This window comes from Elaeis guineensis, chromosome 11 (assembly GCF_000442705.2).
Source record: "Elaeis guineensis isolate ETL-2024a chromosome 11, EG11, whole genome shotgun sequence".
Classification (NCBI taxonomy): Eukaryota; Viridiplantae; Streptophyta; class Magnoliopsida; order Arecales; family Arecaceae; genus Elaeis; species Elaeis guineensis.
In genome coordinates this window covers 38,969,985-39,042,073 of record NC_026003.2, presented here as the reverse complement: position 1 = coordinate 39,042,073, position 72,089 = coordinate 38,969,985, and the positions used below count along the sequence as shown (strand labels likewise).

The window sequence follows — 72,089 nt, the reverse complement described above, 5'->3', positions numbered from 1 at the left end:
TCCTAAAGATGATTGATTTGATCACTCATCTAGAACAGCTGGGTTTTGCCATGGATGGTGAACTGAGTCAGGATTTGATCCTTCAGTCTCTCTCTAACTTTTTTTCTCAGTTTATCATTAATTATCATATGAACAAACGGAACATCAGCTTACCTGAGCTGCTGAATATGTTAAAAACAACAGAGAGCCATTTCAAGAGTGAAAAGGCTTAGGTTCTTCATATTGATAAGATCAGCAAGAAGAAGGTGAAGAAGGGTTCTAAGAAATAGCTGAACCCTAAGGTTGGCATCTCCAAGAAGAAGGTGAAGAAGGTCTCCGCTAAAGATACTTCTTATCACTATGGCAAGGAGGGCCACTGGAAGAGAAATTGCGAGTACTTTGCAATCATGAAATCAACAAATATTGCTAAAAATTTGTATATGATACAAACTAATTTATTATTAAGTACTTCAATGTCAGATTTTGGGTATTGGATACCGTCTGTGGTTCACACCTTTGTAAATCATTGCAGGATCTACAAGAAATAAGGAATCTGAATAAAGGTGACTTCGAGCTGTTCGACGCAAGTAAAGAGTCCATTCAAGCTGAAGCCATAGGAACCAAGGTTTTGAAGTTACCTTCGAAAAAAGTTTTGGAACTAAAAATATGTTATTACATTCCAAATATTGTTAAAAATATTATTTCTGTACTATTATTATTGGAACAAGATTTTGAAATAATTATAAAAAATAATAGTTGTTCTATATATTTTTCTAATGAATATTATGAAAGTACTTTTATGATAATGATCTTATGTTTCTTTCACTTAATAATAATGTACTTCATATTGATAATATGAAAAAAAGAAAGAGAGAGGATGTGAATGTCACATACCTCTAGTACTGTCGACTTGGCCATATAAATGAGTTAAGGATTAACAAGTTATACAAAGATAATTTTTTTGATCCTTATGATTATAAATCATATGAAACTTGTGAATCTTGCCTCATAGAAAAAATAATCAAGACTCCATTTATTGGACATAGAGATCAGGTGAGTGATATTTTGGACCTTGTATATACTAATGTGTGTGGTCCAATGTCGATTCAAGCCAGAGGTGGATACTCTTACTTCATCATATTTACTGATAATATGTCTAGGTTTGGATATATGTATTTAATGAAATACAAATCCGAAGTCTTTAACAAATTTAAAGAGTATCAAAGAATGGTCGAGAAACAAACTAATAAAAATATTAAAACCTTTGATCGGATCGAGAAGGAGAATACTTGTCTAATGAGTTCCTTGATTATTTGAAACAAAATGTATACTCTCTCAATGGACACCTCCTTATACTCCATAATTAAATAAAATTATGAAAAGAAAGAATCGTACCTTGTTAGATATGGTGCGGTCCATGATGTGTTTCACAAATCTTTCATTATCCTTTTGGGGATACGCCCTCGAGACTGCAGCATATATTTTAAATAAAGTGCCTTTAAAATCTGTTTCTAGGACTCCATATGAAATATACAAAGGAAAAAGATCCAATCTTAAGCATCTTAAGATTTGAGGCTACCCAGCTTATGTGAAAAATATTGATGGACATAAGCTGGATGCGAGATCAGAAAAATACAGATTTGTAGGTTATCCCAAGGAGAGTATTAGATAATACTTCTATAACCCTACTCAATAAAGGGTATTTGATGGTAGGCATGCCATTTTTTTGGAGAAAGAGTTTATCCAAGAAGGAGGCAGTAGGAGGTCTGTTGAACTTGAGAAAGTTCAAAACCTACAATTCATTCAGGATTAACTAGATGGTTCTCAACCAAATGTGCCCATTGTTGAAGCACAGCCACTATACACACCTCCTCTCCGAAGGTCGAGTAGAGTGCGTCATGTACTACTCAGGTATGGATTTGTCATGGAGAATGACAACACAACCAACATCATTAAGAATGATGAGCCTACGACCTAATCGAAAGCTATCATGAGTAGTGACTGTGGCTCAATGCCATGAAATTCGAAAGCGTCATGTACTTCTATAACCCTACTCTGATAAGTGGCTCAATGCCATGAAATCTGAAATAGACTCCATGTATGTCAACCAAATTTGGATGTTGGTTGATGCGCCTGAGGGTGTGACCCCAATAGGCTGCAAATGGGTCTTCAAAAAGAAGATTGGAGTAGATGGCCAGGTAAAGACCTATAATGTCAGGCTTGTAGCAAAAGATTTTAGACAAAAATAAGGTGTTGATTATGAAGAAACCTTTTCACCGATAGCCATGCTCAAGTCTATTCGGATAATGCTTGCTATTGCAGCATACCATGACTATGAGATCTGGCAGATGGATGTCAAGACTGCCTTCTTCAATAGAAATCTTAAGAAAAAAATCTATATGACTCAGTCAGAGGGATTGATCTCAAGTGGGAGAGCAAATCAGGCATGCAAGCTGAATAGATCCATATATGGATTAAAGCAAGCATCGAGGAGCTAGAACATCAATTTTAATGAGATAGTCAAATCATTTGGCTTCATCAAAAATATGGATGAATCTTGTGTGTACAAGAAGAGTAGTAGGAGTGCTATTATCTTTTTGATCTTGTATGTGGATGGCATACTGCTCATTGAAAATGATATCCCGATGTTGCAATCGATCAAGACTTGGCTATCATAAAAGTTTTTCATGAAAAACTTGGATGAAGCATCCTATATACTTGGTATAAAAATTTATAAACATAGATCGAAAAGGATGCTAGGCTTGTCCCAGTCTAGGTACATTGATCTTGTGTTGAAGAGGTTCAACATGGAAGGAAGTAAAAGAGGTTACTTGCCCATAGGTCATGGTATACTGTTAGATATGTGCCCTAGATGCCAGATTGGCTGACACATTCCTGTACAAATCTAAGGGCAAATTTATAATTTTGACTATAAATCAATAAATGGATTATTCTTTGAGTTAGTAGAATGTCAATTCATATTTTCAAGAGTTGAAAATTTAAGGCATGAATTTACATAACTAACTCATAAACAGCTCCTGACCAAAGGATCATCACGAGGATGGTGATAGATCCGGAAGGTTGGTGTACGATCGCTTCCTTAGGATAGATGTGTCTTGAGTCTACGGTGTGGAGACACCAAAGTGAGAGTACAGGTATTCATTGAGAATGGGAGTACTGAGCGTGACCACCTCGAGCAGTCATAAGGAAGTCTACCTTCTCGTCAATGACTAGCTCGATGTTGCAGTTGTGTGTCTAGTTCTTTGACCTGAGGTGCATCAACAGTTCACCTTGAGTGTGTTATAGTTTGACTACACCATAACTCGATCTCCTAGCCATTCAAAACCCTGAAGTGTATGTTGGTTGTAGCATATTTATTGTAGGAATTAGGTCGCACCAAGATAGGATCTATCAATCTCGGTAGATGAGAGGAGTAGTCCTATGATGATTGAAAGATCGAGTCCTTAAGTCCTGACCATGGCAGAGTGAAATAATGAAAAAGAATTTTCATTAGGATTTCACATCGAACTCGGATCGATCGATTAATTCATATGACTGATGTTGGGTTTGATGAGTTCACCTTAACCCTAATTCAGTCGGGACTTATGATAGAGGAACTCAATCACACAGGTAGCTGCACCGAGAGGTTCATCTTCAGTTCTGATGGGTTGCCACCATATACTGCTAGGTGTCACTGGTGGATTTTGGGAGCAATTAGAATGATCTTGATGATCGATCATTCTAATTGTCTGAATCAGAAGAGTTCTGATCCATCGAAAGGAGTTTCGATGATGTTGATGATGAGATCATGAGCTTAACTTTCTCCTCGTATAATCTTTTCTATCTCGACTGCGCCAAATGTGATTTGACTCACCCAGAGAACCTTGAGAAGATTTCTCTCAGTCTAAATGAAGCTTGTCCAGCTCAGAAAAGTCTTGTCTTAATTCATGAGATAAATTTAAGACAACACCTGCTACTTTCTATCACCTGTCATTTTTATTTTAGGACATCTGTTAAATGTTGACATATGGATCTTAAACTAAAGAGAGCTCATTGAAGAATTTTTGTGGAGTGTCCACATGATAAAACCACTTTAAATTGGGCACCATAATCAAATTATGGTGTGAGCCCAATTGGATTAAGTGGGCACCCCAGATGGATAAGGATGAAGAGTCCTGATTAACATGGACTAGTTGGCGCCAACCCTTGCTTGTGCTTATCCAAAGTTGGTACCAACATAGGAGAGAGGGTGGAGATTCTTATCTGATGTGATCAGATGACATCACTCTATCAATTAAAATTATTTCAGAATTAATTAGAATTTTTTGATTGGTCGAATGATGTGGCACTGCGCAACGCAGCAGGGTGTATATAAACCCTGTCTACACCTAGGGTTTTAAGTTTTTGTGAAAAACCATCAAAGCTGCTGCCCCCTTCCTCTTCTCTATGTCCCATCTGAAGTTCTCCCTCCCTCTTCACGTCTAAGGAGTTGGACATCCATCTGGCAAAGGTCCAAGGCGGGTGATGCCTTGAACAAGAAGGCTGCAGGACTTCTTCGATAGGCTGCTGCTCCAACTTCAGGAAGACTTTTGAAGATCTTCCTAATCAGATTTAGTTCTAATTTTTGGAGCAAAGATTTGTGAGAAGAAAAAAATCTAGATCCTACTCAAGTAGATACTGGTAGAGGCCAGACGATTGCATGGCTAAATCAGAACCTCAGGATTGCTGCGATCATCTACAGGGTAATCAGATTACCCTTGAGGTATTACTTGTTTCCTCATCCCTTTTAGATTTATTTTAGACTTAATATCAGATATGAAGATTAGATTTAGAGACTTAGATATAAAATAAATATAGAATAAAATTTTTTAAAAATTATTCCACCCCAGATTTGATGAAATCTGGAAGATCCTACAAGGAAAAAGATGGTTTTTCCTTTCAACTGGTATCAGAGCCAGGTTGATGGCTCAGTTTCAGATCTAATTTAGATCTGATTTTAATTTTAATTTATCTGATATTAAATAATTTCAAATATCACATCAAATATGATAGGATCTGAAATCAAAATATTTAAAATTAAATCTAATAAGATCTAACATGCATGAGATGCATAACTAGACTAGGATTAGTTGAATCCATGAATAGTCTTGTAAGTTTATATTTTAATGTGATCAAAATATGAATTAGATCTAATTTATTCTCTATTTTTTTGATATTATAAATATTATAATCAGATCAAAAAATAGAAAATAAAATTTTAATTATTCCATAAAATTGATCTGTGGCATGCCGAGACTAGTTGTAGAATTGTTCTAGTAACTTGTCTAGAATAGTTTTTATTTTGAATAGTTCAATTTAAATTTTATTTTTTAAATATTATATGTGATGTATTAAATCTGAAAGTATGTTAATTAGATCTATTTTTGATACATGAGATGTATGCAAAGCATGTATTAGTTAGATCTTAAATTATATATGTGATATGTAAATTTAGATCTAACTAGTTTTGTAGTTAAATTTATATTTCTGATTAAGGTGTTCCTCATGGCCGTTCGGTCATAAGAACAAAGTAGGGTTTAAAGACCCTCTCCTCCCATTCAATGGGTGTTCTTATGACGTGTAGGGGTGCTGCACGTTCATCCTTAATCAGAAATCAAAACTTACTTTTCTACAAAATTCTAGATCCTGAAATCTTAGGATTTATTTTACATATTTTATTTATGAACCCGAGACTTAATTAATGAATTAAGCTTATGAAATTAAATTAGATCTAAAATTGAGAATTTCATATCTAAGTCATTTTCATAAAGTTAGGTTCGGACTTGGGTAACTCAATTAGGTCTAGCGGTTGATCAAACCGAATCAACAGTTGGTTAGGTGAGATCATGAAAGCTAATAATTGACCAGCCTAATAGAATTAAGTCTAGGTCAAGGTCGAATCACATTTAGATGTGACTCGATCAAGTTAAGACCTAATTTGGCTCGGTGGTTAGATCCTGGATTGTAGGCTAACCCAATTAGTTCTGGTTCGATAATTTAGTGTCTAAGGTAAGTTGGACAGATGCGACCGACTGATTTTTAATTGGAAGCTACTCGACTCGAATGTGTTCTTATCGAGTTAATGGCATATCCCTTCCAACGGTCTCACTTACCTGGCCATATATGTCGATCCAGTTCTTATTAGAGGTGGCTAACAATTCGAGCTAATCCATGCCACAAGGTTAGTCATAATTGTTATGACTATGTCAAGTCAAGTTTAATGAGATCGAAATCAAATCTTCCTAAGAAAATATTAAGTCTAGGTCTTCCACCATTGTAGATGTGCGGGCCCTTCCCGGGGTTGATTGTTCTCGACTGGTTACAGTGGCTCAGTTATATCGAAAAGATGCAACCATATCCATTAGGCATTGGATGCTATGAATTAGAGGATGGGTTGGGCTCAATATTCCAAATATGGTAAGGAACCCAATCTAAAATCTAGTTCATGCAAATGGTGGGTTTGACTTAACTAAGGATTGGAGCAATATTTCGGGCACGGTGAGCTTCATGAATTAGAGACCAAGTTTTGGATGCACCATGATTAGAGAATCATTGGACAAGAATTGTCCACTCATCGATTAACCCATCACCAATAACTGTTAGGTGAGGTGATGAGCTAGTCTGTGAGACCGCACCACCCACTAGAAATCATTGATCACGGAGATTTTCACATCTCTACCAAGGGAGTGTAGGGATCTGAGAAAATAATGGGAGCCTAATTTATTTAAAAATAAAACTCTTAAATAAATTGGTTAAGTCTGATTATAAAATCTAACTAGAAACTTTTGACTCTCTACAGGAAACATGTCTGCCTCAAACCCCCTGATCAAAATACTAGACACCCATAGATTGATTGGATCCAATTTCAAGGACTGGTTAAGGAACTATAAAATTATTTTGGGTTCTGAAAAATTGACTCATATCTTGGACCAGGACCCACCTGCCATGCCAGCACGTCCGACTGCTAAACAGAGAGAGTCTCTGAAAAAGTGGATGGATGATGATAACAAAGCAAGGTACTACATGTTGGATGCAATGTCTGATGACTTGCAGCACCAACATGAGAACATTTTGACTACCCACCAAATATTGGCTCACCTACAAGAGTTGTTTGGTGAATAAAATCATGCAGCCAAGTATCAAGTCTGCCAAAGACTTTTTAAGGCTAAAATGCGTGATGGGCAGTCAGTCCAAGATCATTGTTGGACAATGATCAAGGACCTTGAGGAGCTTGAGAAGCTCGATATCACCTTGAGGAGAAGACGATCTAGATCCTGCCCGAGTAGATACTGGTAGAGGCCAGACGATTGCGTGGCTAAATTAGAACCTCATGATTGCTGCGATCATCTACAGGGTAATCAGATTACCCTTGAGGTATTACTTGTTTCCTCATCCCTTTTAGATTTATTTTAGACTTAATATCAAATATGAAGATTAGATCTAGAGACTTAGATCTGAAATAAATGTAGAATAAATTTTTTTAAAAATTATTCCATCCCAGATTTGATGAAATCTAGAAGATCCTACAAGGAAAAAGAATTTTTTTTCACATACAACTCTCTAAGAAGATGTCTCCTAAGACATCTGAAGAGAGAAATAGAATGAGTTCTATTCCTTATGCTTCGGCAGTAGGATCAATAATGTATGCTATATTATGTACCAGGCCTGATGTGGATTATGCTTTGGGCATTGTAAGAAGATTTCAGACTGATCCCGAGGAGGATCATTGAAAAGCTATGAAAAACATACTCAAGTACTTGAGAAGAACTAGAGATATTTTTCTAATATATGGTGGATCTGATTTAAAACTGAAAGGTTATACCGATTCTAATTTTCAATCTAATCTGGATGATAGTAAATCGATATCTGGATATGTGTTCACCTTGTATGGTGGTGCAATAAGTTGAAAAAATTTCAAACAGCAAATTGTTACTGACTCGATCACTGAGGCTGAGTATATTGCTGCAAGTGAGGCTGCTAAGGAGGCCGCCTAGATGAAAAAATTCATCACAAAGTTGGGTGTGGTTCCAGGGATTGAACAACTAGTGTCTCTTTATTGTGATAATACTGGGGCAGTTGCTCAAGCCAAAGAACCAAGGTCTCATCATAAATCCAAGCACATCCTAAGATGGTTCCATCTCGTTCGGGAGATAGTCAAAAATGCGATATGATCGTAAAGCGAGTTGACACCAAGAACAATATAGCAGACCTATTCACTAAGGCTTTATCAATGCAGTAATTTGACTACCACCTTGATAGCTTGAATATTAAGTATAGGGGTGATTGGCTTTAGTGCAAGTGAGAGATTGAAAGAATTATACCCTACAAGCCAGTCGCATATGGGATGCGATAGGATGTTTATTGTAATTTATCTTTCAAACTCATATAATTGATATTAATATTATTAACAAAATTAGTATTTTTTATTCATTATATGCTGCATCATATTAATTTTAAGATTATAATGAACCCTATAGGTCTGAGCAATGATTTTAGGACCGTGATGAGATCACGTCAGTGAGACCTAAATCCTTGATAGCCTTAATCTAAAATATTCTTAGTCGTTAGTATATTGAGTCGGAGATCAATAATACCGATAAGACTGGCATATCCTATGTATGCTCAGAAATGAAGATAGTTGATCTCACAACCACTTGTGTGGTGACACTAATACAAAAATATGGGTGCTCATTAGAGAATGAGTTCACTGAATTAACCTACGAGAGAATAATCAGATGGAGTCTTATTTACATATCAACTGATAATTTTTTAGTGGGAGTTGTGTAAGTGATCCTTTGACCTGAGGTCACCATGGTACCTTGTGTACATGGATCCATATTTTGGTTCACTATCTAACTTGATTTTCTGATCCATGTGTGGGATGTTTTAGATATGATGAAATATACATGAAGGTTGTGAGTGATCAATAAGGGATCAATCACTCCTAATAAGGGGAGTGAACATCCTATGTGATCTCATAGGATGGTGATTCTGGAAGTCTTTGGCCAAAGCAGGATGATAATTAGAAAAGAGTTTCTAATGTATCATCAACTAAATTATCACCTTCAAATCAAGATACATAAAGATAAGTGATTGGATTTGACATATTTTCATGTCCACAGCTCATCTAGGATGTTGTTTAACTGAAGGATTGAATTACACGAAAACTTACCACTAAAGGATATTTTGATAATTTTTTATCAAAATTTTAAATCTTTCAGATAGTCATGACATATTACTAGACATCAATCTTGACTTGTGGACTTGATAAAAATTGAAAGAATTTGATTCTGAAACCAATTTGGAAGAGTCCAAGTTGATTGAGACTCTTCGGGAGACCTAATCTCTTCAGATTAGGGTTACGTCGAAAGTTTGGATCCACTACTAGCTAGATTTGGAACCCAATGGGTCACACACTTTAGGTTTTAGCCTTGGTCTAATTTAATTAGAGTTTAATATAAATTCTTTGGGTTAATTTGATATGCTAGCATATTGTATTAACCCAAGTTTCCAAATTGGTTTGGTTCAAAGTATTTGAGCTAACCTAGACCAGTTGGCTTTGACCTAATAGGATTGGGTCAATTTGGATTGTCCTTATCCAACTTGGACTAGTTTCAAGTGGAGAAGGACTCCTCCACGTTCACCAAAAGCCACACAAAAATATAATTGTTGCCCACCTCAAATCAGCATGAGAAATAAAGAGTCCTTCTTAAAGAAGGCTCTTTATTAAACACGTTGCCTCAAAAGATAAATCAGAAATCCTATGTTTTAATACCAAAAATTAATAAAATTTTTATCAAATGTAGAGAAGGAAGAGTCCTTCTGGTCCAAGTATCTGAATCACCAAAAATTCATTCGGTGAATTTATTTGGTGTATGGAAAATTGGAGCACCAAAAGTTGGCACCCCTTCATCCCATGTAACGTCCCTTGGTCTCCTATTTATAGGGGATTCCCCAGATGGCTTCTGTTTGAGATTTTTGGGTGACCTAGAGAGAAGAGATGTAAAAATTATAAAAAAAAAATCTGAAAATTTTTTGAGAAAAAAAAAAAGAGGGGAATTTGAGTGGTAAAAATTGCTAAAAGGGTGGTGAGATTGTCAGCAAGTATTGCTGGAGTGTCTTAGGATTTAGTTTTTCCATATATTGGAGCCAAAAATTAAATTCTAGGCTATGTGACATCTGAAGAGTGTCTTCTTAGTGTCATTTTGGTGGCAAGATCAAAAGCATCTGGGCTTTGGTGCAATCATGACGCAAGTTTGAAGCCGGTAGTGTTCTTGAGAAGATAAGACTGCAGCTGTGCACCAGTTGGGAAGGACCTTGGCCAACTTCTGTGTGGATCACCGTTAGAGGACTTCTACCTTGGGGTCTTGTGGAGAACACCAATATGCCACTTTTTTATTTTGGATAAAGTATAATATTCTATCTCTTTGCATGCTTGAATTTGCTTTGATCATGTTCGACAAAGTGATTCAAGGGTTTTGGATTCAACTCGATAGTTTTATTTAATAAAACTGTTGATTTGAGTATTTTAACAAATTTTAAAAATCACTTTTCTCTGTGTGGTCGGAACCCAATATTGGTCTCAAGTGGGAGGGCAAATCAACTATGCAAGCTAAGAAAATCTATTTCTAGATTGAAGCAGGCTTCGAGAAGTTGGAACATCAGATTTGATATGACAGTCAAAGAATTTAGCTTTATCAAAAATAAAAATGAACCTTCCAGTAAGAGTCGATGCTTGAACGACTATGGGCACAAAATAGAGTTAAAAACATAAATGCTTGAAGGATAAACAAGTTAACCTCAAATATTGATGAGGTGGCCCTTGAAAAAGAAAAGTCAACTTCTCTGTATATTTGACACTAATAATTAGTTCTTTTCCGAAAGCTTCCAATGGATAGAAATCTTCTCCAATAGCTAGTTTGGCCCTTATAGGCTACAATGGCTAGTTTATCTTTTCTTGTCAAAATTGATTGTATCTAAAACATGTATTCAATTTAGAAAGATAAGGAATGAGGATACCCATAGAGGCCAGATACGTGTGCGGCTCAAACTTTTGTGAATCTGAGATCATTAGAAGTGGTGAATATCTACCCACGTCAAGGTAATGAGATCTGATCTCATATGTACTTTTAAATTCTAGATTATTGATATGTGTTTTCTCCTGAACTTGGATAGGTTTAGATTTGATATCTTGCATGTGGGGTTAAAGGGTTTAATCCGTTTGATTTTTTAATACCTGTTTTCAAAGTTTTAAAATCTACACATGCTGTCTACCTGGCTTTCTAATAGATTTTTGGATTAATTTGGATCTTAAGATGTTGGGAATAGTGTCCCAAAGCCAATCGTCAGTCTGTTGACAGTTGTGCTCCTTTTGTATTGGAATATGAATTATAACTAAATAACATTTATTTTGATATTTTTCATCACAAATTGTTTCATCTTCTAAAGAACTCCTGTATTGTGGTAAAGTCTCTAGGACTATTTAGACTCGACAAAGAAGAATTTGTTGTTTAGTCCTTAAACCTGTTCGCGACCAAATGATACGTTGTTACCAAGGACAACAACGTTTATCAAGCATAGATCATTGTGTGCCATATGGGTTGGTTGTCCTCTTAACCAAGGAGTGTGGAGACACTGGTATGGCATACAGGTGAGATGTAAGGGTACATCTGCACTGAACGTGATCAATTTCGGAACAATTTCTACTGTCAAGATTTGCTCCGATGGGATATGGGTATAAATATCCCTCCGACCTGAGACTGCCACGGTGACTTGCAAGCAACTCACTGCACTTAGGCACTGGACTATCTGAATTTCTAATTCAGTGACGGAAGGATGCTGGGTATAGTCAAGTACTTGACGTGTTGGTGTGTGTATCAAGATGGAATTGACCACTCCAGTTCAAAAGCTGTGTACAGTCGTATTTCAATTTAGCAAAATCTTGGCCAGGGTAGTCCTAGTGAGGAGTCACAGGACTGTTTGAGTTGAGCACGATTCGGATGATCTAATCAGGGTTGACAGTTTAACCCTGAGTCATCCTAAACACAGGGGTCAAAAGGGATGAATTATACAGTAACTATATTCACATAGGTTCTGAGTGTTGCGATTGTGACTATTCGACCTATCCGAACATCGGGTACCATTGCTAGATGGTCACTTCGATTAGTGCAGAAATTAGTTCCTGTGCTACCGGCTTAGGTTCGAACCTGCGGGGTCACACACATTAGAGGTTCCTATCTGATCTAATGGCTGATGAAGAGTCCTAATGTTCATGGACTATGAGTCCTATGTGTCTGAGACTCTGTGATCGAGAATCAGAATTCTCTGATCATGAGTCCAACACATTTTGGGTACCGGGGTCAAGAGTCCCACTGGTTTGGGACTCTTCGATCAAGGTTTCATATCGATGGACTTTGATATCCGATTGCCCATCGAATTTGGACTCAGTATTTATGAGAGGTTTAATTAGTGATTTGATCACTGATTAACTCAATTTAATTGAGTAATTATTTTTGGATCAAGTCTAATTGAATTGGATTCAGTTGAGTTTGACCCGATTAGGTTAAGAGTTGACCTAATCGTCGAAGTGGTTTGGTCCCTAATTTGATCAGGGGTTGGGCTTAGTCAATTCCTGATTTGATTAGGATTTTATTGAGCCTAATTAAGCCTAATTATGTTGGGTTTAAATTAGTCTAATTAGACCTAACTTATTTTAATTAAGTTGGTTCAATTAGGTTGATTTAAAATTAGAAACCACCTTGACCTCAACTCCCTGCGCCACCTCACTTCTTCTGCACCCATTTGAATTCACGAAAAATAACTTCTCATAAATTTTCTCACATGCAAAGGCCTTTCCATGCCCACTCTTGTGTGCCAATTATTTGGATAAACTTGATTTGTTAGCCATTCAAATTCAAAGGGTGTTTGAATTTAAATGGATAACTTATCCCTTGCGCCTTCTTGCCTTATCCATCTTGTGTGCCACTTATCATACACAAGAAAGAGTTTCTCATGAAATCTCTCCACGCACAAGAGAAGCCATGCCTCCTCTCTTCTCATATGTAAAGTGGATAGGAATGAGTTGGTTGGCATTTGAATTCAAATTCGATTTGAATTCAAATGAGCAACCACTTATCTTTATCCTCTCACGCGGTAAAAACACTGCAAAGATGCGGTCTTACATTATTTTAAAAAGGAGATAAGAGAGGGCGTGCGCACAGAGCATCAACGAAAAAAGGGTGGCATAAAGAGGTTTCTTGCGTGAGAAAAGAAAAGAAAAGAAGAGAAAAGGAGAGAGAAGTGGGCGCAAGCTTTTCTTGTGTACCCTAGGGTTTTGGCTTAGGGTTCGGGAAGTGAGAACGTGAGCTACGAGTATCGTGAGCCCACCAAACTTCAGAAAGAGCATCATCAACCTCTCTATCATCTTTGCTGATGATCTCGAGCATCTGAAGAGTCGACAGACATCGATCGAAGGAGTTCGATCAATATCTGCCATTAAAAAGGTGCAGTCACGAACTAGCATTCGTGAGGAGCCGATCAAATCAGGAGCTTCGTGTGGATGATCCGCAGAGGTCAGACATACTGTGTGGCTATATTACGATGATCAGACTCTCTCGACGGTGATCAGATTACGATGATCAACTACCCATACAAAGGTAATTTATTCTGAATACATAGCAGTAATTTGAATTTCAAATTTAAATGCATGCATGCGATATATCATATTTAGATCCTAATATAGGGTAAACGCATGTTAATTAATTAGATTAATTAATAATTTTCGCTGTAAAATAATGATTTTGAAAAAGTTTTAAAATTACCATTTTACCCCTGCACTCAAATTTCACTTCAAATGGTATCAGAGCGGATTCTAAAATATGATATACATTTGTATGCATAGATTAAGTTGTAATCTAAAAGTTTAAATTTAAAATTTAAATTTAAAATTTAAAATTTAAATTTTGAAAGTTGTTCAAAATTTAAAATTTAAAAATTTGAAATTTAAAATTTAAATTTTGAAATTGGTATATTTAGATATACTTGATCCAAGTAGCAAGTAGTCTAATTGGGTTGGTTGCCATGGTCATCCGGTCATAGGAGAAAAGTAGGGTTTAAAGGCCCTCTCCTCCCATTCGATGGGGTTATCCTATGGCGGTAGGGGTGCCGCTGCAATTATATCCTATACAGATGAAGCAGCGAAAGAAATTAATTGTAAAGGTTCAATTATGAAATTTATCATGAATGTGTTAGATTAGATCTAAAGGAATATTCATGATTTATTTTGATTGAGTTATTTTCTGTTATTAGCAATAGGATTGCTGTTTATGAAATGTGCTGATCTGTTTGTGAAATGAGTCCACACATTTGATGAACAGAAAATAAAACCTTTTAAATTTGAAAATTATTTTTGAAATGCCAAACTCTGATCTATCAGCCCAAATACTTAATTAAAAGAATTAAGTATTGTCTAGTTGGTCTAGAATTGTGAATTAAGACCTATGACAATTGCATAAACTTGTGGATCAATGGGTTAGATGAATTAGGTCCATAATTGGGTTAGACCTAAGGTTAGATTAAAGAAATAAACTAAATTAGAATAATTGATCAAATCTAATCAAAAGTTGAATTAGATTAGGTCAAGGACACTCTAGACTCTACTCCAATAGTTGTAGTAGAATGGGTCCATGTCTTTAACTAGATCAAGAAGGACTTAATTCATGGCTATGCAGTGGAACCCTATTTACTAAGTTGATCAAATTAAAACTAATGAATCGATTGGTGTCTAAGGTAAGTTCGACAGTTTGACCAGTGGTTCTTAAGTGGGAGCTACTCGCATTGATTCGATCTCTAACGAGTTAATGGCATATCCCCACCACTGATCTCACTTACCTGGCCAACCTGGTGAGTTAGGTTTTGATTAGATCACTTGGTGATTAGGGCTCACCCATGTCATTAGGTAAATCAGTGTGACTGATTTAGGTGCTCCTAATGCCGGCTTTAATTAAATCCTTTATAATCTGACTTGGTGAAGTCAGTGGGAGGATTGAAATTGGCTGGTTAATTTTTTCTCTTCTATCCTTTAATAAATCCTCAAAAATTATTACATCTCTAAAATGATTAAGTTATAGTGATAACTAAGTCATAGCCTCTCATTAAGTGAGTGATAATGAGTCCATTAGTTTAATAATCACTAAAGGCCCAAAGGCCTGGTGCTTATTGACTAATAGAATTATCATTCATAGTATGATAATTTGGTTGAGTCTTTCTGATGGTGGTCAGGTTGGCCAGCCAAAGTCAGGCCTGATCATTTATTGGTCCGATTCACCAAATCAAGTCATGTTAATGGTTGGACCTAACCAGATCTTTTCAGTGGAGGCAAAGCCTACTGATTAGAATCTGGGGCAAAATAAATTACTAGAAGTTGTTTAGAGAAACAACTGGTTATGAACCTACCCATAGATGCACATAGGTTGACCAACCAAAGTTGGGCTCGTGTGTAGTCTGTGTGGATTCTAGTACCTACTAAGGAATTAAAGTAATTTCTCGAATTAGAGGTTGAGGCTACCAGTTCATAAAAATACTGGGAGAAACTTTAGACTAAAGTCCAAGTCTTTAGTATTAATAATTTATGTACCAATCTAGGTCTGATTTTCCTTTATGTAGCTATGGCCACTACCCTATCGCTTCGGTCATTATTAGATAATGACAAGCTTATGGGATCTAATTTCGATAGCTGGTATCAAAAATTAAAAATCATCCTTGAGCATGAGCGGATCTTTTATATAGTAACGGATCCGGCACCCGAGGAGCCAGCCCCAAACGCTAGAGGGATGGTCCAAGACACTTACAGAAGTGGCTCAACGACCGCACCACCGTTCGATGCATAATGCTGGCGGTAATGAATGATGAGTTCAGTCGCAGGTTTGAGAACACCCAGCCGCAGGAGATGCTTCAAATGTTTAACGACTCCTTTGGCACGCTTGACGATATTGAAAGGCACAAAACTAGTTGTGCTATTTTCAATGCTCGGATGAGGGATGGGGCTTCAGTCACTGATCATGTACTGTACATGATCAAAATGATTGAGTGCCTAAGTAAACTGGGCTTTCCTTTGCATGAGCAGCTCGGTAAGGATGCGATCCTTAATTCTTTGCCCAAGTCCTTCCTCCCCTTCCTTACTCATTTTCGAATGACAAAGCCTGCAGTGAACTACCACGGCTTGTTAGGGTTGCTGCAGAACTTTGAGAAGGACCACCAGCTCCATAAGGAGTCAGTGAATGTTGTGGGAGGGTCTTCTTCTGGTCGTCGATCCTTTGAGAAAGGGAAGAAGAACAAGAAGAAGAAGAATAAGAAGGTGCAGTCGCATGCTGGGACGTCTGCACAGGGTCAGACCAAGAAGCGCAAGCCCGACCAGAGCCAGGTGGAGTACTTCTTTTGCAAGAAGCAGGGGCACTGGAAGAGGAACTGTCCTCTATACATTGCCTCCCTGGACCCGAACAGGCCGAAAAGAAGCAAGGTAATTATATGATAACACCTTGCAATTTTTCCATTTATGATACTACTGCCTAGGTATTGGATACCGAAAGTCCTTATCATATTTGCAATTCGATGCAAGGTCTGCAGGTCAGTAGGAGATTTGATGAAGACGAGAGGTTCTTGAACGTTGGAGATGGAAGCAAAGTTTCAATTCTAGCTTTAGGAATCATGAACCTTGTAATCAATTCTCGTAATATAATTCTGAGTGAATGTCACTATTGTCCAAACTTTTTATTAAATATTATTTCTATAGGCCTTTTGGCCATGTACGATTATGAATTTTTAATAAAAGGAAACGTTTGCAATATCATTTTGAATGGTGTTACAATGTTTATTGGACAACTAAATAATGGAATTTACATACTATCATAGCCTGTTAATGTGGTTCAAACCTCGGTAAATGTCCTAGTGATCTATGTCAAAAATTGACATAAAAATATCAATTAATATCTAAATTATCTAACTTTATTAGAAAATTGATACTTGTTATTATATTTTGCAGAAAAAGAGATCATCAATAGAAAGAACAAGGAAAGAAGATTCCAATGGTGCAAATTTTATGCAAAACGGAGTTAAATTGACCCAGGAATTGAAGAATGAAGAAAGAAGACTCAATTGGGAGTCAAATCAGGTCAAAATTGATCAAAAATCAACTGATTTGGTGATCTGGTTAGCCTCCTGGTCCACAGCAACAGGCACCTGGACCATGGACCCATCGGCGCACCATAAACCAGCCAATCAGCGAGTCTCGACTCACCCAACGCATCGCGAGCCCGGTCCACGCGTGCGGTCCAGGGCTCATGAGGAGAGAGAAGAAGGTCCGAAGGGCCACCTGGTAACTTCACATCACTCGATGGTCCGATCAAGATTCAACGCTCCACATTTTTGCGCCATCGGACGGCCACCATCGCAACCGGTCAAGATCCAACCGTAATCAAGGTAATTGCAAGAATCAATAAATACTAGGACAACACGGGATCCTTCTGCAGCGCGATCCATCGGACGAAATCTTCCACGCCTTGATCGGACGGTCTGCGACGCATCCGACCTGATCCCATCTCTGCAGCGCGATCCAACGGCAGCGCTTCACCCAAATCATGATCCGACGGCCCAGAATCGCTCCCGGCTTGATTTATTAGATAAATTGGGTCTTTTAGATGAAGATCGGACGGCTGAAATAATTTTTAGGGTTTCTTGATGGATTTAAGTACTTTTTGAGCGAGATTTAAGCTCCTAAACCTCTCTAACAGCCCTCTAAAACCTCTTAGTCCCACATCTAAATTTTGAAAACCTTATAACCCCCAAATGCTATAAAAAGCCCCCAAAGGCCCTTGTTTTAATGATTCTTTCCTTCCGATCAAGCTTGTAACCCTAGATAGTGGGGTTTTTAGCTTTCTTATCAAGCCTCGAGCTTTGAGATTTTTGTAATAATTTTTTTTTATATAAAATCTTATTTTTATAATTTTATCTCTTTACATTATGCAATTTATTTTTCTTGCAATTAGGATAGTTTAATTTATGCAATTTAATTTCTTCAATTAGGTTAGTTTAAATTATGCAGTTTAAATTTATGCAATTAGGATAGTTTAATTTATAAATTAGGGTAATTTATTTTTCTGTATTTAAATTTTGCAAGTAGATTTAGATCATGTCTAGCTAAGCATCCCTTCTAGGGTTTGCGATGAAGCTAGATCATGAGTAGGGATTTTACATAGGATTCTTTCTTTTTCTTAGGATTTCTTTTTCTTCCTCTTTGCCAAGAATTTTTGATGAACTACAGTTGGGTCAGAGTCCCTTCATAGTTCATGCTTGATTCAGTGCATAGGAGGAGAAAACCCTAAGGGATCCTAGTTACTACTCCCCTGTAAAGAATCTTGATGGGTTATCGTTGGCCTTAGTCCCTTCATAATCTATGCTTGGGAAAGACAAGAGGAGTAGTCATTAGGATCAATAAGAAAAATTTAGGTAGAATTTTTAATCTAGATCTAGTGGATTCAAAAACCCTAGATCCTTAGTCTTATTGTCTTTAGCAAACAACTTTCGATTTTCGATTTTCGTTAAAGCTCGCTTGAGCATAGATTTGAAAATTATTTTTAAACCAAGTCTCTGTGGGATCGACCCGTACTCGCTGGTCGTGCTACTCTGCATACTGTGCGCTTGCGATTTTATTTATAAATTTTAAGATTTGAACATCACCTAGAATAGATAATGTGTCAGAAGTCTACCTTTGGCACTGTAGACTAGGTCATATCAATAAGAATAGGATAAATAGGTTGACTCAAGAAGGAATTCTTGAAGTACATGATTGTGAATCACTTCCAACCTATGAGTCCTGTCTTCTTGGAAAGATGACCAAGTCACCTTTTACTGGAAAAGGTAAGCGAGCCAGTGAACTCTTGGGTCTGGTACATTCTGATGTATGTGGACCCATGAGCTCAAGTGCAAGAGATGGATATTTCTACTTCATAACCTTCACAGACGACCTATCGAGGTATGGATATGTCTACTTAATGAAGCATAAGTCGGAGTCGTTTGAAATGTTCAAACTATTCTGAAATGAGGTAGAAAAATAAATTGGGAAGTATATTAAAACTCTTCGATCTGATCGAGGAGATGAATACCTTTCCAATGAGTTTCTGACATATCTTGAGGAGAATAGAATTCTCTCTCAGTGGACTCCTCCTGGAACACCACAGCATAATGGTGTATCTGAAAGGAGGAATCGGACCTTGTTGGATATGGTTCGATCCATGATAGAGTTTGCTGGTCTGTCGATCTCCTCTGGGATATGCACTCGAATCGGCTTGTTACCTTCTAAATAGGGTTTGAGTAAGTCTGTAACCAAAATACATATGAGATATGGTTAGGACATAAGCCAGTACTCTCGCACCTTAGAGTTTGGGGGTATCCGGTTATATTCAACATTTAATTACGGACAAGCTTGGACCTAGGTCTGACAAGTGTAATTTCATACGGTACCCAAAAGAGATCAAAGGGTATTATTTCTACCTAGCTGATGAGCAAAAGGTGTTTGTCAGCCTTAAGGCAATCTTTTTGGAAAAAGAGTTCCTTAGTGAAGGGACTGTTGCCTCTAAGATCGAACTTGAGGAAGTTCGGCAGGTGAAAAAATTGACACAAGTAGCTGAACCTGAACCAGATTTGGTTAGATCAGATCCGGAGCCCATTGTTCCTGCACCTTTAAGGTGATCTGGTAGAGTACCACGTCAACCAGACAGATACTATGGTTTCTTGATCCAGACGGTGATCCTATCGAACTTGATGAAAATGATGAGGATCCGATCACCTACATGGATGCAATGCAGAGACCTAACTCTGAGAAATGGCTAGAGGCCATGAAATCTGAAATGAAGTCCATGAAGGTCAACGATGTGTGGACATTGGTTGACCCACCCGAAGAAGTAAAATCCATAGGGTGTAAGTGGATCTTTAAGAGGAAGAGAGGCGCAGATGGAAAGGTGGAGACCTATAAAGTCCATCTGGTTGCCAAGGGATATCATCAACGTTATGGTATAGACTATGACGAGATATTTTCTTCTGTGGCAATGCTCAAATCCATTCGGATTATGCTTGCGATAGCTGCCTATCTGGACTATGAAAACTGGCAGATGGATGTGAAGATAGCTTTCCTAAATGGAGAGCTGGACGAAGAGTGTATATAATACAATCTGAAGGATTCACATCCACAGATGAGTCTAAGGTGTGCAGGCTATAGAGGTCCATTTATGAATTTAAGTAGGTATCCCGGAGTTGGAACATACATTTTGATAGGACGATCAGGACGTATGCTTCGTTAAGAATGGAGAAGAGCCCTACATTTATAAGTGGGCTAATGATCCAGTAGTAGTATTTCTTGTATTGTATGTGGATGACATTCTCTTAATCAAGAATGATGTCCTTGCATTACAAGGAATAAAGATTTGGCTGTCTACAGTTCTCCATGAAGGATCTGGGCGAAGCTTCCTACATCTTAGGGATGAAGATCTATAGGGATAGATCTAAAAGGTTGCTTGGCTTATCCCAGTCCACGTACATTGATACTATGCTGAAGAGGTTCATATGGAGAATTCCAAGAAAGGCTATCTACGATAGGCCATGGAATTTCTCTCTCGAAGAGGAATTGTCCGACAACACCTCAAGAGAGAGAGCTATGGGTAGAATTCCATATGCTTCGACAGTGGGATCTATCATGTACGCCATGACATGTACACGATCAGATGTGGCGTACTCACTAGGAGTAGTGAGTAGATACCAATCTGATCCAGGAGAGAATCACTGGAAGGTTGTTAAAACTATCCTGAAGTATTTAAGAAATACTAAGAATAGTGGCTTGTTTATGGTGAATCGAAATTGACACTTATAGGTTTACAGACTCTAGTTTCTAGTCTGATCACGATGACAGCAAGAGTGTGTCGGAATTTATTTTTACCCTTAATGGTGGGGCTGTCTGTTGGAAAAGTTTAAGCAGCACACTGTGGCTGATTCAGTTTGCGAGGCGGAGTATGTCGCTGCATCAGATCTGCCAAAGAAGTGATGTGACTGAGAAATTCATCACCAAGCTCAGAGTAGCACCCTCCCTTGTTGGTCCAGTTCTGCTCTACTGTGACAGCTCTGGAGCCATTGCTCAGGCGAAGGAACCAAAGGCACACCAGTGGACAAAGCATATTCTGCGCCGCTACCATCTCATCCGAGAAATCATGGATTGAGGTGACATCGACCTTCAGAAGATCGATGGGAAGGAGAACCTGACCGACCCATTCACTAAAGTCATTGCGGTGAAGGAGTTCGATGACTTCAAGTCGAAGATGGGTATTAGATACTGCACCGATTGGCTTTAGGCTAAGTGGAGATTGTTGGGAATAGTGTCTCAAAGCCAATCGTCAGCCTGTAGATGTTGTACTCCTTTTGTATTAGTATATGAATTATAAATAAATAAAAGTTATTTTGATATTTTTCATCATAAATTATTTCATCTTCTAATGAACTCCTGTTTGTGGTGAAGTCCTTAGGACTATTTAGACTCGACAAAGGAGAATTTATCGTTTAGTCCTTAAACCTGTTCACGACCAAATGATACATTGTTACCAAGGACAACAACGTTTATCAAGCATAGGTTGTTGTGTGCCATATGGGTTGGTTGTCCTCTTAACCATGGAGTGTGGAGATATTGGTATGGCATACAGGTGAGATGTAAAGTACATCTGCACTGAACGTGACCGATTTGGAGCTATTTCTGCTGTCAAGATTTGCTCCGATGGGATATGAGTATAAATATCCCTCCGATCTCAGACCACCATGGTGACTTACAAGTAACTCACTACACTTAGGCACTGGACTACCTGAATTTCTAATTCAATGACGGAAGGATGCTGGGTATAGTCAAGTACTTGACGTGTTGGTGTGTGTGTCAAGATGGGATTGACCACTCCAGTTCAGGAGCTGTGTACAGTCGTGTTTCAATTTAGTAAAATCTTGACCAGGATAGTCCTAGTGAGGAGTCACAGGACTGTTTGAGTTGAGCACGATTCGGATGATCTAATCAGGGTTGACAGTTTAATTCTGAGTCGTCCTAAACACAGGGATCAAAAGGGATGAATTATACAGTAACCATATTCACATAGGTTCTGAGTGTTGTGATTGCGACTATTCGACCTATCCGGATGTCGGGTACCATTACTAGATGGTCACTTCGATTAGTGCAGGAATTGGTTCCTGTGCTACCGGCTTAGGTTCGAACCTGCGGAGTCACACACATTAGAGGTTCCTATCTGATCTGATGGCTGATGAAGAGTTCTAATATTCGTGGACTATGAGTCCTACGTGTCTGGGACTCTGTGATCGAGAATCAGGATTCTCTGATCATGAGTCCCACACATTTTGGGTACCGGGGTCAAGAGTCCCACTGGTTTGGGACTCTTCGATCAAGGTTTCATATCGATGGACTTTGATATCCGATTGCCCATCGGATTTGGACTCAGTATTTATGAGAGGTTTAATTAGTGATTTGATCACTGATTAACTTAATTTGATTGAGTAATTATTTTTAGATCAAGTCCAATTTGAATTGGATTCAGTTGAGTTTGACCCGATTAGGTTAAGAGTTGACCTAATCGTGAAGTGGTTTGGTCCCTGATTTGATCAGGGGTTGGGCTTAATCAATTTCTGATTTGATTAAGATTTTATTGAGCCTAATTAAGTCTAATTATGTTGGGTTTAAATTAGTCTAATTGGACCTAACTTATTTTAATTAAGTTAGTTCAATTAGGTTGATTTAAAATTAGAAACCACCTTGACCTCAACTCCCTGCGCCACCTCACTTCTTCTGCGCCCATTTGAATTCATGAAAAATAACTTCTCGTGAATTTTCTCACACGCAAAGGCCTTCCCATGCCCACTCTTGTGCGCCAATTATTTGGATAAACTTGATTTGTTAGCCATTCAAATTCAAAGGGTGTTTGAATTTAAATGGATAACTTATCCCTTGCGCCTTCTTGCCTTATTTATCTTGTGCGCCACTTATCATACACGAGAAAGAGTTTCTCGTGAAATCTCTCCACGTACAAGAGAAGCCATGCCTCCTCTCTTCTCACGCGTAGAGTGGATAGGAATGAGTTGGTTGGCATTTGAATTCAAATTTGATTTGAATTCAAATGAGCAACCACTTATCTTTATCCTCTCACGCGGTAAAAATACTGCAAAGATGTGATCTTGCATCGTTTTAAAAAGGAGATAAGAGAGGGCGTGCGCACAAAGCATCAAAGAAAAAAGGGTGGCATGAGAGAGGTTTCTTGCATGAGAAAAGCAAAGAAAAGAAGAGAAAAGGAGAGAGAAGTGGGCGCAAGCTTTTCTTGTGTACCCTAGGGTTTTGGCTTAGGATTCGGGAAGTGAGAACGTGAGCTACGAGTATCGTGAGCCCACCAAACTTCAGAAAGAGCATCATCAACCTCTCTATCATCTTTGCTGACAATCCGGAGCATCTGAGGAGTCGACAGACATCGATCGAAGGAGTTCGATCAACATCGATCATCAAAAAAGTGCAGTCATGAACTAGCATTCATGAGGAGCCGATCAGACCGAGAGCTTCGTGTGGACGATCCACAGAGGCCAGACACACTGTGTGGCTGTGTTGTGATGATCAGACCCTCCCGACGGTGATCAGGTTGCGGCGATCAACTACCCGCATAAAGGTAATGTGTTCTGAACACATAGTAGTAATTTGAATTTCAAATTTAAATGCATGCATGCTATATATCATATTTAGATCCTAGTGTAGGGTAAACACATGTTAATTAATTAGATTAATTAATAATTTTCACTGTAAAATAATGATTTTGAAAAAGTTTTAAAATTATAATTTTACCCCTGCACTCAAATTTCACTTCATAAGATACATGACCCTATCCGATCCGATCCAGATCTAAACATAGGACTCGAACTCAGTTAGAGTGACCACCCAAATAGAGGTTTGGGCTTGGGTCAAAATTTTTTAAACCCTTTGATATTTCCCATCTGATTTTCAAACTAAAAATCTCCAAAACTAAAAATTTTTCAAATCCTTCGGTTCTTTTATTCTGACTATTATAACATCTATAACAATCTGAGGAAGAAAGATTGGATGGATTCCTGATAATTTAAATGAAGAGCATCTCGATTACTTCTTCTGGCTTCTTGCTGGGCTTAGTTTTTCAAACCTTCTGGTTTATGTTTACTGTGCCATGAGGTACAAAAGCAAGAGGACTTCTTGAATTTCAATTCATTTTGTTGATTTTAAGAAATTTCAGAGCATGCTCTAATATGCACAGATGTTGTGTCATTCACAGTATATGCAATCTCATTTTTAATCATGTACAAGTATTCCCCTTGTATGATGTTTTAGATTGGAACAATTATATTACTATATAAAATTTATATTTTTTTTTACTTTTCTTCTTTATGTAGACTTCTGGAATCTTGACTCTTCTCAAAACCACTTGTTTTTCTCTGCTATCCAATACAATTAATTATTAAAATTACAGTTGGAGAATTAGAGAAAGAAAAAGGAAAAGAAACCTTTCTTACTTGTCATCCAATATTAGTATTCATTGATGGTAGGTTTCAAATAAATTAAACCCGTGATCCGATCCGATCCAAATCGGATCCGAACCGAATCCGCATGTCATGAATTGGGACCGAGTTATATATGGACCTGACCCGACCTGAATGATCCAATAGATCAATAAATTCCGCCATGGACCTGATCCGATCTGATTTTTTATCGGGATCAGTATGGATCCAATATCAAGTCCTGATCAAGAAACCGGATCAGATCTGGATTACTCAGGACCCGGTCCAACCCGATCCATTTACAGGCCTATTTGAAAATGTCCAAAAACAACTGTCGCTCTGGACAATAATTTCTCCGGATGTTGAAGTTAAGGCCTCCCAATGTATCCATGAACTAAAATTTTTCTCTTTCCCTGTCGTATCTGTGAATTAAAAACCCAGCTGAGAAGATCTTATCACCCAATAGGATCTCCCAGCATGCATTACTTAATTCTAAAATCGTTCAAGAAGATCTTTAAAGCATTTTAATTTCATTCTTATCTAATAGTGCCAGGCTATAGCAGTGATAGCGTATGTACATACAACGGGCTGCGAGATGTACCACTTAAAAATTTTTCTACACCATACCATTTAAATACATTGGACTAATTAAATCAAGCAATGTCCATGAGTACCAGCTAGCTTGCTGATAAAGTATTTTACTTTGGTGGTTGTGCCTAAGACCAAGGATCAAATTTTGCCATCTTTAGGGCTGGTAAGCTTTAAGGATATTAAGGAAGGACATATGGCTACAATTTGTGTGGGCCAAACTTGATCACAGGCCCTTCTCAATAACTAGAACAACCCAAAGACTGTACAACAGGTTAACCACATCAGGTGGTTATTAACAGCAAATTATCTGTAAGACTTAACAAACAAATATGTGGGGCCCTGATATAAATGTGTAAGATGAAAAAAATGGGGATCCGATGGACAGATTTTAAGGGCAACGCACCAAATTACCGGCAAACAGCAGTTGAAACTTAGTTTGAATTGTGGTGCGCCCCGACGAGGATGGCGCAGCGGGTGAAGAGGGTGCACCGGCAAGAAGAAAGGACACTGCAAGTTTTTGATAAAACTCGAGACATGGATTCAAAGCAAGGAAAGCTTGTTCCTCTAAAGAATGGAGATCATAATTTGCCTTCAATTGGGAGAGTGCATTGCAACAGTGTGCCCAGCAATACTCTCGTATTTTTAGTTGATAGACTTTTTCAGCTGCAAATTCAGTACTCTTATTTTTCAGTCGTAATTCACCAACCTAGTTTGCTTGCTACCCTTGCAATAACATATTGGAACATTGGCATGCCTAAAGCTCCACGGATCCCCCATTAACTGCCCATGGCTACAAACAGGCAGAGACCATTAATGGGGCTGCTATTTGCTTGAAACTCAAGAGAGTTTCATTCATATAACTTACTATAACATCTAAATTTTTATATTAGTTATATCTACAGCATCTAAACATTATGTAGAGAATAATCCCAAAAGCACATCAAAGCTTACAGAATAAATTCACAAGATAAAAGAATAGAATGCCACAGATAGAAAAGCAAATGAATCCCAAGTCCCCTTCTCTCAAACGCCTCGCAACCAAGAAACACCCAATACCGGTAATACACATCACCTTGTAATTTGCCTGAACGCCCTTTTCAAACCTTGCCCCTCAGTTTCTTTTACCCTATCCCCATCCTAAACTTTCCAAAGACCCACAAGATAAGTAATTTCAGTAATGCTAAAAATAATAGCTAGCCAAGAACATGGCCTGGAACCCTGGAACTCTATCTGCCACTGCAATTTCATAGCAATCAATTTTTTGCAGCTTGTTTTGCACCAACAGCAAAAAACTCAGTGATGACCTCAAGAGGCATTCCCTTTGTTTCAGGAACCTTCAAGAACACAAACACGAGTGATATGATGCAGACACATGCATAGATTCCAAAAACACCAGCAAGGCCAATAGACGATAGCATCACAGGGAGAGTGTAGGTCACTATAATGTCTCCAAACCAAAATGTGAGGGCACATATGGCAATGCACACACCACGGACCCGAGTTGGGAAGATCTCTGCACAAAGGATATTGGGGATTGGACCAAATCCCATGACAAAGCAGCAGAAGTAGGCGATGACACTAACTGTGGACAACACAGCATGGACCACAGTTCCCAGGTCCACAAGGTTTGACACAACCAAGACAAGAAGCGATGCTATCAAGATGGGGATCGTGGACAACAAAAGAAACCTGCATAATAGGAAAAACAAGGATAGCAGTTATTTATCCCATGATGTAATATGGAGATTGTGAATTTAAGCTGAAATTCTGCAAAATATGTCACATATTAAGCTAGAAAGGTCATGCAAGAGGTAGAAAGAAGAGTAACCTTCTCCCTGAAATATCCATCAGCCTCATAGCAATACCAATACTAGGGAGCATCAACAAGGTTGTGAGAGCACTGATAAGGATTGATGACGAATCTGAACTGATGCCAATATTTGCAAGAAGAACTTCAACACCAGCTTGCTCCAGAATCTGAGGGGTGTAGTAGAGAACACCATTTATGCCAGCAAACTGCATTGGTAGAGAAAGTGTTACAATGACGTATGGAAAGAAAAAGCCATGAACATAGTCGCTTGAAACTAAACTAATTTGGAATCTAAATCATTGTAGATGTCGCATTTGAGAAAGCAGATAAGGTTGATCTTGGGGGAATGGTAAAATTTCAATGCTTCAATATATAACAAGGAAAGTTGGACCAAGCCAGCACTATTTGCTTCTTTTCAGTGTGAACAACTTTGGTTAAGATTATAAACCAAATACAAAAAAGTTAAAACTAGCCAAACTCAATCAGTATGGACATTAAAAGTTTCATATAGTAAGGATGAAGGGAAAAACATTGAAGCAAACTGCCATTTAATTTACCAAAAAAAAAAGTGTTTTAAGACAACAAACACAGATTGTATCTTTTACTACCACCGATCTCTATTATGTTTGTTGCACATGCATGTCTGCGTAATGTCAAACATGGACATGCCTATGCACAGTAATGTACCAAAGACTCATTTTACTAGGATATCAATATTAGATGAATGCCCTAGAAGCCAATTGTTGGCTGACATATTTTGTAATTTAAGAACTTAATTTTGTACTTACAATACATTTATTAATAAAGTGCAATTTTATTTCAATCATGTTTATGTGTCCATAATTGATCCTAAAAATTAACAAAGATAATTTTGTATATTCCAAGATGTTGAGAATTTAAGACATATATTATTAGTGGTTAGTTTCTTAAATGCTTCCGATCGAAGGATCGTCACAGAGAACAGTGACCAATCCACTTTAGATTGGTGCACAAATCACCTCTCTTTTGGACAGATGAGTCTCGAATTTGCAATAGGAAACTGCGTTGAAAATGCAGGTGGTTGTTAAAGAACTTGTACTGAGCGTGACCAACATGAGAAACCACTTGGATGTCTACTCACTCATCAGTATTCTTCTCGATGCTGCAGTAGTATGAGTGGACATTTAAGCTGCGATGCATTGACTATTCGTAGTGAAGCTACTGTAGTTTGACTGCACGTTCACTTGATCCCTAACCATTCGAATCCTTACTGTGTATGTTGGCTATGGTGGGTTCAGATTCACTATTAAGAGTCGGATGCATCTAGATGGAATCTATCAATTTTGGTTGAAAAGAAGAAATCCTGTGCAATTCGCGAGACTGAGTTCAGAAAATCTTTAGCCAAAGCAAATGTGAATATCGAAAAAGAGTTTCCACGAAATTCACAAGTGAACTCGAATTGAGCCAATCTGGTATATGACTGACGTTGAGATTTGACGAGTTTTTCATAACCTCCATCAAGTCGAGACTCACGATAGGACTGAATCACACGAAAACTGCATCTAGGAGTTTATACTTTCATTCTGCTAGATTGCCACTACATACTGCTAGATGTCGCTGGTGAATTATGGAACTCGTCGAGCATCGTCTTGATGATCGATAATCCTTGAAGGACAGAGTTAGAACTATTCCAACCCATCGAAAGAAATTTCGATGATATTATGATAGGGATCACAATATATCTCACTACCTGACAGAATGAAACTTATGAAGTCACACAAAAAAGAGATTCTTATCCGATCTGATGGTTGATCAACGATTATGAATCGTTAAAGATAAAATCATTAATGTGATTGATGATTAACCTAATACAAAAGTTGTAATTAAGTAATTCGCTAAGTGTTAGTGAATTATAGGAGGATTAATTTGATTGACTCAATTTGATTGAGCAATGAGATTCGGATCAAGTCTAATTGAATTGGATTCAATTTGACTTGGATTGAATTTGATAGGATCAAGCCTGATTGCGAGAAAGACTAATTCCTGATTTGATCAGAACTTGGATTCAGTTAATTCTTAATTAAATTAAGATTTGATTGAGGAGATTGAGTTCCTAATTTGATTAGGTTCTATTCTCTTCTTGGGTCAAATCAAATCTGATTTGATTGAAATCAAAATAGAAAATCCTAGAGTCCCAACTCCCCAAGACTCTCTCCTTGCGCATGCCCCAACTTCCACAAGTTCTATCTCATGCAAAAAAGAGTTTTGTGTGAGGAATTCTTCACGTGAAAGGGTGGGGCGCAGAGAAAGATGGGCGGCATATATTGATGACTCATCCATCTTATCCCTTCCTAATTTGAATTTAATTCAAATCAAGAGATGGGGATTAGATGGAAACAAATCAAGGGGATAAGAGAAAAGTTTGTGGTGCCAACTCATGTCTTCACATGTTAAGAAAGAAGTGGGTGTGAGAAAGAATCAAATTTGATTTCTTTCTCATGCCACACTTCTTTTAGCGTTAAATTTTTTGGACGCCTTGTTTTGGCATGTGAAAGGTGGTGTCCCAAAAACCCTTATCCCAACACCCACTTATAAAAAGACTCCAATAGTTGGACGCCTTAGTATGAGAAAAATTAAGAGAGAAAATTTGAAAAAAAAATTCTGCTCAAAACCCGAGCCGCCTTCTCTTCTTCCTCCCCTTCTTAGTTCTTAAAAGAGTCTGTGAGATCCAAGAGGGAACCATATCAGCCATCAAAGAGATCTCTACAAGGGAAATAGCACCTCGAAGAGGTATCCCACCTCTGATCAAAACAAGTCCTCATGTGGATACCTGTGGAGGCTAGGCACGTGCGCAGCTAAAGGAACCGTTCAGATCCACAATTATCGGCTGCGGTGTAGTTCGATCCGTGCAAGGTATTGAGATCCGATCCCAATTAGTTATTTATTTTTATTTTCAAATTATATACATGTCTTAGATCTAGGCACGAGTAGTTAATAAATATGATCTATCGCATGTAAGGTTAAAGGATTTAACCTAGATCTGCTTCCACTGCCAATTCAAAATCGATTTTGAAATTTGTGCATGCAATCCTACCCGTTTTCTAACAATGATATCAGAGCCACTAGTTTTTCTTTGACATGTATAGATCTGAATTTAATCTGTACATATTTAAAATGTTAGATTAGATCTCCCAGTAGCCTAGTACTTGGATTGGGACAATCACCATAACCGTCCGGTCATAAGAGAAAACAGAGATTAAAGTCCCTCTCTTGCCCAATCGATGGGTTCTCTTATGATGCGTAAGGGTGCCGCTTGTGATGTTTCTCATGAAGAAAAACCGCGAATAAAAAAATGTATGTGATACATATTTAAATCTAGATCCTAATATGCATATATTTGATATGTACAATTTTAGTTTTATTGTATGTGATGCATGTTTAGATCTAGATCATAATATGAATATATTTGATATGTGCAACTTTAGTTTTAGATCTGAAAATTAATATATATGTGATATATGTTTGTAAATTTTAGATCTAAAACTTCATATATAAGATATATGACTTTAGGTTTAGATCTGAAAATATTTCAAGATCATAAGCCATTAATGTATGCAATGAAACATAATCTAAAAAATATTTTTAAAATTTAAAAACTATGTTATTGCATATGAGTATGGGTTAAACAAATTAGATCTTGTGATTAGACTACAATTAGGATCAATTGATTAAATTAGGTTAGAATTCTTTATCGATTTTGAGCAATTGATCGAACCTAATCAATGGTTGGTTAGGATTAGGTCAAAGGAGCTCAAAAATCAAGTTTAGTTGCAGTTAATCGCATTGATTCACATTTTGATATGAATTGATTGACTCAAAATCAAATTTGGCTCAATGGTTCGGATCCGGATCAATAGGCTAACCTGATCGATTCTAATCGATCAATTTGGTGTCTAAGGTAAATGCTTAAATGATGATTATTTAATTAGTTCCATTGTCTGATCTGACCAATTCGTTGGTGTAAGAAAAGCAATGAGAAACCCCCACTCATCTTAACTTATCTGATCATTTTGGAAGATTATGTTGTGTTAGATTACTTATTCACTCGAGTTCACCCATGTCGACTAGATTAGTCAGATATGAAATTATGCTGCCTTGAACCTAATCAATCAGACATCAGATGTGCTGACTTAGAAGAGATCTGAATCTAAATCTCCTCACTTAATATTAAGTCTAACGGTCTTCCACCGTTGTAGAGATGCGGATGCCTTTCTGATGTTGATCGTTCTCGACTGGTTATGGTGGTTCGATTATATCGAGAAGGTACAACCACTCTATTGGCATTAAATGTCCTGGGGTAAAAACGGATTTGGACCCAATAACTATTAGGTGAGGGATCCATTGATGACTTTGCGCTCACCGATAAACAGTGGATTTGACTTAACCAAGAAATATGTCAATAACTGTTAGGTGAGACCACAAAACTTAAAGACCGAATCCGCTGCATCTTACTTAGTGAAGCAATGGACAAGATATTATCCGCTCATTGGTCTGTACTCACCAATAACTGTTAGATAAGGTATTTATAGATCAGTGGGACCGCAGTATCCACTAGAACCGATCATGTATTTTCCGTTTCTCCCCGTGTGAGAGATTCGAAAAAAGAGTGCGAGCCTTGTTTGTTTTTAAAGTCTCTAAAACAAACATTTAACAAGTACAAACATCTAATTAGAAACTATTCTTTCTACAGATAATCATGTCGAGTTCCAACCCTTTAGTCTGAATCCTTGACACCAATAGGTTGATCAGGACAAACTATAAAGACTGACTCTAAAACTTAAGAATTGTTCTCAGTTCTGAAAAGTTGACCCATATCCTAGATCAAGATGCGCCTATGTTGCCAGCTCGTCCATCTCCTGATCAACGGACTGCACTTAAATGAATGGATGAAGACAATAGGACGAAATATCTAATTAGAAACTATTCTCTGCAGATAACCATGTCGAGTTCCAACCCTTTAGTCCGAATCTTTGACACCAATAGATTGACCAGGACAAACTCCAAAAACTGGCTCTGAAACTTGAGAATTGTTCTCAGTTCTGAAAAGTTGACCCATATCCTAGATCAAGATGCGCCTGTGTTGCCAGCTCATCCATCTCTTGATCAACGGGCCGCACTTAAGAAGTGAATAAATGAAGACAATAGGACGAAGTGCTATATTCTTGCGTCCATATCAAATGATCTCTAGCGCCAGCATGAAGACCTGCAAACTACTAAGGACATGCTGTCTCACCTGTAAGGGTTATACGGTGAACAGAGTCGCACAGCTCACTTTGAAATCTCTGATAGACTTTTCAAATCGAAGATGCGTGATGGGCAATCCATCAATGATCATTGTTTGACAATGATCAAGGATATCAAAAAGCTTCAAAAGCTAAAGATGACAATGGACAAAAAATTGTAGATGGATTTGATCATTCAGTCTCTTCCTGATTCATTTGGACAGTTCATCATGAACTACCATATGAATAAGACTGATAGCATCTTGCCAGAGTTATTGAATAAGTTGGTAATAGCTGAGGACACCTTGAAAGATTCAAAAAGCATAGTTCTTACTGTAAAGCGGGCTTTCTCCAAGAGAAAATCTACTTGGAAGAAAAAGAAGAAGCTAGCAAAGAAGCAGGAGGTTCCAAAGAAGGCCGTCAATAAGAAAAAATATTTCCATTATAATGTCGAAGGCCATTGAATAAGAAACTATCGGACCTACCTGACGAGCATGAAGAACAGGAAGGATAGGCTTTCTGAAGGTACATCTGATTTGTTCGAAATTGAAACTAATCTAACGGTTTTCTCTTCTTCTAGTTGGATTTTACATTCTGATTCAAGTACTCACTTGTGCACTTCTATGCAGGATTTAGAAGTTAGAGGGCTGAAGGAAGGCGATATCACTCTCCGGATCGGTAATGGAGCAAGAGTTACTGTTGTGACCGTCGGAATCTACCCTTTGCAATTATCGTTAGGAATTAGTTTAATTTTGAAAGACTGTTACTTTGTATCTGTAGCCAGTAGAAATCTGATTTCTACATCTGTGCTGGCACAGGATAATTACAATTTTTATTTCAATAAAGATATGTGTATAATTTATTTTAGAAATAAAATTATTACATGTGCTTTCTTGATTGATGGTCTTTATCATTTGCATGTGGATGCGAGTGTTAATATTAATGAATAAATTGTGAATGCCATAGGATCTAAAAGACTTAGAGATAGAATTAGTCAAAAATATCTGTGGCACCTTAGGCTAAGCCATATAGGAGAGGACAGACTTAATAAACTAGAGAAAAATAGCCTTCTCCAGCCATTGACTTTCGAGTCTTATCTAGTTTGTGAGTCCTGTCTTCAAAAAAAGATGGCCAAGCTACTCTTTGTGAGATAAGGAGAAAGAATCACTGAAATACTTACCCTGATGCACACTGATGTGTGTGATCCATTTGATGTACAGGCCAAGAGTGGCTACATTTACTTCATAATCTTTATCGATAATTACTCACGGTATGGGTTTGTGTATTTGATGTATTATAAATTTGAAACATTTGAAAAGTTCAAAGAGTCATACATGAAGTAGAAAAGCAGACCGAAAAATCCATAAAGATTCTTCGATCAGATCGAGGAGGAGAATACCTTAGTGAAAAATTCCGAGCCTATCTCAAAGATAACAGTATAGTCTTACAATGGACACCTTCAAGAATGCCTCAGCTCAACGGGATATCTAAAAGGAGAAATCGGACCCTATTAAATATGATCCGATCCATGATGAGCTTCACGGATCTTTCTGTCTTTCTTTAGGGACATGCGTTGCTTTCTACCATTCATCTTTTGAATCGAATTCCCTCTAAATCCGTTCCTACCGCACCATACGAGTTATGGTATGGTAAGAAGCTAATTTTTAATTATCTCGAGATTTGGAGATGTCCGGCCCATGTCAAACGACAGCAAGCGGACAAGTTAGAGACTAGGTCATTTATGGCTCATTTTATAAGGTATCCTAAAGAATCCATGAGATACTATTTCTATCTTCCTGATGGTCATTGTGAGCCGTCATGCCATCTTCTTGGAAAAAAAATTTATCCAAAATAAGGCAGTGGGAGAAAGATTGAATTCGAAGAGTCTCTGAAAAGCATCGAGTCCAAGAACCTGAATCCATTAGTGAGCCACTAGATGTGGTATCTCCACCTCGTAGATTAAGTAGGGTCTCTAATCCTCCTGAAAGATACTTAGGTATTCTTATAGAGGATCTAGAAGAAACGTTCCTTATGAAAAATAGAGACATTAGAAATGATCCCAAGACCTACGATGAGACGATGTTAGATGTAGACTCCGAGAAATAGAAGCGATGAAGTCAGAAATTGACTCCATGCATTCCAATCAAATTTGGATCTTAGTAGATCCACCTGAAGGTATTGTACCTATTGGGTATAAATGGATCTATCAAAGAAAAATCGGTTCGGATGGTCAGGTGGAGACCTATACGGCAAAACTGGTTGCGAAAGATTATAGTCAACGTGAAGGCATTGACTATTATAAAATCTTTTCATTCGTGGCCATGCTGAAATCCATCCAGACTCTGCTTGCGACTGTGGATTTTCATGATTTTGAAATATAACAAATGAACGTGAAAACTACCTTCCTAAATGAATATCTTGAGAAAGATATCTATATGAAACAGCCTATAAATTTCACATCCAGTGATAGTGATCACAAGATCTGCAAAATGCAAAGATCCATTAATGGACTCAAGTATCTCGAAGTTGAAACTCATTTTAATGATGTGATCAAAATATTTGATTTCATCAAAAATAAGGAGCCATGTGTGTACAAAAAGATCAGTGAGAGCACTGTCATTCCTCATATTGTATGTGAATGACATCCTCCTGATTGAAAATGATATTTCCATGCTAACATCGATCAAAATATGATTGTTAAAAGAATTCACCATGAAAGACCTAAAAGAGGCTTCCTATATTTTTGATATAAAAATCTATAGGAATAGATCTAAAAGAATGAAAGGACTCTCACAGTGAATGTACATAGAAGAGATGCTGAAGATGTTCAGCATGAAAAACTCCAAGAGGTGTCTCTTGTCCTTTAGGCATGGCATTCATCTCTTCAAGAAAATGTATCCTGACACACCTGAGAAGATCCAACGCATGAGCAAAATCCTTATGCTTCGACAATAGAAAGCCTTACATATGTCATATTATATACACGACCTGATATAGCCCTTACCGTGAGTGTTACGAGTAGATATCAGACGAATCCAGACTAAAAGCACTGGATGCTGTAAAGAACATCCTTAAATACTTGAAGACTAAAAATTTGTTCTTAATCTTTGATGGAGGATTAAAGCTGAAAGTAGAGGGATATACCGATTCAGACTTCATGTCTGATGTCGATGATAGAAGATCTACATCGGAATATATTTTTCTGTGTAATGGAGGATCGATTAGCTAAAAAAGTTCAAACAGTCGGTCATTACTGATTCGACCATGGAAGCCGAGTATATCGCCGCCTCTAAAGCTACTAAAAAAGCATCTAGTTCAAGAAGTTCGTTACGAAGCTGAATGTGATGCCATCGAATGCCATTGCACTGCACTGCACTGCCACAACAACGATGCCATATCCCTCGTTAAGAAGCCCAGATCTCACCAGAAGTCCAAGCATATAAAGCGACGGTTCTATATCATATGCGAATACTTCGAGAAGTTCGTCGAGGTGCAGAGCCGACTCCACACAGAACGTGATGAATTCACTAACCAAACCTCTAGCCAGCAGAAGACCAAAGCTCATCTTGAGAAGATGGATCTTAGGTATATGCCATTGACTTTAGGTCAAGTGGGAATTTGTTAGATGAGCGTCCTAGAAGTCAATTGTTGGCTGACACATTTTATAATTCCAGAACTTAATTTTGTCCTTGTAATATATTTATTAATAAATGACAATTTCATTCCAATCATATTTGTATGTCCATAATTTGTCTTAGAAATTAACAAAGATTTTGTATATTCTCAAGATGTTGAGAATTTAAATATATATTATTAGTGATTAGTTTCTCAATGCTCCTGATCGAAAGATCGTCATGGAGAACAGTGATCAATCCACTTTAGATCAGTGCACGGATCACCTTTTTGGACAAATGAGTCTTGAATTTGCAATGTGGAGATATGGGTGAGTGCAGGTGGTTTTTAGAGAACTTGCACTGAACGTAATCAACACGAAAAACTACTTGAATGTCTACTGAGTCGTTAGTGATCTCGATGCTGCAATGGTGATGATCCTTTAACCTACGATACATCGGCTATTCGTGCGAGACTACTGTAGTTTGACTACACTTTACTTGATCCCTAATCATTTGGATCTTGCTATGTATGTTGACTACAGTGGATTCTGATTCATTGTTAGGAGCAAGATGCATTTAGATGGAATCTATCGATCTTGATAGAAAAAGAAAAATCCTATGCAATTTGCGAGACAGTTCAAAAAATCTTTGACCAAAGCAAGTGTGAATACTGAAAAAGTATTTCCACGAGATTTATGAGTAAATTCGAGTCGAACCAATCTGGTATATGACTGACATTGGAGTTTGACCAGTTCTCCATGACCTCCATCAAGTTAGGACTCACGACAGAAGAATTGAATCACACAATAACTATACCTAGAGGTTTATATTTTTATTCTACTGGATTGCCACTACATACTGCTAGATGTCACTGATGCATTGTGAGATTCGTCGAGCGTCATCTTGATGATCGATAACCCTCGAAGGATAGAGTTAGAATTGTTCAAACCCATTGAAAAAAATTTCTATGATATTGTAATGGGAATTACAATATATCTCACTATCAATAGAATAAAACCTATTGGATCACACACAAAAAAGTTCTCGTCCAATCAGATGGTTGATCAACGATTATGAATCATTGAAAGATAAAATTATCAATGTGGTTGATGATTAACCTTATGCAAAAATTGCAATTAAGTAATTCGCCAAGTGTTAGTGAATTATAGAAAGATTAATAGCAATTGGATTGCTATTGGCTCAATTTGATTAAGCAATGAGGTTCAAATCAAGTCTAATTGAATTGAATTCAGTTTGACTTGAATTGGATTTGATTGGATCAAGCCTGATTATGAGGGAGATTAATTCCTGATTTGATCAGGACGTGGGTTCGTTAATTTCTACTTAGATTAGGATTTGATTGGAGAAATTGAATTCTTACTTTGATTAGATTCTATTCTCTCCTTGGGTCAAATCAAATATAATTTGGTTGAAACCAAAATAAAAAACCCTAGAGTCTCAACTCCCTGGGACTCTCTCCTTATGCACGCCCCAACTTCCACGAGTTCTGTCTCTTTGCGTGAGGAATTCTTCGAGTGAAAGGGTAGGGCACAGAGAAAGGTGGGTGACGCATCTTGATAACTCATCCATCTTATCCCTTCCTAATTTGAATTTAATTCAAATCAAAAGATAAGGATTAGATGGAAACAAATCAAGGGGATAAGAGGAAAGTTTGTGGCACCAACTCATGTCTTCACACGTTAAGAAAGAAGTGGGCTTGAGAAAGAATCAAATCCGATTTCTTTCTCACGCCACACTTCTTTTAGCGTTAAATTTTTTGGTCGCCCACTTGTTTTGGCGTATGAAAGGTGGTGGTGTCCCAAAAATCCTAATCCCAAAGTCCCAACGCCCACTTATAAAAAGGCTCCAATAATTGGAGAATCAGATCTGATTTTTTTCTCACGCCACACTTCTTTTAGCGTTAAATTTTTTGGTCGTCCACTTGTTTTGGCGCGTGAAAGGTGGTGTCCCAAAAATCGTAATCCCAATGCCCACTTATAAAAAGGCTCCAATAGTTGGATGCAAGGTTCGTCGTACCGGTACCGGACCCCGTACTGATGAAATTCTGTTTAATGTCGATATGCGGTTCGATACGATACGTAATGTCGGTACACTTCGGTACGACGTACCGATACGAGACCGGTACGGTACAATACGAACGGTATGGGCGGTACGGGACGGTATGGCATTCCATGGTTGGATGCCTTAGTATGAGAAAAATTAAGAGAGAAAATTTGAGAAAAAATTCAGCTCAAAACCCGAGCCTCTTCCTCTTCTTCCTCTCCGTTCTTCTTAGTTCTCAAGAGAATCTGTGGAATCTAAGAGAGAACCATATCAACCATCAAAGAGGAGATCTCTGCAAGGAGCTAGTACCCTGGGGAGATCATCCCATCTTTGATCAAAACGAGTCCTCATGTGGATACCTGTGGAGGCCGGACACGTGCGTGGCTATAGAACCATTCAGATCCACGATCATCAGCTGCGGTGTAGTTCGACCCATGCAAGGTATTGAGATCCGATCTCAATTAGTTATTTAGTTTTATTTTCAGATTATATTCATGCCTTAGATCGGGGCACGGATAGTTAATAGATATGATCTATCGCATGTGGGGTTAAAGGTTTAACCTAAATCTGCTTCCATTATCGATTCAAAATCGATTTTGAAATCTATGCATGCAACCCTACCCATTTTCTAACAATCAAGTGTTGGTAGGTTGTACCGGTGCCATCAATCCGATGTTTGCGTGATAGCCCAATTAAACATATAAAATAGATATGAATATTTATGTTTGCATGCAATCCATTACCACACAACTTCCTTAAGCCGCCATTGATTACAAGTACATACACATATCTTTAGGAGAATATCCAATAGCTGCTCAACAAACCAGATATGAGGACTTACAAGTGCATTCAAAAACAAATTAAAAATACATACTGACAAGTTAGGTCAAGGAAACCATATCATCCACCACTTAGAACCTATGCATGACATCCTAGCATTAAAAGGAACAGCAGAAGTAACGCCAAGTTTGGAGATATAGGCAAGAAATCAAAAAGAGCCTCCTGACAAATGCAAGATATCGCAAGACAATCAATCTCCTGAAAAGGGTTAGGATACAACATCTTGCATCTTGTTCTGACTTAAAGCAACAAAAAGTATCAAGTGTCCAATATCCAAAAGGCTTGGACAAGCGAACCATCTTGTATATAGGGACTGGTACACAATATATGGATGTTTTTGCAAAACATATTTACATAAGGAACAATCTGTTGTTCCGGTTGCTTTGTTATTTCTAGAAAATGTGATGTTAGGACCATTAAAATATCATATTAAGGGGCTCGTATACACTATATAGATGTTTTTGCAAGTACAAGCATATGTACAGAATGAATAAACAAATGTATGTATATAATGAAGAAATCTGTTGGTCCAGTTGTTCTGTTATTTGTAGAATGGACAAAATCTTTGCTAAATGTGATGTCAGACTTAGAGGTTTCTAGGCACTAGTGCTAAAAGCCAATTCGTGACCATGACGGCATTCAGGTCTATTGATTTGTCATGAAGACTTCAGGTCCAAGTGTTTGGCAAAGTTGAACGAAATAGCATACCATCAAGCCAACAAAGCTTACAGTGACTATAAGATCCATGTGCCATTGATGAGCATTTAGCCACATGAATAAAATGTGCCTCCAAGTATCACCATGCTAACAAGCTCAAAGCTCTTCAACCATTGTTGCTGGATACTTTGAATATTGGTCTACCATAAAGAAAGACTAGAGCACTTAATATGAATCAGGATGCACATCAAGTGCTCAAGATTAACTAAAACAATGCAAAATGATCCTCCATTACAAACTGGCATTGCTTTCAAGGGCCAAAAAAAGCTTCAACGGCCAAAAGCTCTTTTGGGTGATTTTGGGAGAGCTTTCTATTTCCTCAAAAAACTGATATGATATGATATGATATAATTATTATATTAGTAATAATATAAAATTGTTATAATATAATATACTATAATAATTATTGTATTATGCTATTATAATAATTATATTATACTATAATATCATTATATCTTCATATTATTATAGTGCATTATTATTACATTATATTAGAAGAATATATCATTTCTTGATACTAAAAGTGCTTTCTCAATTTGGCTAGCAAACATATGTTAAAGTTCCAATAGCACTTCGGAAGTGATGTTACCAAACAGCAAAAAGATTTTTATTAAAAGCTCTACCACCCAAAGCTCTAGAAGCAAAAGCTATAAAATAGCACCATGAATTCTTTCAATAGTGTTGAAAATGAATTGGATATTCCATATCTATATTCGAGTCTACCTAGATATGGATATAAAAATTTAACATACAACAAATATCCACACATGTATCTGTATTTATCAAAGAAAAATGGATGCAGATGAAAAAAATACATACACAAATATTTGAATAGTATCCAAATCCATTCCCAGCCCTATTTAGTCTTATATAACTCGCATAAACTCCCAATTTTAATGGGTATCTAATTTCCATAAAGTGATATTTCCATAAATGATATCACTAACTTGGTTGCATTATTGAGACCTGCTCTTTAACCTGAAGTTTTGTAGTTCAGAAGAGTTGTTGGATCCACTAAAAAAGTCATGTGATTAAGTGGAGACATTCAATCATTTGTATGAGTAATAAATATTCACCTAACCAAATTTATGTTACCTAATCATGTACCATATTTATATTCCTATTTTTGATTAAAAGAATCATGTCCATGATTGTTAAGACACATATGTTTACAAATTTTAGCATCTGATTGATATCAATATTTGTATTCATATTCGCCTGATAAAAGTAGATATTCATATGGATATACGAATATCTTATTTGTATCCTATCCATCCTATCCATTTTCAGCCCTATGAAGGATGCATAACTGTCACATATGAAAAGGCAAAGGAGGCAGTGGAATGATGCAGGGAAGGGAAGGCTTTCTTGATGAATATCATGAATAAAGGAAAAAGGGGCATGCCCCAACATACAAGAGTGGAGTTTAGCATAAGAAAAAATAGATAAGGCAAAGAACCAAAGGATGTAACATTGTTCACATTGAAGTAGAGAAACAAGACCTCAATGGAATCAAAAATGAGATTCTAAAAGGCTCGAGAAATCCCAAAAACTAGCAAGAAGAAGGTCATGTTACAGGGTTCAGAAGAGACATCAAAAAATTATATCAATAATACCCTTGTTCTAGGAGATGTATCCTAACTAGCATTGACAACCTGAAGGGAGAGATATTTGTGTTCACTAAAAAAAGGCAATGCTTGTGGACCAAGAGATACAAAAACTCAGATGCAACAGGGGTAGAAAAGCATAACGATCATTTATCTTCGAAATCTTATCACATGAAATTGCAAACAACAAAGGTAATATTTGGTGCTAACATGGTTCGCTGAACCGGACGGAACCACCCTGAGCTGAGCCATACTAGCGGCCAACTAATATGGTTCCGGCATTCGAAACGAGACACCAGTGAAGGCAAAGGAAAGAGAAAAAGAGAGAGAGAGGGGAAGAAGGCAAGGAGAGGGAGAGGTTAGAGAGGCTGTCGAAAGCTGCTGAGGCTGCCTATGCTCCGCCCTCCTCTAAAGAGGAAGAGAGAGAGAGAGAGAGGGAGGGAAGCAGAGGGAGAGGGGTGAGAGGCCAGCAAGGGCCACCGAAGGATCCTGGATGGCCGAATCTCCCCCCTACCCTCTTGCGGATTGAAACAAGGGCACTTGCCCCCTCCCTCCCCCTTCTCTCTTTATCTTTTCCTCTCGATTCTTCTTCTTCTTTTCCTCTGATCATCCGAGGGCCTCCATAGCCCTCTAGCGGCCACCACTAGCCTCCCCACCCTATCTCTCTCCTTTCCTCTCTCCCACCCTCCCCCCTCTCATTTTCCTCTCTCCAGTTCTCCTTCTCCCCTGCTCATTCTCTGTTGTGTTGATTTAGGCCGGGCATGGAACGACATGGGGGTGTACCGAAACATATTGCTGGTCAACCGGTATAGGCCCTGGTAACAGCACAGCTAGAGCTGGAATTGGGCTAGGCCATACCACTACATGAGCCCAACCCTCATTTTTTTAGGCTTCGGGCAGGGCTTAGGCCCGATATTTTTGAAAAAACCCAAGCCTAAGCCTGGCCGGAACCCAATTGGGCCAGCCTAATCAACTCGCCTTGCCCCTCACAACTCCTCATTGTAATGATCTTGGTGGCTCAGACAATGGAGTTCTCGCAAGCGATGGCCCCCCGACCAGTGGCCTTGTGGTTAAAGCTAGAGACGTGGCCGTTCGAGTGCCGGTGCTTTGAGTAGAACAACTCCCCATACCAACAATGGAACACCATCAAACCCACCATCTTCCGACACCCAGCAATCCGATTCACCTGCCTCATCAGCGCCACCCCTGCAGCAGCCGCAGCATCAGCCTTGGCAGCCGGCCCCTCCGCCCCTCCCTTCCCACCTTCCACCGCCGAATCTGGCAACCAAGAAGGGGTGGATCTGGACTTCTCGTGGCTGAAACAAGATGGAGATGATGATGGAGAGGCAAATCTGGTAGCCTGGAAGCAGGTTTGGCAATGTTATTGGTGGTCAGATTGCCGTAGAAGCCGCAGTTGTTGATGCAAAGGATGTGGATCTTTGGGACCTAAAGCTCCTCTCTCTTTGGGCCATTTCTCTTCTTCAATTGCTCCATGGGGTTAGGGTTATAGTTTGGGAGAGAGATCTGCCTCAGACCTGAAGTCGGGTCAGGAATTGGGTCTGAAGTCGGCCTCAGGTCGAGCCAATTGTATCCTAGGTTCGGCCAAATATATAAACGGCCCTATAATTGGTAAACCTGACTTGAAATGCTTCGGACCTAGCCATAAACCGACCAAAAGTATGTTAGAGGTATGCCCTAGATGCCAAGTTGGCCGACACATATAACCTTTTTAGTGACATAATTTTGTAATTGAATAAAATAAATCTGATTAATTTTTATTTATGTTGAGTCGTGTGTCCATGAATTGTCTAAGAAATTAATAGGATGATGACACATATTCTCAACAGTTAAGAATTTGAGACATCTATCATTGGTAATTAATTCCTAAATACTCCTGATCGGTGGATCATCACAAGAACGGTGATTGATCCAGTTAGATTGGTGCACGGATCGCTTTCCTCTGGATAGCCGAGTTCTGAATCTATAGTGTGGGGATACTAGAGCGAGAGTGCAGGTGATTGTTAGAGAACAATGATACCAAGCGTGACCAACACTAGTCATGTGGATGTCTATCCACTCGTTAGTGCATACTCGATGCTGCAGTGGCATCAGTAGTCTTCAGACCTGCGGTGTCTTGACTACTCCTAGTGGGATTGCTGTAGTTTGACTACACATAAACATGGTCTGTAACCATATGGATCCTTGTAGTGGACGTTAACTGCAATAGATTCACTGTAAGAGTAGGATGCGCACCTATAGAGGATCTATCGACCTTGATAGATGAGTAATCCTATGTGATTTACGAGACTGAGTTCAGAAGACCTAGGTCTGGACAGAGTAAACGATGAAAAAAAATTTTATGAGATTTTACACATAAACTCAAGTTAAATAAATCTTACATATGACAAACGATGGGGTTTAACGAATTATCCATGACCTCCATCATGTTGAAACTCATGATAAAACCAAATCATATGACAACTGCATCTAGAGATTCAATATTCCATTCTGCTGGATTGCCACCACATACTGCTAAGTATCACTGATGGATTGTAAACTTATCGAGCATCGTCTTGACGATCGATGACCCTTAATGGACAAAGTTGGAATCGTTCCACCCCATCGAAAGGAGTTTCGATGATATTATGATGGAGATCACAGTATATCTCACTGTCAAACAGAATAGAACCTATGGGATCACACAAAAGAAATTTGTCTAATCAAATGGTTGATTAGTGATTATGAATCACTATTGGGTCTAATCGTCAATATGATTAATGATTAATCTAGTGCAAAAGTTGCAATAAAGTAATTCACTAAGAATTAGTGAGTTGTAGGAGGATTAATTAGCAACTGAATTGCTAATTGGCTCAATTTGATTAAGCAATGGAGCTGAAATCAAATCTAATTGAATTGAATTCAATTAAAATTGATTTGGATTTGATTAGATCAAGCCTGATTGAGTTATGAGATAACTAAATTGCTAGGAAGATAAATTCTTGATTTGACTAGAGGATTTAGATTCAATTAATTCCTAATTAGATTAGGATCTTATTGAGCAGATTGGATTCTTAATTTGATTAGATTTTCTCCTCTTATTAGGTGCAATCAAATCTGATTTGATTGGGATCCAATTAAAGCAATAAATGAGTCCCATTGGATTCTCTCCCTTGTCCCTTGTGCGCACGGCCCCACATGTCCACACTAAGGAATCACGCGTCCCCTTTTTTTTGCATGAGAAACCAATGCCATAGCCCCTTAGTCGCCCCCTTTTCTTAACGCCAAAGATATGATAAAGATAAGGAAGTTTTGAAATTTGATTTGTTTCCTTATCAAAATGAGATCCGATCTCACCCTAACACCCTTTGGATGCCACTTTAAAAGAGATCTTTTCTTTGTGTGTTGGAATTAGATTTCACCGAACAAAAGGAGGTTTTGTTTGTTAGGAAGGGACGTGGGGTCCTTTTCTTAAATGCTAATTTGTGTTGGCATGAAAAATAAAAAAAGAGAGCGGCATCTCCTCTTATGGGCATTAGTTTCCTAGGGTAACGTGGGCTTTATGAGAAGAAAAAAATAGAGAGAAGGATTCTCTTATTCCTTCTTCCTCTTCCTCCTCTGGTTCTCCATCATCTCTAAGAGGGTCTGAGAGAAAATAATGGAGAAAGAAAATCAGCATCAACCATCAAAAGACGATTTCTGCAAGGGAACTAGCACCCCGATGAAGTCAAGAGCCTCTGATCGGATCGAGGACTTCATATGGATACCCGTGGAGGCCGAACACATGTGCGGTTTGACGAGGACCTCATCGGATTATCACAATCATCAGCAGTGGAGATCATCGACCCGCGCAAGTGTATGGAGATCGGATCTCAGATTTTTTATTTTAATTAAATCTGATTATAATTACAGCATCATAAAAATACATGTGATCGATCCTGTTAGTCGTAGATTAAATCTACTTCATGCATATTAGATAGATTAAAGTATTTAATCTAAATCAAAATTTTATTCCGCCGTATTCATGATTTTTAAATATTAAAAATCTGCACATTCTGATGTCTGCATGCATGTTTCCGGATACACGATATCCTTCAAGTGGTATCAAAGCCAGGTTATCATTCACATGCATTTTTTTAAGATCTGAAAATCAGATTTAATGATTGGATTAGATCTAATTTAAATACATGTGATGTGTTAGATTATATTTATACATAAGATGTGCAATTATTAGTAGCCTAGTACTCTTCGAAATTCATAGTAAAGGCCGTCCTACCATAGAAGATTATGGTGGAAGGGGTACCTGTATGAATCAAGAAGAACCATGAAAATAATTTATTTTATAATGCATGAGATGCACATTAAAAATCTAAAATTTATTATGTATAAGATACATAATATGTTTTAACATGCATGAGATGTGTGTTGTTAAATTTGATTTTGCATGAGATGCATGTTTATTAAATCTAAAATTACATGAAATGCAGATTTGAACATATATGAGATGCATGTAATTAGATCTAATCTTTGATAAATATATGTGATATATTTGATCATGTTTAGATCAGATTTTATGCTTATGTATGAGATACATAGATTGTTAGCTTAAATCTGAAAGTAGTTTCGACATCTAAACTACCTCATGTTCATAACACACTTAATTAAAAATCTGAAATTAAGCATTAATGATCTGAAAATTGAGATTAAAATCTAAAATTGAGAATTTAAAATCCTAATCTTAAACATAAAACATGAGAGTTTGGACTTGGGTGGTTCAATTAGATTAAGTAATTGGATTACTTTTGGGTAATCGATTAGTACATGGTAGGACTCAATCAAAATGAGTGGTTGACCCAACCCAATCAAGAGTTGATTAGGATTGGTCAAGAGTGCTCGAGATCAACTCAATAGTTGTAGATTGATCACATCGATTAACAATCATATGTTGGCCGATTAACTCAAAGATCTGAGTTGGCTCAGTGGTTCGAGCTTGAGTTACACAAGCTAACCTATTCGAAATTGATTGACCTATTGATGTCTAAGAAAAGTAGTTTGGTTAGACCTAAAGAGAGATGGTTATTTAATTGGTTTCATTCACTGACCTAACGAATTTATTGATGTCTAAGGAAAGCAACGGAGGGATCCCAACCGATCTTACACTTTTCTGACCAATTTGATTGATTAATCTTGATGTGGTTGCTTGGTGATTCGAGCTAGTCCATGCCCTTAGGGTTAGTCATAACAGTTATAACTAATTAGGATTAGATCCATTGTAATTGTGGATTTATATGAGATGTAAATTAGCAATTAAAGAATTAAAGAGACCTAAATTAAAAATCTTCTCATTAATATTAAGTCGAGGGATCTTCCATCATTGTAGAGTACCGTGCCCTCTCCGATGTTGATTGTTCTCGGTTGGATACAGTGATTCAATTGCATCAAGGGAGAAGCAACCACTCTATATGTAGGATGGAGATAGAGTCGGGCCCAAGATCTGTCAAAAGAGGATCCAATGACAGCTTCACTCGCACTCAATGATGGATCTGACTTAACTAAGGAATTAGGCCAAGATCTATCAGGTGAGGTCTCAGGACTTAGAGACCAAGTCTGCTGCGATTTGCTTAAAAAGCATTGGGCAAGAGTTGTCCACTTATTAATTGACACATTCACCAAGATCTATCAATGAGGTGGTGTGGCAATCGATGGGACCACAGTACCCACTAGGAATCCTAACTCGCGAAGAGATTACCGCTTTCTAATCCGAGTATTGGGATCTGAAGAAATAGTAGGAAGTAGTTTATTTTTAAAAATAAAATTTTAAAACAAACTAAATAAATCAATTACAAAACTCTAACTAGAATCTTCTTCTCTCTATTAGGATTTCTCTGCCCCCAACCCTAATTTTATTTTTAGAAAACAACCAACCAAACCCAATTATAAGGACAGGCTCAGGAATCTGAAAATTGTTTTTAAGTTCCGAGAAGCTTAGCTATGTCAAAGACCGAGAAATCCTAATGTTACCAAACCGTCCGATCGCTGACCAATGGAAAGCGCTGAAAATTAGATGGATGATCGTAACAAGATCATATGTAACATATTGGCATCTAAATCAAATGAGTTGCAACCCAATATGAGGTCACAAAGACTGCTTGGGCTATGTTGACTCACATACAAGAGTCGTATGGTGAGATAAGCCGATCTATGCATTATGAAGTATTTGAGAGACACTTCAACGCTAAGATGAATTGAAGGCGATCGGTCTATCATGATCGTTTGACCATGATGAAAGACCTGAAGGAGCTTAAGAAGCTCGACATGACCATTCATTAGGAATTGCAGACGAATTTGATCCGACGATCCCTTACTGGTTCGTATGGATAGTTTATAGTAAACTACCATATAAACATGATTGATTGCATCCTGACCGAGCTATTAGACATGTTGGTGACCACTTAAGACCTTGAAGAGTTCAAGAGGCACAATTCTCGTTATGGAACAGAGAAACTGTTCGAAATACCTAGAAACCTTAAAAGAAAAACGAAAGTGACACACCTTTAAAAGTATGTCAGATCTGCTCTTGAAAGAAACTAACTTTACGATATCTTCTACTCCAGTTAAGTTGTAGACTCTGATTCTAATGCACTTTTGTGTGCTTCTATGCAGGGTCTTGAGGAAAGTAGCAGACTTAAGAAAAATGATATGATCCTTCGGATAGGCAACGGAGCAAGGTTGCTACTGTGGCCGTGATCATCCATCCTCTGCGATAACTGTCTAGGTTTAGTTCTTAGGGACTGTTACCATGTACTTGATGTTTATGAAAATTTAATTTCTATTTAATATACAGGTTAATTTTCATAAAGACTACTAGACCATTTATTTTGGAAATAAAATGGTTGGACATGGCTTTATAATTAACAGTCTCCATTTACATATTGATGTGAATGTATCCGAGCAGATAATGAGTGCCGTAGGATTTAAGAGATCCAGAGATGAGATTAACTTAAAGTATATGTGGCACCTTAAGCTAGATCATATCGAAGAAGAAAAGATTAAGAAACTAATGAAAGATGGTCTTTTAGACTCGTTCTCAGATAAATCGTTTCCAGTCTGTGAGTCCCGCCTTCAAGAAAAAATGATCAAGCTATCCTTTGTAGGACACGGGAAAAAAATCACTGAAGTACTGCTTCTAGATACATACTGATATGTGCGGCCCAATTGATGTGCCGACCAAAGGAGGTTATCTCTACTTAATTATCCTTACCGTTGATTATCCACGATATAGATATATATGGATGAGATACACATATCTGAAGCCTTTGAAGTGTTCAAGGAATTTAGATATGAAGTAAAGAAACAAACCGAAAAACCCTAAAGGCACTGCGATCAGATCGAAAAGAATAATATCTAAAAAATTTTCAATTATCTCAAGAAAAACGGCATAGTCTCATAATGGATTCCATCTGGAATGCCTCAACTTAATAGAATTTTTAGATTGAAGAGTTGAATTCTATTGGATATGGTTCGATCCATAATGAGCTTCGCTGACCTTTTCGTTATTCATTTAGGAGACATGCTTAGCTTACCACTAATAAGATAGTTAATTGGGTTCTCTCTAAATCCGTTGTTACCGCACTATATAAGATATGACATAGTAAAAAACTGAGTCTTGATCATCGTAAGATTCCGAGATATCCGGCCCATATCAAGTGACAACAGCAGACAAGACAGAGGTTAGGTCTATGAGAGCTCATAGGGTATCCAAAAGAGTTTTGGAATACTAATTTTACCTTCCGTAGGATCACAATGTGATTGTGACCTAACACACTGTCTTCCTAGAAAACAGTTTATCTTGAGTGGAAACAATGAGAGGCAATTATAGCTCAAAGAGAAAGTCTCTTAAGAGCAATGATGAGTCATAAAACCTATAGAACCCATTGAACCAGTAGATGGTATACCTCACCCACCTGGTAGATCTATTTGTAACTCCTATTCTTCTAAAAGGTATATGGATATGCTTACAGAAGATGTAGAAGAAATATTCCTCATGGAAGATAGAGAACATGGAGATAATCCCTAAAAACTATTATGATGCGGTGTCATCATGATATGATCAAAATGTTTGATTTCATCAAGAATGAAGAGAAACCATGAGTCTTTAAAAGGATCAGTGGGAGTACTTGACATTCCTCGTATTGTACGTAGATGTCATCCTCCTAATTGAAAATGTTGTTCCCATAATAATGACTCGGTTTAAGATTTGGTTGTCGAAAGAATTCTCTATGAAAGATCTAGGAGAAGCATCCTATATTATGAATAATAAAGATCTATAGAGATAGATCTAAGAAGGTGCTTCGTCTCTTAAAGAAAATATACATAAAGAAAATACTGAAGAAGTTCAGCATGAAAAACTCCAAAAGTGGAATTTTTCCTTTAGGCATGGAGTTTATTTCTCCAAGATGAGATGCCCTAACACACCTGAGGAGATTGAGCGTATGAGCTAGATTCCTTATGCTTCTGCTATAGGAAGCCACATGTACGCTATGTGATATACTCGACAAATATACTTCTTGCTATGAGTATCACGAGCATATATCAGTCGAATCCAGACAGGAAGCACTGGATATCTATGAAGAATATCCTTATGTACTTGAGAAGCATTAAGGATATGTTATTGATTTTTGGAGAAAAGAATTTAGGGTTCTAAGATATATAAAGATTGATAATAAAAAGTCTATCAGCATGTGTATTCCTATATTATGATGGTACGGTATATTGGAAGAATTCCAAACAACCGATCATTAAAAATTCCACTATGGAGGTAGAGTCATCGCCGTTTCTAAGGGTGCTAAGGCAGTTTATTGGTTTATGCAATTTGTTGCGAAGCTTAGAGTGATGACATAAGATGTCATATAACTCTACTGCGACAACATGGTGCTATAGCTCTAGCTAAGAAATTAAGGTCTCATCAGAAGTCTAAGCATATATAGAGCGATGATTCCATCAGATTCGCAAATATCTCGAGTATCGAGGTGTAGAGAGTTAGACTCCATAGAAAACGTGGTGGACTCGCTGACTAAGCTTTTGTGCCACCAAAAAACTAAGTTCATCTTGAGAAGATAAGACTTTGGTTGATGGCCAATTAGCTTTAGTGCAAATGAGAGATTATTAGAGATATGCCTTGGAAGTCAAGTTGATCGATACATATAACTTTTCTAGTAGTATAATTTTATAATTAAATAAAATAAATTGGATTAATTTTCATTCATGTTGAATCATGTGTCCATAATCATCCAAAGAATTAATAGAATGATGACACATATTCTCAAGAGTTAGAATTTGAGATATATGTCATTGGTAATTAATTCCTAAATGCTCCCGATCAGTAGATCATCATGAGGATGGTGATTGATCCGATTAGATTGATGCACGGATCACTTTTCTCTGGATAGACGAGTTTCGAATCTACAGTGTGAGAACACTGAAGCGAGTGCAGGTGATTGTTAGAGAATAATGATACCGAATATGACCAACACGAGTAGTCACATGGATGTCTATCCACTCATCAATGACATACTCGATGCTGTAGTGATGTTAGTCCTCAGATCTACGGTGCCTCGACTGCTTACGGTAGAATTGCTGTAGTTTGACTACACATAAACATGACCCCTAACCATATGAATCCTTGCAGTGGATGCTAGCTACAGTAGATTCACTATAGGAGTAGGATGCGCACCTATAGGAGATCTATCGATCTTCATAAATAAGGAGTAGTCCTATGTGATTTACAAGACTAAGTTCAGAAGACCTAGGCCTGGGCAGAGTAAACGATGGAAAAGAGTTTTCATGAGATTTCACACATGAACTCAAGTCGAATAAATCTTATATATGACAGACGATGAGGTTTGATGGGTTATCCATGACCTCTATCTTGTCGGGACTCATGATAGAAAGATCAAATCATACGGTAACTGCACCTAAAGGTTCAATATTCCGTTCTGCTAAATTGCTACTACATATCGTTAAATGTCACTAGTGGATTGTGAGACTCGTCGAACATCGTCTTGATGATTGATGATCCTTGATGGGCAGAGTTGGAATCGTTCCAACCCATTAAAAAAATTTCGATGATATTGTAATAGAGATCACAGTATATCTCACTATCAGACAGAATAGAATCTATAGGATCACACACAAGAGATCTTTGTCCGATCAGATGGTTGATTAGCAATTATGAATCGCTATTGGATCTAATCATCAATATGATTGATAATTAATCCAGTACAACAGTTGCAATAAAGCAATTCACTAAGAGTTAGTGAGTTGTAGGAGGATTAACTAGCAATTGAGTTGCTAATTGGCTTAATTTGATTGAACAATGGGATTAAAATCAAGTCTAATTAAATTGGATTTAATTTAGATTGATTTGAGTTTGATTAAATCAAACCTGATTGAGTTATGAGATAACTAAATGTTAGGAAGATAAATTTTGATTTGATCGGATTGGGTTCAATTAATTCCTAATTGGATTAGGATCTTATTGAGCAGATTGGATTCCTAATTTGATTAAATTTTCTCCTCTTATTGGGTGCAATCAAATCTGATTTGATTGGATCCAATTAAAGCAATAAATAAGAGTCCCATTGAACTGGGACTCTCTCCCTTCTCCTTTGTACACATGACCCCACATGTCCATGCTAAGGAATCAAGCGTCCCCTCTTTTTTGCATGAAAAACCAATGCCAAAGCCCCTTAGTCGGCCCCTCTTCTTACCGCCAAAGATAGGATAAAGATAAGTTTTGAAATTTGATTTGTTTCTTTATCAAAATGAGACCTGATCTCACCCTAACACCTTTTGGACGCCACTTTAAAAGAAATCTTTTCTTTGTGCGTTGGAATTAGATTTCACCGAACAAAAGGAGGTTTTGTGCGTGAGAAACGTAGGAAGGGGCGTGGGGTCCTTTTCTTCAACGCTAATTTGGCACTGGCATGAAAAATGAAAAAAAAAGGGGAGAGGCATCTCCTATTGTGGGTATTAGTTTCCTAAGGTGGCATGGGTTTTGTGAGAAGAAAAAAAAATAAAGAGAAGAGTTCTCCTATTCCTTCTTCTTTCTCTTCCTCCTCTGGTTCTCCATCATCTCTGAGAGGGTTTGAGAGAAAACGACGGAGAAAATCAGCATCAACCATCAGGAAATGACTTCTGCAAAAAAGCTAGCATCCCGATGAAGTTAGGAGCCTCTGAACGGATTAAGGACTTCGTGTAGATATCCGTAAATACTGGACGCACATGCGGCTCGACGAGAACCTCATCGAATTACCACGATCATCAGCAGCGGAGATCGTCGACCCACACAAAGGTATAGAGATCGGATCTCCACTCTTTTGATTTTAATTAAATCTGATTTTAATTTCAGCATCATAAAAATGCATGTAATTAATCTTGTTAGCCGTAGATTAGATCTACTTCATGTATGTTAGATAGATTAAAGCATTTAATTTAGATCAGAATTTTATTCCGCCGTATTCATGATTTTTAAATATTAAAAATCTGCACGTACTGATTTCTGCATGCATGTTCCCAGATGCATGACATCCTTCAAAGTCGGCCCAGCCCGATGGGCTCAGGCTGGCCTCAGCCCATATCCAGCCCTAAGCATAGCCAACCTTGGGTGCTAACAAAGAAAGCAAAAGAGATGGAAATCTCTACCATCTTCCCCTTTGTAAATTCCTTATGCTTACTTTAACAAGCAATGGAGTATTAGATTTCTTGTTATTTTAACCAACAATCTTACCTCTTGCCATGTCATGAAAATGAAAAGAATAAGTGGCAATATATGAAACTATAGATGAAATTTATAAAAAATGAAATGCAAAATATGAAAATAATCTAAAAGAGCTTAACAAATGTTTAGAATATGCAACCTGACAACTGTTGCACAAAGAAGTGCTATAATGAAACAATTTGATCAAGAAGTCAGCAAGAATGGAGGAAAGAACATTGTAACATAATTAGCTTGTTCATAATTTAGGTCAGAAAATAAAATGGATAAACAAACTCCTTTCCATAGGATAGAAATCAGCTAGAGAGAATATTTTAAATGCCTAGAAGGCTAGGAGAAACTAAATCTTTAAACATCTAAAAGTACATAAATAAGTTTGATATCCAGTTAGCTCAGCACCCAAATGCCAGTACAAGAAAAAAAATGACTAGTCACTCTAAATTTGGGAAGAATTAGTCACTAGACTGGTGTCGACCAAAGCATGAATGGTAAGCATATTTTAGACCACCAGATGGTCTAAATAAATCAGTATTTATAATTATTTGTTTATCCATAGTAGAACTTACCTGCTGAAGGATTTGGATGGCCACTCCAACAAACAAAGCATGTCTGACTCCAGGTTCTAAAAGATCTGCCCACCTCGGACCTTTAGCAGCTGCTTCTGATGGATGAACCATTGCTGGCCCAACTGGATGCTGCTCCATGAGCTCCTTCGAAAAAAGAGCAGGCTGGCTTACCAAAGCAGCAGCCTGGACAAATTCGCCTTCTTCCGGGACTTCACCTCCTGGAAGTGAAACAAGGGATCCCCTCCGTGAACCTGGGAAACCCTCTTGGTGCAGATAGATTCTCTTGAATCCTCCTTCCTTTTTCCCATCAGCATCTTCTCTCTCAGACCATTTCCAAGCCAGTTGCCATCCTCCACCAATGCCCATACTACTGACTGACTCCCCAGCATTCCCTTGCATGAGACTGCTGTTTCGCCGGATACTTAGAACACTCTCATGGACAGCATGTGGTGGGGCAATATCCTTGCCTTCCAGGCTTGTTGTTTGGCGAGAGAGCAGTGGACTCTGCAAGTTGTCATCTGAATCACCTCCTCCAGCATCAGATGCATAATCTTCACCCTCCCTTTGAAGACTCTCCTCATCCCACTGCTCAGTTCTTGGTTGGTGCTCTGCTACACTAAACATGCTGCCAAAATTTGGAAAGAGTGTACTTCTCATGCTTCCCATCTCCGGTAGCTTCTCATGAACACTCCCAAAAAGAGTGACCAAGGGATCCATAAGAGGTATGTTACTCTGACTCTCCATGCTACCATGGTGAGAGATAACAGCGAGGGCACTTCCAAGGGCACTTTGTCCCTTAACAGGCCGTGCAACCCAGGAGAGACCCTCTTCAGGCCCATACAATGTGATCTTTTCCTTATCAGCAGTTTCTCCCTGGTCATCAGCAAGCTCATTAGCAGGGCCAATTATGTATTCTTCAATAGATGTCTCACCCCCTACCCCCAAGCCTTCGACAAGAAGTGCCATTTCTCCTGTATATTCAATAGAAAAAATCAGCACACCATTGTCAAATTTGTCACATATTCATGTGATTTAATTGGAAGAACAACAAGAACAATATAATAAAGCAGAAAAGAAGAAGAATAAGTCAGTATCAAATTGGCAGAATTTGACAATTGAATATGCCATTTTAAAGTTCAAGAATCATTTTCTAGAATAGTTATTTCATTATAGACTTAAAAGAGTACAGATCAGGTTTAATTAAATAATGAAAATTCCATCAGTAGAAGACAGATGAAAATAAGACATGCAAAATCAGCAGCAGCAATCATTATTATTATTACTACTACTACTATGAAAATTAACTTTTCAACCCTCAAGTATAATAAATCCATTTAACTGAAGAAAAGAGATAAAAGAAAACAGTTTTTACACTTAGAGATAATATCGATCACATCACCTGCAAGAATTTGTCATGTAATAATACCACATAACCCACAGAGAAATTAAGCGCATATCTAGCATGCATAGATGAACCAATTTTCAGGTCAACATGTGCCTTCTCCCATAAATATGCAAGCATATGCACTAGCGAATATAACAAAAAACCACCATATTATGTCAAATTAATGTGCACAAAAATGTAAATGCAAAGCTTCAACAAATTTCAGATGAAAAGTCCTTAAGATAATCAAGAAAGAAATACAATAATATTAAGTGCTATCATTTTGGCTGATGTTCCACAAGACATTCTATGTGCTCACATGCTTTACTGTACAATTAGCTAATTAGGAATATCTTATCCAGAAATTCAACAAAATCAATGACTAAATAATCGAAACAAGTACATTGAACACCACAGCCTTGCTCCAATCTCTGATTCAATCATGGAATTACTAAAGTAAAAGATGTATGCAGCATACGAAAAGAACTTTCAATAATTTTAAGAAACAGACACATTTTCCAAGCCAATAAATAACGTGAAGTGCAGACTCAATTGAATGATGGGATAAAAATGTCAAAAACTATTATATAAATAGCATAGTAGCTCTTCCTCAACCAAAACTTGAAGTGTTGACTTATTCTTGAGAAAGTTTTAAATGAAGCAACAAATGTGAAATGGCAGATGGCAGCAAACCGACAAATTAGATTTCACCATTAGAGAAAGAGAATTTAAAAATGAGCAACCTTTATTCAACAATTTAAAATAACTATTGAAAGCATATTTGTTTGCTTTTATAGGTCATGTAATCGAGTAATGAACTTACCATTAAAGAAGAACCACTGACTCAGAAAGGAAAAGAAATCAAAAAGAGACACTGTAAAGCCAACGTTTCAAGCTCCGGCCCATGCCAAGCTTCTATCGGTGCCTGACATTGGGTCCGTACCATCTACAAATCAGGACAGGTTGACACAGCTTGCTGGTTCAGCTTCGAGATTAAAGGGCTCTTACACCTCCCTGCCCCCACCCCCGCCCCCCTCTCTCTCTCTCTCTGCGCTATGAATTTGAAAAGTCAGATGGCAGAAGAGGATTGGAGAGCTGGTTGGAAGATGGATTTGCCATTTCATGTAACAAAAATTAACTTTAGACAGATCAGGAACTAGAATTCACTCCTATTAAAGGTGATGCCTGCATAAAACTTTTTTTTTTAATATTTGTTGTTCAAATGTGCACAAATTTGTCAGATTCTTGAAATCGAATGCTTCATCATTTTCCCAAGAAATTTTCCAAAAATTACATGTTAATGCTTAAGCATATAAAACAAGGACGAAATCAGAGGTTTTGTGGAGGAAATTCCACCCAGATCCTCCCACAAAATGGGCAATCATAGGTAGAGAGAGTGGGCTACTGATTGCTATGAGGGGCAAGCAGATCCTACATATCTTTTAGATCCTCCTGGGGAACAGGGAACTGACATCTTGAGGGAATGGATCATATCATGGAGTCAGGCCAATAGAGATAAGAGGTAACAATGATCAATATTCATAGTGACGTTAGGGATCATTCATGTATTTTCCTTCATGCCAACCATGAACATGTTTAACTTATGGTGGAACACAAGGGGTTTCCCATTTTCTCCAATGACTGGAGTCATATGCAGGACCTTGCGCAGACATACAAATATGGTTATGGCAAATCAGGGAATCATTCCTTTTGACTCCAAGAAATATGGTCATGGACAACATATAAATGGTGCATATGCACAGGCCTACCATACTGCAGCTACACTGATCCACACAAGCCAACTGTATAGCAATGCCTCATATGCACATAGTTCAAGCTCACTGTTATCATGATCCAGTGCAGCCCATGAAGTGAACACTGTTCAAGTGCACATAACATAAATTTCCTCACAACAATGATACTTACAAGCACCCCAGGAATTCTATCTAGGGTGGACTGAGCACCAGGAGCAATATCCCATTCACATTATGGGAATTGATGATCATCTATTATGTCTTTGGTATTGTATAATCAACACTAATCATGGTACTATAGTAGATAAATGTAGGTACTTCAGCATGTTCTCTGTAATTATATTCGCACCATGCCTTCTATGAACATCTGCCATTTATTTTTATCAATATATGTCATTAATTTAATGTTAATGCACTGTTACAATGTCATATTGGTTTAAAAGACACTACATGGAGTTCAGCATGCATATGAACCCACATTTTAATAACATGATATGTTAGAATATATGGCTATAAAATAATATTTTAATGATTGAAACAACTTTAAAAATAAGAAACCACAAAACCCGAGCCCATGACATGAAGTGCATGCCAAGTGCCAGCCATGTCTTCATGCACTGGATGCCAGCACATGCCATTTCTCAACATGACAGCACGTGGCTGCTGCTGTGCCGACCGATGGCGCACACATCGCACATCAGTGACACTTAATTCTTGATAGAAACCATACACCCATACAGGACTTTTAAGAGATGGAAGTTTCATAGGTTAACATTGTACGAAAAGCTTGCAAAATCTAGTTATGTGTTTACGTCAAAAATAAATTTCATAAAGTTTAAATGAACACATTGATCTATGGCTCCGGCAATAATGAAGCCTAAGATAGATTAAAAATAGATATTGAATATTGAAGATGTACTTGATCCTACCAAAACTATCCAATGTTCTATTAACACAAAAAGCATTGGACTAGACAGTTGACTCCTGCTAAAATCAGGTGGATAATATAATATATAAAATTGACCAAATTATTTGCTCTTGCATTGACAATGCCATAAATTTACTTAACATTCTTAGGCTTCAACATCTACTTACTGCAACATGAAACAGTGACTCAGAAATGAGACAAACAATCGTTAACAGAGATGCCCATATGCAAAATGAAGCATGCCAAACCAATGTTATATTTTTTATTGTTGGCAATAATCCTGAAGGTACAACGAAAACACAGATATGGAAACAGATAATGAGATGAGCATTTGATTTAGTGAACCATGATATTGGAAACATGACACAATACATTTGTTAAATATTTACATTCTAACTTAAGACATACTATCAAGATATCTTTAGAAAGGAAAATTTTAAACTAACAATGCTAAATGTGATATTTCTCGACTTACAAAAATTGCTAAGGCAGACTTGATACATGGCAGACTTTAGTATTAGTAACATGAATGCCAAGTTAATCAGAAATTCTGTTTCCAAACATGTTCCTTAGTAATTTGATAACATTTCTTTCTTAAGTTCAAAGATAACATTGATGAAGTTTTATCTCTATAAGAAGAAGAATCCCTCGATTTATAAAATTTTTCAAAATTTATTTTGTGGTTTCAATCATTTTTCTTTTAACTTTAGGACATGTGGTTGAGAGAGAGATGCAAAAAAAGTCCTTTAGTATTCATGAAGACTACAAGCACTTTAATATAACTCACTGATATAAACCAGAGAAAACCTTTTTATATGTATACATAGCCATGCAGGTTTATAGGTAAAACATATTTTAGAAAAAAAATCTATGTAAACAAAAATAGAGTGAAGCTTGGCAGTGACAAATGAGTGCCCTTCTGCAACAGCAACAAAAATTTAAAAAACAAAAAACAATTCATCAATTAAAAAGAACATGGAAGGAATTTGTAACACAATAAACCTGAGACATCTTCTCTTCCGCGTAGTCTCTGCAAAACTTTTTTCGCCTCTACCATCCGCCCTTTGCTTACAAGCCACCTTGGAGATTCGGGCAAATAAAATATCGTCAATGCAAAATACACGAGAGAAGGGATAGACAGAACTCCGAGCATCAATCTCCAGTCTGGGTTTGACATTAATGACATTCCAAAAACCATACAGTATGACAGGAACATGCCTCCAGATCCACTGAACTGCGGTAGGGTATTTAACAATCCCCTTATCTCTGGTGGGGCTGTCTCAGAAATATATAGAGGAACAAGTGTGACAGCTAAGCCAATTCCAAACCCATCTATAAGCCTTGCTAAGAGTAGGATATGGACATTGGGAGACCACAGCATCACCAAACCACTTAGGAAGTATAGAACTGATGAAAGAATTAGAATCGGGCGCCTACCAATCCAGTCTGATACAGCTCCAGAGAATGTAGTGATAATTGTCGCCCCGATAAGTGACATGGCTACAATTAGCCCCTCTACAGTAGGCTCAGTCTCCAATTTGAACTCCTTCTTTATATAAAGAACAGCCCCTGAAGAAAAGAAACCATAAGAATTACCATGCATTAAAAATGGAAACAAAGAATAATAAAATGGTTCGATATGTAAAAGGAAACAAAGAATAATAAGAATAACCACATTTTCATAGCACTAATCAGAATATTCATGGAGCCACGATGTTCAGCCATGCTGAATTTGCAAAAGTATTAATTCTGAAAATTATCCCAGGATTTTGAAAGATGGACAAGTCAAGCTTTACCCCAGTAAGATGGGGCCAGCTTCCAAACAATCTAAAAATAAAGCACCACAAACTCCAGAAGAGATGAGCAAGAATCTAAGATCAACTATCAAGTTGACGTCAGCCCACCAATGAATCATGCCAACTTAGCAGGTAAAAGTCAAGGAGGAAATATAAAAATGATGGTTAAATAGTCCTTCTCCATACTTTTGCATCCATCAGGGCATGAGAAAAAGTTACCTGCGATAGTAGCATTGTCCCATCCCTGCAACAAGTTGCCAATTGAAGCAGCTATTGCAACCAGAACAGCTCCTCGCGTCATTCCTGCAACTAACAAACCACTAAAACACTAATAGAGGAACCTGCATGAGAAATCCAAGATCGGATATTTACATCAAAAGGGGGGAGAAAAGCTTTGATCAACTCCTGTAGATACTTCAAAGCAACACAGATTCATTGCAAGAAATTCATCAAACAGTCACAAAAGCAAATTTAATATAAACTCAAATTCTAGACTCTCTTGAGCTAAATCAATAATCAAATATCAATTCCAGAGAGTAGGATCAAACCCCAGGAGGGAGAATCAAACGAAAACACAGAAGTTCAGAGAATTCTCATACCCGTCTGATGAAAACCAAGATCGGCCGATCAAAGAACGGACGATTCAGTTAAGGTGAAGATGGCGACAACTCTAAGACCCTACCGCCCCGAACTAGCCCAAGAACTGGCACAACATCAAGAAAAGATTTAGCGATGGCTGTCCGGAAACCCTAGAAAAACCAATACGGCGCCCCCAGCGAGCTCACTCCTTACGGGTGTCCATGTGAGGACAAAGCTGAGAAAGAGGAAAGTGAAACTACTCCAGTACCCTTATCAGGCAAAAAAAAAAAAAAAAAGGAAAAGAAATGAAGGAAAGCAACAGGAAACGCCTCTCCCATACTTGCCAACTATTCGATATTTGGTGTTCTATTTCTCTCACTCCTCTTTTTCTCTCTCGTGAAGCTTATCCTTTGAGGGCTTGCAGCTAATGGGCGGCTAAGGGACCTAGAAAAACACACCAAAACTCTCTTATTCCAATGCTAAGGACTCTTCAACCCGTCAGAAAACCCGAGAAAGATCTCACTTGAATCAAGCCTTTCTCAGGCTTTCCGCACCAAGACGGGCCAAGATCTCACCTTTCCATGGGAACGACCTCTAAAGCCTCGAAAACCAGAGTTTTGAGCTCAAAAAACAAAACCACTCGCACATAAATTTTTCTGACTGTCGAATTCCTATAACTCTACATATATTAGCAAAGAATTCTATACTCACAGGGGGGAGATGAGGGCGACCACCCGGTGCCAATCTTTCGCCGCTCCTCTCTGGAATCTTCAGGCTTGGATCATTTGGGAAGAGCCGAGAAGGAAATATAAAAATCTCCAGGCACTCCCAATAATAGCTGTTACCAATCTGTCAACAGTTCCTTTTTTTTTTTTTTTTTTTTTTTTTTGTTTCCACCGTATGTCTCTAGGATTGGATCACCCCCGCCTCCAGATCCAGCGAAACCAGCCAAAATGCATTGGTTTCGGCCTCGCCACTTGAAAACTGTCCGAACCTACTCGTCAAGACGAAGGCAAGCCAGCGAGCGAGAGAGAGTGGAAAGCCGAATGCAGCGGAACAGAACGTGCTTCGCTGCTGGTCTCCTCGCCTGCTTTTAAAAAAATATAGATCGATTAAATCAATAATTTAAATATAAATTTATATCATAAAATAAAAAAATATATTAATTAATAATTAATTTTTAAGATATACATCTAATAATTTTTCATTTGAATTAAAGTTAATTGATCATTAATCTAAATCTCACCTTCTCAAAGTGAGTTTCTATTTTGGGTTGACTCAACTGCTTTTTTTATTGGATCTGCCACGTTATCCGTGGAATCTACTCTTCGTCCTTCGATATATTGCTTCTCGAGGCAGTAGCACATGATATGAACCGCCGCTCAATGTGTTTGAATTTCTGATGAGAATGGGGCTCTTTAGCAAATACTATGGCTCCATTATTATCGCAGTACAGTGGTATAGTCTCCGATGTTATTACATCAAGTTTCACGATAAATTTTTTGAACCAAAAGCCTTCTTTTGCAGCATCCAAAGCGACGACATACTCAACCTCTATAATCGAATCTGCGATGATGCTCTATTTGGAATACTTTTAGCTAATTGCACCACCATTGCAAGCGAACACATATCCTGATGTAGACTTTCTATCATCAGGATCCGATATGAAATCCGAATCTGTATACCCCTCAATGCGTAATTTAGGTACTCCTCCAAAGATCAAGAACAAATCCTTAGTCCTTTGCAAGTTCTTAAGGACATTCTTCACAGCTATCCAGTACTTTTCATCTAGATTCGATTGAAACCTGCTTGTGACACTCACAACAAAGCCAATATTAGGTCGAGTATATAGTATGATGTACATGAGACTCCCTATCGCTGAAGTATAAGGGATCCTACTCATGCACTCAATTTTCTCAGAATGATAGGATACATCATCTTGAAGAGTCGAATACCATACCAAAGGGGTAGCAAATCTCTTTTGGAGTTTTTCATATGGAACCACTTCAGTACTTTCTCTATGTACAGCTTTTGTAACAAACCAAGTATCATTCTAGATCTATATCAATAAACCTTTATCCCAAGGATATTGGACGCTTCTCCTAGATTTTTCATTAAAATTTCTTAGACAATAAAGTTTTGATCGAGGTCAACATGGGAATATCATTCCCAATAAAGAGGATATCATCCGTTATAGTACGAGGAATATAAGCGAGCTCCTACTGATCCTTTTATAAACATAAGGTTCCTCTTTATTTTTGATGAACCCAAACAATTTAATTGCATCATCAAAATGAAGATTCTAACTCTGAGAAGCCTACTTTAGTCCATAAATAGACCTTTGCAACTTGCAGACTCGATGATCACTATCACCGGACGTGAAATCTAGAGGTTATTATTGTGCAAGATTCCAGCGCATATTTGGTGAGACCCAGGGAGAGGTTGGTAGCCGAAGAGGACTCGATGAGACTCTGGGAGAGGATGGTAGCCGAGGGGGTTTGGTGAGGTAGCCAAAGGGAACTCGTTGAGACTCTAGAAGAAGATGGTAGCCGAGGGGGTTTGGTGAGACTCAGGCTAGGGTTGGTAGCCAAAGGTGGCTGATGTATTGACAATAATTATGAGAGTCGATAAGGAGGGTCGACTGGTGCCTGGTTGGTAAGATTAAATGGATCTAACCACTCAGCCTGCTGATTGAGGGTGATCTAGCTTGATGCGGGTCAACTCAGGTATGAAGCTCTTATACCCAGTGGATAAAGACTAATAAATCCAGTCTCCCAATGGGCATTTGCCTTTTAGGAAGTTGGTTAGGGGCTACAGTCCTAATATATGGTATCAAAGCAAGGTTGCAGGTTCGAAACCCGACAGACCCCCAGAGTGTTAAAAAAAATATTGCTGGGGAGTGAAATTGTTATGCAAGGTTCCAGCTGACACATTGTAATTAATCTAGGGTATAATTTTGTACTTAATATATTAATATGATCAATAAAAGGATAAATTCTTTTTCATTCAAGTATAATGTATCCTTGAATCATTCATGGAATTAGTTTTGATACATACTCTCAAGATGTTGAGAATTAGAGACATGTATTTAATTCCTAAATGCTCTCGATCATAGGATCATCATGAGGATGGTGATAGATCCGGATAGACTGACGCACAATTATTTTTTTCGAAATAGATGGATCTCTAATCTACTGCGTAGAGACACAGGACGATGAGTGTGGATAGTTGTTAGAGAACAACTAACACTGAGTATGACCATATGAGAGATCACTTAAATTTCTATTTAATCGTCAGTGATTGTCTCGATGCTGTAGTTGTTGTCTGATCCTTTGACTTGAGATGGTACTACTGCTTACAGTGAGGCTGCTGAAGTTTGATTGACATATAAATATGGATCTTAATGAGCCCTTATAGTGGATATTGATGACAGTTAGTCCACTATAGGAGTAGGATACGCATCAAGATAGGATCTATCAATCTTGATAGAGAGGAGTAGTCCTATGAGATTTGAGAAGCTAAGTCCATGAATCTGTAGCCACAGTAGAGTGATTGATAGAAAAGAGTTTCAATAGACATCACATCTAGACTTGAGCTAATCAAATCTATCATATGATTGGTGTTGAGGTTTAACGATTTATTCATGACCTGCCATCTAGTCGAGACAAATGATAGAAGGACTGAATTGAAATGAAATTTGAGTGCAGGGGTAAAATGATAATTTTAAAATTTTTTCAAAATCATTATTTTACAGTGGAAATAATTAATTAATCTAATTAATTAACATGTGGTTACCCTACACTAGGATCTAAATATGATATATGGCATGCATGCATTTAAATTTGAAATTCAAATTCGAACAGTAAACACTTTACTGTAATGTGTTTAGAACACAATACCTTTATGCGGGTAGTAGATCGCCGCAATCTGATCACCGTCTGTTGCTCCTTAGATTTATTTTGATGATTATAAAGCATTTGAAGGGGTACTAATGATTTTCGCTTGAAAAAGACTTATTGCTTTTCAGGGGAAAAATCATAATTTTATCAAACCCTGATTTGAAAGCATCAAGTGATAGAACAAAAGATTTGTGATCCATTGGTGAAAATTTTATTATTTTTGGACTTGTATTTTGAAAGATATTCATGTTTGAAAAATATGAGTCGACCCATGAGTCGACTCATGACATATGAGATGATTGGCACGCAGAATTTTTGACCGGCACAGACTTGGCATACCCTGTGAGTCGACCCATGAGTCGACCTCTGCTGTTTTGAGGCCAAATTTACAGAACCTTGAATTTCTGGTGGTTTTCTGGTGTTCTTCCACATAGGTCGACCCATGAGTCGACCCCCAGGTATGAGTCGACCCATGAGTCGACCCCTGTGACGGGATTGTTCCGCAATGGCTAATTTTTAACCTATTTTAAGTGCTATTAATGCTCATTTAATGTGGTCTAACGGCTCTATTTCAGTCCAGAATGTTTTCCACCATTTCTTAAAGCTATAAAAGGGACAAAAATGTGGAATCAAGAAGAAGAAAAAAGAAGAGAGATTTTGAAAAGAGGATTTCAAGCTAACTTTTCAGTCCTAAGCAAAGCTCACTCAAAGCATTCAAGAAGCTTTTAATCCAAGCTCACCAACTCCTCAAGTGTACATTCAAGTCTCCAACCACCTTGAAGAAATCAAAAAGGGTCTTCTTCTCTTTGAGTAAAATGTATTTAAAGTCTTATTCGCTCATTAAAGGAGCTTCCTTTGTACTTTTTATGCTATTCATTGTTATACTCTGTTTGAGTTATTGTTTTTGTTTTGGAAGGGTTCCAAAACAAGGGAAGGTTAATCCGAACCTTGAATCGGAGTGTATTGGGTTGGCTTGTACCCAGAAAATAAGTGGACTAGCTTGGGATAGCTAGAGTCAGAGTTTCCGACGTTTGTATTCAGGTTGAATACAAGTTAGTGGATTGGAATTCCCAAGTAGGAGCTTGGGGAGTGGATGTAGGTGCAAGGTTGGCACCGAACCACTATAAATCCTTTTGTTTATGTTGTGCCTAATTGCTCTGCTTTAACTCTTCATTACTCTCTTGCATTCTTGCATTTAGCCATTAGCCTTGAATCAACTTTACTCTCCCTATTTATTGAGCTATTGTCAAACATTTTTCATAAGACATAAGTTAAACTTAAAATTTTTAGAAACCCAATTCACCTCTTGGGTTGCATAGCTGGGCAACAAGTGGTATCAGAGCCCGGTGCTCTCGCCCTACTTTGATCTAACCAATCAAAGAGCCAAAGATCTATGGCAACTCAAGTCGGTACTTCTCTAGCTGAGGGGCAGTCCACTAACCGACCTCCACTTTTCAATGGGTCTAATTACACCTATTGGAAAGTTCGGATGAAAATATTCATTCAAGCACTCAACTATGATATGTGGAGTATCATAGTGAACGGCCCTCACACACCCACTAAGATTATTGATGGTATGAAATCAGCCAAACCCGAAAAAGAGTGGGATGAGGTTGATAAGAAAATGGCCCAATTAAATGCTAAAGCTATGAATGTTCTATATTGTACTCTTGATGCTAACGAATTTAATCGCATTTCTACTTGCTTGTCTGCTAAAGAAATATGGGATAGGTTAGAAGTAACCCATGAAGGAACCAATCAAGTAAAGGAGTCCAAAATTAACATGCTCGTGCATAAATATGAATTATTTAAAATGAAGCATGATGAGTCCATAACTGAAATGTTTACTCGCTTTACTGATATTATAAATGGTTTAAAGAGTCTTGGTAAGTCCTATACTAATAGTAAGCTTGTAAGAAAGATTCTCAGATCCTTATCAAGAACTTGGGAAGCCAAAGTGACCACCATCCAAGAAGCCAAAGACTTGAACATTCTACCCTTGGAAGAGCTTCTTGGATCATTGATGACACATGAGCTGAGCATGAAACAACATCAAGAGGAAGAAGTCAAAAAGAAGAGAACAATCGCCCTCAAATCCACAGCTCCACCAGATGAAAAAATTGATGACACTGAAGATGAAGAGCAGGATGAAGAGATGGCACTCATTACCCGAAGATTCAAGAAATTTTTGAGAAAAAGGAAACAAAGATGAGGAAGAGGCCATTCACAAAAGGAAACAGAGCAAAGAAAAGGATAAAGACCAACCCCTTATCTGCTATGAATGCAAGAAATCGGGACACTTCAAGTCCGAATACCCACAACTGAAGAAGGGTCCCAAGAAGTACAAGAAGAAGGCCATGATGGCCACTAGGAGTGCGAGTGATGACTCAAGCTCTGAAGAGGAAGACTCGACTGAACAAGCCAACCTGTGCCTTATGGCACATGAAAATGAGGTAATTTCCAAAACTCCTAGTGACTTTATATTTGAAGAACTGCATGAAGCTTTTTGTGATTTAGTTGATGAACTAAAGAAACTAGGGATAAAGAACAAAGATCTAAAATCAAAAAATCAATCTTTATTGAAACAAAATGAAAGCATTTCAATTGAAAAATCCATCCTGCTTCAAGAAAATCAAAGTTTAAAGAATGAAATTGCCAAGCTAAAACCATTAATTGAAAATTTACCTTGAGTTCTAATAAACTTAATATGATTCTTGAAAATCAAAAGGCCGTGTATGATAAGGCTGGACTTGGCTATAACCCTTTGAAGAAACAAAAGTATCTGAAAAATATCTATGTAAACTCTTCAAATAAAAAGTTTTCTAATATTACTTGCTTCAAATGTGGTAGAGTAGGATACAAGTCATACACTTGCTTCTCTAACAAATCTGTAAACTCAAATGTAAAGAAAATATGGGTTCCAAAAGGAACCATTATGACTAACCAAAAAGGATCCAAGAAAGCTTGGGTACCTAAAATAAAAACTTGACTTTTGCCTGCAGGTGTGTCTAGCATCCCAAGGAGGAAACAGAAAATGGTATCTTGATAGTGGATGCTCGAGACACATGACTGGTGATGAATCCCAATTCATCACTCTTGATGCTAAGAATGGAGGGATGGTCACCTTTGGAGATAATGACAAAGAAAAGATCATCGGTATAGGTAACATTGGTATCACTCCCTCCATTGAAAATATTTTGTTAGTAGATGGTTTAAAGCATAATTTACTAAGTATTAGTCAATTTTGTGATAAAGGATATAAAGTTATTTTTGAATCTTCTGTTTGCATTGTAACTAGTCCTATTAATGAAGGCATTAAATTTATTGGACATAGACATGGTAATGTTTATATAGTAAATTTGAATGATTTATCTAAAATAAACATACAATGCCTAGTATCCTTGAATGCCAAAATTGATGAGACTAGTTGGCTTTGACATCGTAGGCTTGCACATATTAGCATGCATTCACTTTCAAAATTAATTAAGAAAGAATTGGTTCTTGATTTGCCAAAATTGAATTTTGAAAGGGATAGAATTTGTGATGCATGCCAACTAGGTAAACAAACAAGAGTTTCATTTAAATTCAAAAATATTGTTTCAACCTCTAGACCTTTAGAGCTTTTGCACATGGACTTATTTGGATCTACTAGAACTACTAGTCTAGGAGGAAAACGATATGGTTTTGTAATTATAGATGATTACTCTCGTTTTACTTGGGTTTTCTTTCTGGCACACAAGGATGAAACTTTTCAAGTTTTCACTAAATTTTATCGAAAATTCACTAATGAGAAAGGATTTTCAATTCAAAATATTCGAAATGATCATGGAACTGAATTTGAAAATCAAGACTTTGAAAAATTTTATGATGAAAAAGAAATAGGCCATAATTTCTCTGCACCAGGACACCCCAACAAAATGGGATAGTAGAAAAAAAAATAGAACCCTAGAAGAAATGGTCCGTACCATGCTATGTGAAAGCAACCTTCCAAGATACTTTTGGGCGGAAGCTATTAACACAGCATGTTACATTTTAAATCATACTTTAATTAGACAAATTTTAAAGAAAACCCCTATGAGCTTTGGAAAGGAAGAAAACCTAATATTGCATATTTTCATATTTTTGGTTGTCGATGTTTTGTATTAAATAATGGTAAAGAAAGACTTGGAAAATTTGATGTAAAATCAGATGAAGTAATTTTTCTTGGTTACTCCTCCACTAGTAAAGCTTTTAGAATTTTTAACAAAAGAACCTTAGTAGTAGAGGAGTCAATACATGTTGTCTTTGATGAATCTAACGATCTTCCTTCAAGGAAGAATGAAGGTGTTGATGATGCAGATCCTCTTATAGAAGGAATGAAGGAGATCACTCTGAAGGATTCAACAATTCAAGATGATGAGGAACATGAAGACAAACAGGATGAGGAAGGTGAAGAACATCAAGAACAACCTCAAGGTACAAATGACCTATCCAAAGAATGGAGGTATGTTCACAATCACCCTAAGGAGCTAATTATTGGTGATCCTATGCATGGGGTAAGAACTCGTTCTTCACTTAAAGATGTATTTAATCATTGTCTCTCATCTTGAACCTAAAACTATTGAAGAAGCTGAAAATGATTATAATTGGATTAATGCAATGCAAGAGGAACTTAATTAATTTGAAAGAAATAATGTATGGACTTTAGTATCAAGATCTAAAAATTATTCAATAATTGGCACAAAATGGGTCTTTAGGAATAAATTAGATGAACATGAAAATGTAATAAGAAATAAAGCAAGATTGGTTGCTAAAGTTATAATCAAGAAGAAGGAATTGATTTTGATGAGACCTTTGCACCTGTTGCTAGATTAGAGGCAATTAGACTTCTACTTGCATATGTTTGCTTTATGAAATTTAAATTATTTCAAATGAATGTCAAAAGTGTATTTTGAATGGATATATTGCTGAAGAAGTCTATGTAGAACAATCTCCAGTTTTGAAAATCATGCTTTTTCAATCATATTTTTAAATTAAATAAAGCTCTATATGGTTTGAAACAAGCACCCAGGGCTTGGTATGATAGGCTAAGCAAATTTTTACTAAATAATAGTTTTTCAAGAGGTAATGTAGATACAACCCTTTTCATTAAAAGAAATCAAGATGATATATTAATTATACAAATATATGTTGATGATATTATCTTTGGGTCTACTAATGAATTTCTTTGTCAAGATTTTGCAAAGCTCATGCAGGGGGAGTTCGAGATGAGCATGATGGAGAACTTACATTCTTCCCCGGACTCCAAATCAAACAAACCAAGGAAGAAATCTCCATCATCCAAAGCAAATACACAAAGAAATTACTCAAAAGATTCGGAATGGAGAACTCCAAAATAATTGGCACACCCATGAGCCCTTCATGTAAGCTTGACAAGGATGAAGAAGGTAAAAGTATAGACTTAAAATATTATAGAGGTATGATTGGCTCTCTACTATATTTAACTGCAAGTAGACCTGATATCATGTTTAGTGTTTGTCTGTGTACTCGATTTCAATCTAATCCTAAAGAATCTCACTTGAATGCTGTTAAAAGAATCCTTAGATATTTGAATGGTACTCAAACTCTAGGATTATGGTACTCTAAGGACTCATTAATTGATTTAATAGGATATTCAGATGCTGATTTTGCTGGATGTAGATTAGATAGAAAAAGCACTAGTGAACTTGCCAATTTTTTGGAGTTAACCTAATCTCCTGATTTAGCAAGAAACAAAATTCGGTAGCACTGTCTACGGCCGAGGCCGAATACATTGCAGCCGGAAGTTGTTGTGCTCAAATCTTGTGGATTAAGCAACAACTCGAAGATTTTGGTATTAAACTTAATGAAACACCCATAAGATGTGATAACACCAGTGCCATAAATCTTACTAAAAATCCAATTCAGCATTCTAGGTCTAAACATATTGAAATCAGACATCATTTTATAAGAGAACATGTTCAAAATAAAGATATAATTTTTGACTATGTTTGTACTGAAAAATAATTAACTGACATCTTTACAAAGGCCCTAAGTGAAGATAGATTCTGTGAAATTAGGAGAGAACTAGGAATTCTTGATCCATCTGCTTAAATATCTCTCTGATTCAAGGAATCAATATCAAAAATTTCTTGAACTCAATTCTCATCATTTCTCTTGGACCTAAAAGCTCAAAATTATCATTCTCATAACTGTTCATAGAGCAAATTTCCTTCTCCCAGAGTTTAGAATTTTTTCGGAATTTATTCAGTATTTTTTTGAAATTTTGTGAATCATGAGTCGACCCCCTAGGGTCGACCCAATGGCATACTTGCAATTTTCGGCCAACATCCCACGGGTTCATCTCTTTTTGATTAAAAACCCGTTCATGAGCCGACCCCTCCATCTTCGTCTTCCTCCCTCCAAAACCCATAGTCCTCTTCTTCTTCCTCTCCAAATCCAAGGCCTAAGCCCAAGATCTTCCTCCCATCACCCCTCCACCTCAAATCGCCCCTTGGGAAAGGAGCTATTCCCATTTTTCTCCCTTGATTGGAGCGGTTGGAGCGTGCCCTAACTTCCACCATTCTCCTCCAAAATGGGATTTCTCTCCTCCAAAAATTCCTATTCATCCCTAATAACCCTCTACCTTCTCACACATTTGATCTTCCAAGTCTCCTTGCTTGTTCTGGTGGTGAGAATGGCTCCAAAAATGAAACTCCCTCAAAGAAGAAAATCGGTCTGTGAGTTGGAAGAGGGCATGTGCAGGAAAAGACAAGCTTCTCAGACCTCTTCTGCTTCCATTCCTGTTTCGGCATCTGCTCCAGGTTCCTCTCAGTCTCCACTAAGCCCAATAAAATTTCTTTATCTGTTAGAAAGGTAGAATCCGGGAAAAATGTTGACTTCATATTTTTTGAAAAAGAGGGGTTCTCCATTGGTTCAAAAATCAAAAATCAAGGTTGGGGATTTTACTGTTCACTTAAAGAAGTTACATATGTGGATTTGGTTAGAGAGTTTTATCTGAACTTGTGCTATGGCAATGGAACAGTAACATCCACTGTTAAGGGTATTGATATCTGTTTAGATCCTGTTATTTTGGGAGAGATTCTTCATTTGCCCTGTGAGGGATATTCAAACATGGAACTCCCAGTGAAGGAAGAAGGAATTAATGTGATTTTAGGAGGAACCTACTCGGAAGCCTAAATAAACTAGAAGCCAAGATCCTGTCCATTGAAATGAGGATTCTACATCAATTGGTAACAAAGCTTTTCTTCCAAGAAGTGGTAGATATGACCTCTTTTCAGGCCGAGACATCTGCATCATGTTTCATGTGATTACCCAAACCCCCTAAACCTCCCTGCATTAATGATAGAAGCTATGAGGGAAACCCTGAATAGATCCAAGGCACATCTGCCTTTCGGTATGGCCCTCACATGGTATTTAGGAGGTTTGGAGTTAGTTTTGAGGGGGAGGCATCAGCTAGGCTTTCTCACTCTGACACCATCAACCAACATACTTTGCACCGCATGGGATTTACTAGGACTGATGGTGGTTGGACTAAGGGTGTAGAAGAGAGAGTTGAGGACAGAGCTGAGGAAGAAGGTCCTCCATCACCTCTCCATGATTTCAGGGCAGCATCTCCAGACATTCAGTTCATTTCAGATCCCGAGGCTGGCCCTTCAGAGTCTACTAGGAGGCACACTCCAGTTCAGCAGCCAGACAGCAGAGCACTTTCCTCAAAGATCAGATTGGCTGACGATCAGATAGAGATGATCTCTCAGCATGTGGCCTCCTTACTTTCTCGACAGTGGGGCACTTCAGCTTTTGCACAGGGATCCACATCACTTGATGCATCTGATCAGACTTTGATCCCTCACATCTCCACTATCTTCCAGATGATCTCAGATCAGTTAATTCGCATTCAGCAGCTTGAGGGTTACATATTGAGACTGACTGGGAGGGTACTTGACTTGCAGGGGCAAGTGTTAGCTCTGGCACATCCACAGCCACAGGAGTGCACCACTGAGGTCTCAGACCTATCTATGGAGGCAGCCAGACTTAGAGGAGTATTGGAGAGTGGATTTGATTTCCTGAGGAGAGAGATCAGAGGCTCTAGTGAGCATGCATCCACTCAGTTCACTGCACTGCTACAGTCTGTTTCGAGAGCTCTGAACCTTCTAGACACCATCAGGCTCTTTCTTGCAGTTCAGTCTGTTGCTTCTTAGTCTTCAGGATCATCTCGCCCACCTACTCGTGCCAGCACCTCCACTCGTGGCAGAGGCAGACGGGGTAGAGGA

General features: G+C 37.7%; 1 protein-coding gene across 9 annotated transcripts; it reads right to left on the bottom strand.

Annotated features, from left to right (window-relative positions):
* Nucleotides 1–26,153: 26,153 nt before the first annotated feature.
* Nucleotides 26,154–60,927, bottom strand: LOC105035825 (monosaccharide-sensing protein 2). Of its 9 annotated transcripts, none has more exons than XM_029262067.2 (7): nucleotides 60,611–60,927; nucleotides 59,920–60,023; nucleotides 59,540–59,629; nucleotides 58,527–59,093; nucleotides 53,459–54,429; nucleotides 27,035–27,222; nucleotides 26,154–26,895 (listed from the first exon to the last, which is right to left on the bottom strand). In XM_029262067.2, exons 3-7 carry the CDS (start codon nucleotides 59,619–59,621, stop codon nucleotides 26,460–26,462), a joined length of 2,244 nt encoding a protein of 747 aa, XP_029117900.1. In that variant the 5' UTR covers nucleotides 59,622–59,629; nucleotides 59,920–60,023; nucleotides 60,611–60,927; the 3' UTR covers nucleotides 26,154–26,459. The 9 variants fall into 9 exon arrangements, with proteins under 9 accessions (XP_029117900.1, XP_073101495.1, XP_010909823.1 ...); XM_073245394.1 differs by having other exon boundaries at nucleotides 59,540–59,623; XM_010911521.4 differs by having other exon boundaries at nucleotides 59,540–59,661; nucleotides 60,611–60,926.
* Nucleotides 60,928–72,089: the final 11,162 nt, after the last annotated feature.

What these genes read in the sequence shown, in the direction of transcription:
- LOC105035825 (XM_029262067.2), bottom strand. Translation starts at nt 59,621, where the DNA reads ATGACGCGAGGAGCTGTTCTGGTTGCAATAGCTGCTTCAATTGGCAAC. An exon ending in GGACAATGCTACTATCGCAG is followed by an intron (nt 59,094 to 59,539) that starts GTAACTTTTTCT and finishes TCTTTTCTTCAG; the next exon opens with GGGCTGTTCTTTATATAAAG. An exon ending in CCATCCAAATCCTTCAGCAG is followed by an intron (nt 27,223 to 53,458) that starts GTAAGTTCTACT and finishes CTACCAATGCAG; the next exon opens with TTTGCTGGCATAAATGGTGT.